The sequence below is a fragment of the Lissotriton helveticus genome, chromosome 8 (assembly GCF_964261635.1).
Source record: "Lissotriton helveticus chromosome 8, aLisHel1.1, whole genome shotgun sequence".
Taxonomy (NCBI): Eukaryota; Metazoa; Chordata; class Amphibia; order Caudata; family Salamandridae; genus Lissotriton; species Lissotriton helveticus.
In genome coordinates this window covers 1,615,271,759-1,615,343,847 of record NC_136069.1, presented here as the reverse complement: position 1 = coordinate 1,615,343,847, position 72,089 = coordinate 1,615,271,759, and positions in this window count along the sequence as shown.

Sequence of the window (72,089 nt, the reverse complement as noted above, 5' to 3'; positions counted from 1 at the left end):
ACGGGCTTCAATCCAAGCTAAATCCAAGCTAAACCCACGCTCTCTGGACTCAGGTGAATTAGGAGGTGCAGCTGTCAGTTCGCAGTGTGTGCAATGGAAGCGTTTGTGAGCAATAGCAGCACAGCTCAGCTCAGTACAGAGCAATAGAAGGACAAAGAAGAAACAGTAACAGGCGGGAGAGGCAGAGAAGGTTCGAAGGCTGTTTACCCGCCCTACGCCCTACGCTCAGCTGTGATTGCCTTCTTCACCTTCTTCATCTTTGTTAGTAGCGGTGTTTGTGCTCAGGGTCCCTTCTCAGGCTCTCAGGCTCCGCTCCCATCTGCACTCCGCTCGACGCCGTCTGCGTCTCCTGTCATCTGCAGACACGGCAGCTGAGTTTTAAAGAGACAGGAGATTACACAGGAGATTACGCGTCGTTGTCAAGGGGACGACGTTGTTTGCCGGGGGGGCCCAGGGAGCCGGGAAAACCGGAAGACCCGGAAGGCTCAGAATGTGAAGAGAAATCGAAGGTATCGAAGGCACAAGAACACAGTTAAGGAGATAAAAGAAAAATAGTACTAGAATATACAAAAATACAAAAATACAATGGCCAAAACAGTGGGTTAAAAAAAAAAAAGTGATTTAAATCCAAATCTCCCAATAAATCTCGCAATAGATAGACTGGGAGGAAAGAAGAAAACCATATATGGGCTGTTTCGTGGTCAGTCACAAATTCTATCTAGTCTGCTCAGACCTACAGCTGGGAAAGAATATAGGTCTAAACAACAAGATTTCGGGGACTGTTGGGAGGAAAAGAGTGCCTGCTGGAGTCTCAAGTTTACTCAGATCAATTACGAGGATTAGAGGAGGAGGGTTCAGGGTCAGGGTCAGAGGCCAAACAGCAAATATTGCGGAGATTACCATACCGACTTTGATCCCACAGCTGAATACGTTCATGGAGGAAGATATGGAGAAGATTAAAGAAAAAGATAAAGGTAAAGGTAAAGACAAGGATAAAGACAGTGATAAAGACATTGATAATCAAGCCCAAATCCAAAAACAGACACAAACCGAGACTAAGAATGATACAAAAAAGGTTACAACTGTAAAAGTAAAGGCCCTGGTTCAGAGAGGAGAGGGCGACCAAGAGAGAGAAAAACAAGAGTGCCAAGAAAGGGTGGAAGAGAACTCAGATGACAGAGGTAATACTAAAGAGGCCAATGAACTACCAGGATCACAGAAAATAAATGAGATACAGAGACGACCCGAAACCAGGGGTTACAGGGGTTACAAGGCGATGGAAAATAACTATGAAAATTTGGATGGCAAAGTTAGAGCTGCCAAGCCCGATGGAAGAGAGAAAAATATTGAGAATGAACATAAACTTCAAAAGGAGGAGGAGAAACAAAAAGAGAAAATCAAGGAAAAACAGAGAGTGAAGGAGGCAGAAAAGGAATTGCCAATCAGAGAGAATCTTGATCTCCTGGAGAAAAAGGCCAAAAGACTACAAGCGATAAAAAACTTGAAAGCTGTCGCTAATATAACTGGTCACTCAACAGGTTCCCAACCTAGAATTTCAAATATATTTAGCCCAGCTATCAAAGAAAGACAACAGAGTAGCATCCCAGATGAAACAGATGAAACTGTATTAATTACAATGGATCAACAAGGATTGCAAAAAAAAGGCCTTTACTACGGCAGCTGAAGATGTAACCCCAGTAGAGCGTCAAGAATATGAAAATATGAGTGAAGAAAGCAGATCAGTCTCTAACATAGACGCAGTCTCATATCAAAACTCATCGGCGAAAGGGAGCATTTCAATAGATACTTCGAATATAAACCCAGTGATGGAAGGGCGCGCTTCAACAGAAGTCTCCGATGACTCTGAGTCAGAGATCTATGAGACAGGAATATCAATCTCCAGCGAATCTCGCAAATCCAGCGAAGAGAGCGATCCTGGCGAGGATCTCAGACAGGAGGAACAAGATAAAAATGTACCGTCACCAACAGATATTGGATCTAAAAATGCTCTTACACATGAGAATACACCAACAAAAAAAATGGGGAAAAAAAGAAGTAAACATAAAAAACACTCAAAAATAATTCACGATGAGACAACAGATCCAGGGAGCAACCCAGAACATACAATAGTGAGAACCAAACTCTCACGTAAAAGCCCTCATCGCAAATTAAACGCCGAAACTGAAAAAGAAATAAGAATATCTCCGACATCCCGGATGATGACGAGCAGAGGAAGTATAGAGAGCCCACACTCAGTGAAGTCCTCGAATCAATAAAGACTTTTCACCATGACGTAAAGAAGGATAGCCAAAGAAATCATGTCGCTATTCAAAAATTGGAAGGTGCTATCAATAAAGTAGGCAACACATGCCTGGAAATCTCTGATAGAATGTGTTCTGTAGAACTGCGTGCAGAAAACTTGGAATCAGACGTCGGCAAACTACAACTTCAAGCAAAGGAACACGAGGGAATAATTAAGGACCTAATGATAAAGGTGGAAGACCAAGAAAATAGAGCAAGGAGGAATAATCTTCGATTTCTTGGGATTCCAGTAGGCTCGGAAGAGAGTGATCCAAGAAGTTTCATGATTAATCTACTAAAATCTTCTTTTCCGGAACTCAATTCCTGGGAAATAGATAGAGAAGTATGCCGAGCACACCGCTTTCCACTAACACTGCCAAAACAATTAGAGAAATCTCCACAATATCCCAGAGCACTTTTAGTCAACTTTGGAAACTTTCTGGTACGTGACACTATATATGACTTGGCCAGGCCAACGGCCCAAAGAGAATATAGGGGCTTTAAGTTCTTTGTAAGACCAGACTTCGCACATGCAACAGTAGAAAGACGTTGGCGAATGCGACAACTTTTTGCCCCTTTTGAAAAACTAGGAGCAACGGTCTATCTGCAAAACCCGGCTCGCTTAAAAATAACTTACAAAGGCTCAACGAGGAGCTTCACAAGTGAAATCAAGGCGGAGGCCTATCTTAAGGAGATCAAAGCAATAACGAAACAAAAAAACGGTAACAGAACAGAAGAGGGAATCTAGCACAGACAAACTATTACTACTTGTTAAACGGTTGAAATTTCTTTTACTTTTTATGTTCAAATAGTATCAGGTCAGGGGGCAAGCCCAGGCGCTGAGAACACACGGCCACCAACAGCTGGGTGAGTCTAAACCGAGGTTGCCTCAAAGGGTGGCAGGAGGGGGGGGCCAAGAGGGTGGGGCAGGGAGCGTGGGAAGGGGGGTTGGGTGACGGGCGAGGAGGGAGAAACTAAAAAATTGAAGAGAGTTCGTACTTGTACGTGTACTGGTACTGGTATTGGTAAAGTGACTTCGAATGAAAGAGTAAATCTAAAACCAAGGATACGTTCCTATTATGTATATTGTCTATACATTATTTATATGGACAGGTTGATGTTCTGGCAATATATAAAAACTAGATATGTCTAAGCTAAGGATTGGATCTCTTAATATAGGAGGATTAAACGATTGGAAAAAGAGGGGGAAGTTTGAACAATATCTAAATATGTTAAACTTAGATTTAATATGTATACAAGAGACCCACCTACCATGGAGGAAAAAACATTGGTTGAACTTTAACGGCTATGAATTGTTGTCATGTACATCCCAGACTTCTATGATAAGAGGTGTTGCCATAATTGGGAAAGTGGGGTTAGGGGGGGCCAAAAGGTGTAAGGCGGATTCACTAGGAAGATGGGCAATTTGTGAAATGAATTTAGGTATCACTATCTGCTCGGTATATGGATCTAACACAGACGAGTCAGAAGTCTTTAGTCACATTGAAAATGAGCTAACCGACTGGCATACCCCCATAGTATTATGTGGGGATTTCAACATTTCGGCTAATTTCACGGATGGTAGCCCATACATAGGTAGGAAGCCAAGGGTGTTTAGAGCAATAACCTCAATGATGCAGTCACATGGCTTAGAAGATGCCTGGGGAAAGCTATCGATTGGAGATCCAGGGTTTACTTATTTTTCACATCCCTTTAATAAATATTCAAAATTGGATTATTTCATGATCTCGACCACCCTGCTGAAGAGTGTCCAAATAAATAAGCTTCCTAAAATCATGTCAGACCATAATCCCTTGGTCCTAAATATGGTCATCAATAAACCATATAAGGCTCCTAGGCCGTGGACATTTAATAAAAAACTATTAGCAGATATGGACTACATCGCTCATATGAAAACATGGTCCCAGGCGTTTTTTGATGCTAATAGGTATAGTGCATCAAGGGGAGGGGTATGGGATAGCTTCAAGGCAGGATTAAGAGGAGAGACCATAAGCTATACTACCAACATATGGCATAAGTTTAACAGGGAAAGGGAAGCATTGATGGGTAAGTTGAACGAGGCATAGACACAACACAGACAAGATATAACTGTAGGTGCTCAATCTGTCGAGAGTCTACATAGAGTTAACTCCCTAAAAGCAGAAATTCAGAAACAACTAGCAAGAAAGGCGGCAGCAAATTATCAGGCACAGAGATCACGCCTTTATGAAACTGGTGAGCAAGCAGGTAGAGCCCTGGCCCTGCGTATCAGACAGGTGACAAGTAAGAACATAGTGACACAAATTGAATATCAGGGCCAAATATACGATAAATCAGGTGAAATTCTGGAGGTGTTTAGGAAATTCTATCAAGATTTATATCAGGAGGAAGCAGGTGTAGAGGCCCAAAATATTAGTTGGCTAGACATGGGTAGTAAGTTAAAACCGGTCCAGATCGAATCCCTGGAACAAGATATCACATTGTCAGAGGTATTGGAAGCTCTGCAAGACCTGGCAAGCGGTAAGGCAGCGGGCCCAGATGCTATACCGGTAGAGCTATACAAAAGTCTAACGGAGGAAACAACGGCAATGCTTTTAGATCTATTTAATGGCGTTATGAATACCGGAATAATACCGGAGTCTTGGAAAGAAACTAATATAGTGATCTTTCACAAAAAAGGAAAACCAAAGACCAACCCGGGCTCCTACAGACCAATATCATTGATCAACAGTGATAACAAGCTATATGCAAAAATTATGGCCACTCGCATGGGGAGGATTATTGCGTCCTTGGTTTCCCCCTGGCAGCATGGGTTTATCCCAGGAAGGGGCACCACAGATCATATCAGGAGGGCTATCACCATATTTGACATTGGTGTTGCTAAGGGGGAGGGGGTTGCAATGATCCTCCTCGACGCGGAGAAGGCATTTGACCGCGTCAGATGGAGTTTTCTATGGAAGGTTCTGGAGGCAAGGGGATTTGGTCCTAGATTCTGTCAAGCCATACAGGCTATGTATTCATCACCTACGGCAAGAATCCAATCAATGGGGGAAAGATCAGATAGGATTAACATAACAAGGGGTAAGAGACAGGGTTGCCCATGCTCTCCAATCCTGTTCGCACTCTACATAGATCCTTTAATCACACAATTAATGAACAGTGCGGTTATCAAACCAGTAATATCAAATGGTTTTAAGACCAAACTTCTCGCATATGCCGATGACTTAGCAGTCATCACAAAAGACCCAGGGCTAGCTATGAGGGAGGTAGTTAAAATAACCGGTCAGTTTGGAGAAGTGTCGGGTTACCGATTAATTGTGGACAAAACACAAATATTATGCTCTAAAAAAATAGTCAAGTTGGATGGCAGATACTTAGAATCTGTAGTCTACTTGGGGATAATAATAAATGCAGAACCAGGAAGAATAATAGAAGATAACTATACACCGCTTATCCATTCGATGGAAACTGAATTAAAAAGAATGGATTCATTACAGCTATCATTGATTGGAAGGGCCAACGTCATAAAAATTGACAATGTTTCCCAAGGTGCTGTATAAATTAAGGTCAATCCCATTTAAAATCGACGAGAAGATTATAAAAAAGATTGAGGCTATATTCATGAAATTTTTGTGGCAATATGGTAAAATAAGGCGATCAAATAGATATATGTCATTACCACAAGATAGAGGAGGGTTGGGATTGCCAGATATCAAGAGCTATCATTTCGCATGTCACCTCACAGACATGGGTATCCTACTTCATTCGGGGGGCCCAACCCGTAGGCAGGCGGTGATACCATCAATTTTTCAGCTATTGGTGGGAAGCGAAGCTGTAGGGCTCCTATTAAGGAGAACTGAGAGGAGTTACTACAAGGAAATTCGATGTAAAACTCTTGAAGACGTATGGTATATATGGAAAAATGTTAAAAAAATCCTAGATATACCCACTATCCATCAGAGAACACCACTCTGGAACTCAACACTCTTTCCAAACCTTAGCAGGGATGGTGCGTGGCGCCATTGGGAGAGTCAGGGCATTGTGGAGTTGGGACAAATATTGATTAGAGATCACTGTAGAACACTTGAAGAACTTACGCAACACTATTCCCTACAAGGTTATCAAGAGTTTAAATACCTACAGATTGTTAATAGGATTAAATCAATTAGGCTACGTATCACTCTGCTTGGGAGATTTGAATTAATTGAGTACCTAAAGTCGGGGGGCCATAGAATTAAGGACATATATAAAATATTCAATGATGCATCGATGGATGATATGGGAAAAATGGAAACCGCCTGGTCCAAAAGATTGGGGGATCCCGAAGTAGACCTTGACAAGGCATTAGCTATGGATAAGAGGTTTCTGCGCTCTTCGAACCTCAGGGCCCAACACTATAAAACTCTATTCAATGTATACTATACTCCTGATAAATTATTCTCTTGGGGGAAAGCGGCAGATAGCAACTGCCCCAGATGTGGAAATGGTCCAGCTGACCTTATACATATGTTCCATGGGTGTGAAAAACTAAAGAGTATCAAAATTGAAATAGTGCAGTTTTTAGAGGGGTTACTCGACGTTAAAATCAATCTATCCCCTACACTGATAATAATGGGATGTGATCTAAAATTAAATATGCGTATTGAGGCTGAAGCTTTAGTTTTCATCTCTGTAGCAGTCCTTAGGATCTTAATTAGTGCAGCATGGAAAGACACAGAAGCTCCTACATTCCAAATGTGGATGTGCAGAATGCTGGGTATACATAACATTGAGGAAGCACTATATGATTTAAAGGGAGCTAAGGTAAGGGATATGGGTAAGCTACTTTGGGCCCCAGTAGCAATTTGGAGGACAGCAAAACTGCAAACGAATGATTGACTGGCATTGTAGCTATCTAACCTGTCTATGGCTCATTGTTTATTGTTTACCATTCATTGTTTATTATTCTTTCTGTCCTTTTACTTGATCGTATAATTCTTCGTATTTATTTCTGTATTTTTGTATTTATGTATGCATTTATGAATATGTATTTACTGGTATGAACTCTCAATAAAATAAAAAATAAAAAAAAAATGGAGTCAAGAAGGCCAAGGTGATATGAGAACTCGATAGATCGACCTCTTTTTCTACCGAGCTAACTAGTTTTCCGACTGTTGCAACATTGCTACCTCAGCTGTCTTGATTTTAGGTCTTACAGGTCGTGTGGGGCAGTCTTTTATAAAAATGTCCAGTTTTACCACAATACATACATTGATTTAATTTCCTGCGTTTTTCTCTCTCATCTTTAGTGAGAGGACCTCTAACTGTGCCTATCTGCATAGGTTCTACTGGATCCAATTTCGCAGGGGAAGGCTCTGTTCTTAAATTCCCTCTTTCTTTGAACACCATCATTTTGAACTCTGTTTTTCCTCTTTCGCCTTTTCTTTCTGAGATTCTATGATTAAGTTTTACGACTAGGTCTATAAACTCTTCACAATCTGTAGGTGGGTCTAAAATCTGGGTCACCATGTCTTTTAATTCTTCGCGTAAACCGCGATAAAATAATGAAACTCTTTTTTCTTCTGGCCACTCTGCTTCAATGACCAACCTATTGAAGGTAAAAATGTAATGCAAAAGATCGGAAGATCCTTGTTTTAAATTTAATAACTCATGGTCAGCTGATTGAACAAAAACATGTTTAGCAAACAATTTCTTCATAGCCCTTTTAAAACGTCTGAAATCGTTTAAAATTTTATCATTTCTCTCTACATAAGGGACTGACCACAAGGCAGCATCTCCTCCTAGGTAGGACAGGATAAAGGCGATCTTGGAAGGGTCATCAGGAAATACAGTAGGTTTTGCCACGAAATGTAACTGACATTGGTTCAAGAATATTGTAAACTTATTGCAATCCCCATAGAATCTCTCTGGAGGTGCTAAAGGTACAGTAACTGGAGTAACTACCTGAATTTGGGTGTTGGCCGTAGCATTAGGGGCTGCATTCCCACTATACAAAGTTTGCATAGCAGGCTGAAAGATCGGTGGTTTTAAATTAGATTTTTTATCAGAATGAAAGGTCCAAGTTTGAGGACTAGGTGCTTGTAGTCTATTCTGAATTGCAGTTAAATCTCTTCTTAAGTCTGCGTTTTCTGCCCTGATTTCTAATAACACTGTAGCTAAATCCTGTAAAGTGATCTGCTGAGATTCCTCCATAGCGTCTGGGCAAATTCTTTTACGTGGGCTTAGTCTTCTGTCAGGGGAGACCAAGCACTCTTACCTGGGGTGAACACCAACCTTACCTGTAAGGTGCTTGATCGGTTTTGCAGAGACGCTATGGACCAATCTCCCAGAACCCTACCTTACAATCTGTGGTTCTTTTACATACACTAGAGTGATGGATAGCAGTCAGGGAGAGAGGCCGGATCTGACGCTACTTGTGTTCTTGTAGTCGACCTGCAAACAACAAGAAACTCTTTAAAACAGGTTTCTCACACCTTGTCTCTTGCTCTCTCTCTCTCTCTACTTTCTTTCACTATCTACTTGTCTTTTCTTATCTAGAAACTAACTCCTACCTGCGAACTACTAGTCAAGGCTTCGCGTCCAGGAAGTCATCGTCGTCTAAGCGTGGTCGGATTACTGCTGCTTTTGTGATGAACGTGATTGATTTGTTCGCCTCCAATGCTGGTCTTTGTTTTGTTCTAAAATAAACAACAATATTTATTTGCACTTTCCTATAACTTGTTTTTTCCCTGTGAAATAAATTTTCTGTTATTTTACTCACTTCTCTTTAAAACTTGTATTGTTCGACGACTTCTCTTGTGGCTGCTTCTAAAAGTTAAATTCACTTCCAAAAGCCTTTTTTTTACAACATGAGACTTAGCATCTTTTTACATAAATAACACTCATTACAATTCTTAAACATTAAATCAGATACCTTAAATATTTTGAAGTCCAAGTTCTCTTTTCGAAAATAGTCCAAAAATCATTATTTGAGCTAGCGTTGGGCGCCTTAATAGTTAAAGGTACTTAGCTTCTCTTATCTCTGTCCAGCAGGTGATTTTAGAAGATTCCTTGAACTCTGAGCCTTCTGCGACGTCTTGACGGATGTCTTCCGGCGTTTTCCTCCAGGCGCGATGTCCCTGAGTCTTGGGTCTGGAAGACTAAGCAATTTCCAGAAACCCGGGTGTGGCTTTTATAGAGCTGCCACACCCCGGGAAGTTTCTGGAGAACAACGTGCCCCAACGTGCCCCGCCCTGAGCCACTCCAAGCTTTACCAGAGAAGCTCTTGCACCCTCGCTGGATTGATCTTTCTTCAGCGCGCGAGCAAAAGTGTGTCAAATTTAAACGCGCGTCTTTTTTCCTTTTTGCACTACAGTTTTCAACATGCGCTCATAAAACCCTTACAGAGTATTCATTCTCCAAACAGTGTATTAAAGTTTCTTACAGTGTCATAATAAAGGAATTTCTTGTAATAACATGTACCTTTTAATTTTAGGTCACAGGAGTGCTGGCTGCACGGGACAGGGGTGGGTTTCCTTAAAGGATAAATAACTCTGAACGGAAAACAAGAAACCACACGATGAGTATAGGGAACTAGGTTAGGGTGGTTTCATGACATCGTGAATAAAGAGATCTGCGCAAAGGTATTCAAAGGATGAAGGGTCTTGAGACTCGACAAGTGTGATGTTATGTTCAGTTTTAAAAATTAGTGCAAGTCCTCCTCCTGTTTGCTTGATTCTATCTTTCTTGATGATTGAGTAACCTGGGGGAATGAGCAAGTCGAGGATCGGAGTGGAGTGGGCGGTGAGCCAGGTTTCGATTAGGAATGCTATGTCGATGTTTTCGCTGAGGATCGTTTCAGCAATCTCAGTGGCGTGGCGGGAGGCGGATCGGCAGTTGATCAACATGCAATGTAGGGTAGAGGGGTCAGGTTGTTGTGTTGAGGGACAGGGGGGAATAGTTCTCAGATGCTGGGGAGGTCTAGGGGATTTTGTAAGAGGGGGGAGTCTGCTTGTACCTAGGAGAACTGGGATAGAAGATTGATGAGTGGGGATAGGTCTCAGATGTTGGGGAGGTCTAGGGGATTTCGTAAGAAGGGGGAATCTGCTTGTACCTAAGAGAACAGGGATAGTAGATTGATAGGTGGGGTGCATAGTGGAAGTAGATTGAAGTGGAAGTGGATTAGTGGCTGAGGGTGAGCAGGGAGCGGAAGGTAAGTGTGTGGGAGTTATAAGTTCTGAGATTGTTAGGCACGTATCCAGTTGAGGATAGTGGGGCGTGATGGTATTATGGATTGGAATGATTGAGGAAGGTTGATCAGGTGTGGAATTGGTGGAGGAGCTGTTAGTGAGCGGGTGAGTGTTGTTGATGTTAGTAATCATGTGAGGGGGAAGAGTGTTGAAGGGTTGGGATTGAGATTGTTGTTAATGAGTGGGGATATGGTGTATTGTGAGGGAGTCGGAGAATAGGTATGCGTGGAGGTGATGGCATTAGTTAGGAGAGAGATAGCGTTTCTAAGTGAGGAGAGTTCTGAAACAAGAAATGAAAGGAGAGGTTCACTGTAAGGGGGTGTTGGAGTGTGGATTGGATTAGGTTGAGGAGGGGAATCTTTATTGGAGAGTGGGAGTGTATAGTAGGTGGATGTGGGAGAGGTATTACTATTGGGCGAGTAGTTAAGAGGAGGTGGCTTGGGGACAGTAAGAATTGGCGTAGATGGAAGATTGTGTGTAATTGAGGATAGTAAGGGGGTGAGAGAGAGGGGTAATGTTCGAGGGGGCGTGGGGGCAGTTAAGGGAGTTTGGGGGTTGCATGAGTGTGGTGTGAGGGGACGAGGAGAGATTGGAGATGGGGTCATAGGAAGGGAGGTACGTAGCAGAGAGTGTGATATTGGAAAGGGGGGTTACCGGGGGGTGAGTGGTAGAGGGCGAAGGGAGGGGGGGTAATGAGGTTGGAGGGAGGAGAGGGGGAGGGCAAATCTTGAAAGGGTGAACGGAGTGAGGGGGGAATGAGGGAAGAAGGTGGTAAAATATGGGATGAATCAGAGAGACGAGAAGAGGGAGCAGGGGAGAAGATGGAGTTATAGGAAGGGAGGTGCGTAGCAGGGAGTGTGATATTGGAAAGGGGGTTACCGTGGGTTGAGTGGTAGAGGGCGAGGGGGGGGGTAATGAGGTTGGAGGGAGGAGAGGAGGAGGGTAAATCAGGAAGGGGTGAAAGGAGGGTTGGGGGAATGAGGGGAGAGGAAGGTGGTAAACTTTGGGGTGAATCAGGGAGACGAGAAGAGGGAGCAGGGGAGATGTTGGGGGTGATGGGCCGTGAGAATAAGGCGGTAAGGGGATGGGGTTCAAGGATTGTGTGAGGGATAGGGAGATAGCGCTAAAGTGTTGTTCAAAGATATCGAGGTTATTTTCTGATGCTTGAATGAGAATGTTTCCGGATTTGAAGATGGAGATATCAATTTCACTCGGAAAGGAGGGAGATGGCGTGGTGGCGAGTTTCAGGGCGTATGGGATTTTACGCGAATTTGATATGGGGAGGTGACTCCAAAATAGGCTTTTCCATTTGGATGGTCGTTTGGTGAAGAAGATGAAATTGGTGATAATTGAGGAGGTTAGGCTGTAATGGTGGTTGGCAAATAAGGTTTCTGGGTGGAGGCAGAGAAGTTTGTGCTTAAAGTTTTTTTTTGCCATGTTTGGATAGATGGGAGGGGTAGAGGATGGACCACGAGTAAGGGCCAAATTTAGAAATGGGTGAGTTTGAGGTCCCAGGGGGGGGGAGAGCGAGGGGTGGGGGGGTGAGAGGGAGGGGTGGCATGATTCAGAGAATATGGAGAGAGAGAGTTCAGTAATCTATGAGGTGAGGATAACTGTAAAGTACCTAGTATAGTATAAAGTGGGTAATCAAGAGAAATAGAGCATCAAATGAGGAGCAGTAAGACAAAAATAATAAATAATAGTTAGTGTCATAAAGATTACATAAGGAAGGATATATCTTATCATACGAGTAGTTAAGGAAAATATAAAACAAATATAGCAGTACAAGAAGATGTGATGAGGACTAAATTGCATAGTTTAGGCAAATAGAAAACAAGTATAGCAATACAATGGCATAGCCAAACATCAATTATTAAGGTGCAAATAGGAGAATTATGAATTGACAGTGTATACAGACAAATAAAGCAATAAAAGCGTATAGTCAAGCAGAGATTAATAACGTGTCAAAAAAGTTGAATAGTTTAGGCAAATTGAAAACAAATATAGCAGTACAATAAGAAGTGATGAGGACTAAATTGAATCGTTTAGGTAAATAGAAAACAAATATAGCGATACAATAACATAGCTAGATATAGATTAATATTAATAAGGTGCAAATAAAAGAATTGTGTAATGTGGGGGATACAGGCAAAATACAGCAATAAAAAAATAATAATAATGTAGTGTAGCCAAATATATAATGATAAAGTGCAAATAGAAGAATTAAGAATTGTAGGGGATGGATTCAGATAAAGGAATTATGAATAGCAGAGGATACAGACAAGTACAGCAATAAAAATAATATAGCCAATCATACAATAAAAACGTGCAAAAAAATAGAATTAAGAATAGTAGGGGATATGTTAGAGGTCAGCTGAGGAGGGTGTGGAGAAGAAATGAGGAAGTTGGGAAAGAGGGTGAGTTTAGTTGGAGGGTAAAGTAGTATAGAGTAAGAATAAGGGTGGGTAGAAAATTAGAGGGGAGCGACAGCAAAAAAGATAAATGATGGGAAATGTAGCTAGGAGGGAGATAAAATACAATGAGAGATATTGGGGAGAGTGTATTGTGTAGAGACAGCGGGCATGAGAGTCATCAGGGCTACCTTTCAAAGATGACCGCGGAAATAGTCGAGGTGCAGTCAGGTGCCACAGATAAATGGATGTAGAGAAAAACAAAATGGGGAAACAAACACAGCACCAACAGAGATCATCTGATGGTGAAAAAGAGAGACTAAGACAGCATTAGTGAGAGATGCATGAAAAACACAGGGCAGACGTGTGTCCTCCGTAAAATAAAACACATAACCTGCATAACCTGTAAAATAAAATAAAACATAAAACCTGTATAACCTGGAGAGGTCAGTGAAATTCGAAACCATAAATACAATGATGATGGTCAGCAAGCAGTTGTGGTGAGGTAGATCGCTGAGGGTGTATGCAGTCGCAAAATATAGAGTTAAATAGTTGTGGTGAGGTAGATCGCTGAGGGTGTAGGCAATCATAGGTACAATTGACAAAATAGTCAATCATCAGTGTCAGAGTCAACAAAATCAGTGTCAGTCAACAAAGTTATAAGGGTGCAAGTCATTGGTTAGGACACTCCCATAACACAGGTCACCAAGTGGAAAAACAATGAGCACGGGCACGGGGCTGTTAAAAGTATTATAGGTTGGGCGATATTCTGAGGTTATTCATCGCTTCAAGAGGATAGCGTCCTAAGAATGGTAGAGGATAAACAGCTGCAATGGTGATATGATCATCCACATGAGAGGGCTCCTTTTAAAGATGGCCACCGTAGGGCTGAAGAGGTTTGCGTCCTTTTGCTGTCTCTACTCTTTGCTAAGATCATCAAATCACGGCCACTGTAGAGGCGAAGAGGTTTGAGTCCTTTTGCTATCTCTACTCTTTGCTAAGATCATCAAACCACGGACAACGTCAACGTGCTCAGATTCCAGTCTACAGGGTGAGGTTAAGATGGTGACGTAAATGACCAAGACACCATACAAAATGGATGACAAAGGGAGTGGATGTAAAACTTTATGAACACGCAAAAAAAAATATGTTCTGTTTCCTTGTGTTGCAACAGTAAAAATGATTAAAACCTAAAACATCAATCCACATGATTTTGATTTTCTCACCGTTCACACTGCCGCTGGTATCCGTTTCCTGCACTACACAACAAGCATCACACAATGGCTATGAATTATGCTGGCTATTCCAATCATCAAATAACCAGTGATCTCTATGCACCTGGTGATTTCCCAGCTTACATCCGCTTTTCCTCACAGTGCAGTCCTGGTTAAACTTGTATTCCTTGTAAGTTTCGTCTGCTTACATTAGGTGCCAGACGGTACATGTCTCCCGTACTTCCTTGGTCGCACATTAGCTCGAGCTGCAGCGTAACACTATGCTGGCGAATTCGTACATCAGCACCGTGCGGTTTCAATGAAGGAGCGAGTGCTGCAGCATCTCTTGAGTGCAGCTGCCGGAACAAGCCTTTTTCTCACCTCAGTTCCGCTCAAATTCCTTCAAGCCCCCTACGGAAATAAACTAATAAATCTAGCATAACTCTGATCTCTTCAGTCGATACTGGTGGGTGCATTTCCCTGGTGCTGAGGTGTGCTTTCGGCTGAATTTTCTTTTGGTTTCAGTTTGCGAGGCTCCGGGTTGTCACTATTTTCTTCAGAGTCTCACTCATACTTCCAAGAGGTAGGTTCGATTTCTGTCCTTCCTCATGCACCGGAGATCGCAGTGATGGTCTCCTCGTAGGCAGTGGTTTTTCTGTTGGCCAAATCTTCCTTTGTTGGGTCCCTCACGCTCATTAACTGATCAGTGATCTCTTCTCCGATCCAACGCATCAACAGAATCAGGAAGCCATTAGCTCAGCCGTCCAGGTCCTGATTCTTTGTTATGCCTCTGTCAGCGCTGCCAATTTTAACTGGATTTCAGTGAGAGCAACCGAGTTGTAAATTAAACGTTTCGCCGGTTGTGTCTTTCAAACGTGTTACGTTGCTATCCCTGCTGTGTATAAGTGTATAAGGTCAGACGAGAGCTCCTCTGCTGGCCCCAGTAAGTTTTCATGTTAATATTAATAATTATACTTCCCTACCTTTTAGAGTACCTATCTTTTACTAACGTTCCTCATTTGATTTTTTCTACATCGTCTTGTAGACTGTTTCTAAATTCTTATCCTGCCTCTACTATGACTCCCTGTGGTACTACTAGATTATTATTATTAGTCTGTGTGTGTAGCTAACTAAGCTTGCACAGTTGGCAAAAGGTGTTAAACGAAAGTCCCATTCTATTCATCAATAGCTCTATGCACTGAGTGCAGTCCTCTGGGTTGTGCATAATGTCTTATGAAGTCTTCTAAATGTTTATGCTTTGACAATTCCCAACAAGAAACTTTCAATGACCACCAAGAAAGAATAAGATACTAGTTTACTTTTTGATTGGATAGGAGGACAATCCATACTACTATTGTTGCAGGGACAATTCTGCACAATTAGAACTATGGACACTAAATAGTGCATTGTTTATCAATTATAATAGGCGCAGTTAGACTTTCCACATACCTCAGTCATAACAGAATTTGAACCCCCCATCTCCTTACTGACTAGCTAGTGTGACCGAGTCATTTAGCTCCCTAAATCATCAATGATCGATCCCCAATGATGATTATCCAATCCAGGACATAAGACTACGGAGTCAGAGTCCAGAACTGTCAGAGCCACAGTCTCATGCTTGAAAATTGCAAACCCTTTCGCTCACTCACTCATGACTATAAAAACCACCGAGTCTATGTAAGTTTTAAAACTTTATTAAAAGTAAAAACATTTATTAAAATCAAGTTCATCATACAACATAAACGGTGGATTGAAAATGGAAAAGTGCTTAGTGATTTCACACATTAATTGTTGGCGAGCCCTCACCTGGTTGGAACTTCAAATCTTCTTTGTGGTGCTGAATCGTTGCTGACTCCGTCCTAGTGATGATGATCTGATGTTGCTCTTGTTCTTAGAAGGGAAGCTTCTGTCTGTTATGAGAAAAACGGTGCATGTTAAAAAACAAGCATTCATCAGTTGTGCCAAAAACTGTAGCAAGACAAGCAACACCCTTCCCTGAAAAAAAGTGTAATTTTTAGTTTGCCGTTGACTAGACAGTCACAAATTATTACATTTGTTTGTGTAGTCGTAGTGAAATTTTTTCATTCCAAATACTAGGGAGTGGTGTATATGGCATCTAAGAATCTGAAATGTATTTTCTAGGCGGAACATCGGCACAACCATCCACCCGTGCTGGGGCCAGCGCGGAGGTGGGCACTCCTGGGGCGGAGGCGGTGCAACAGCCAGCGGAAGCTGCTGTGGGGGATGCCACAGTAGTGGCAGACATTGGTAAGCTATTATATTCCTTACTTATTGAGATAGCAGACTGCAGAGTGTGCTCTCTGCACGGGTGTATATGTTGTACAGGACAAGTATACTATACTGTTAAGAAGACTTACAAATTTAGAACTAAGTTTTTATTAACCAGGCAGTAGCCTCTTCTAAATTGACTTCAACTCAGCTGTGAAAGTTTTTTCGAGAATCCAAGTCCAATCAGAGATGAACTTAATGGAGGGGATGAACGAAAAGTGAAAGAAGGGTGTAAGTAAGTGTGGAAGGACGAGCGAGTTAAAAGTAATGATGACTGGCAAAGAATGATACGTGTTTTTCAATGCTGCCCGAGGTGGCTGGGAATATGATGCATGGCCGGTTGAAGGATGAAGCAAGGATGGGTGGAAGGAGAAAGGAAAGTGGATTGCCTAGGTGGGTGAAACAGAAACTGTATGTGTGCGCAATATATCTTTGGTTGAAATTCAAATGCAAGTCAAGCACGAATGCATGCTTGCGGTTTCCAAAATAAAATGAAAATGTTGTTTTCCCGTGAGAAAAAGTAAGGTTTGTCCACTTGAGACATTAAGAAGAATGATTGACATTTACTTTGAATGGATGGATGCCTGGATCATGGTACTATCTGACTCATAGATAGCATATGTGTATGTAGAGAGAGTAGACGGTCACTGGATGAACTAAGTGTTACTTTGAAGAGCATGTAACACCGCACCCGCACGTCCGTTCCAGTGTAGGAAAGACAAGAAAAAGAAGTTGTCATTTTTCCGAATACTACCATGAATAGTAGCAGTACTTTTTATTTCTAGCACAGCATATATCCGGCGATTATGGGGGCCATTCACTACCTCTGTTAATAATTTTAGTACAACTCTGTCATTCATGTGTGGCCTATCAGTGTTCACTCAATAAAAAACAAATCACCTAAAGTCATCCCATATGTAATCAAATACATATTCTGTGAAGGGATAGATAATCATATTTATCTTCTTCATTTTCCTTTTCTAGTAGTCATTGGCACTGTAGGGTGAAAGTTAAATTAATTAAGCAGTAGCCCTTGTAACAGAGTATTGTCAGTGCCACCCGTAATAGAAAAGTAAGAGCTTCACCACCTGCATGTACTGGACTGGTACATTAACGCAAGCCCGTGTCATGGCGTGCGTCTGTTTTTCTCGGGTGCAAGTTGACTGCGCTGGCATTATGCCAGCTTCCAGAAGTTTACGTACCAATTTCGCTAAACAAGAGAGAAGAAGAAGAATAAGACTGGTGTACTGTCATAGTGGACTCTAATGTAGTGAGTCCATAGTGCTCATAGAATTGATTCCTTAATCTCCCACTACTGTTAGAGCAAGGCTGAAGAAGTGGGAGGTTAGATAGATACAGGCCACAAATGTTATGTACTGTGCTTGCAAGTTGCTAGTTCTACTGTGACACAACTTTCTGCTGAATTTTGTGTTAATCTTAAAGAGCATTGGTTACAGACTATGTTTTTCTTTCTTCATGTAGATGCTCCTTCCAAACTGTCGCAGAAGGAGCTGGCTAGACGGGCTCGGCAAAGGAAACTGGAGCCGACTGTCGCCGAATATCGGCGGCTGGTGGCCCAGGAGGAGGAGGAAACGCAGTCGCAGACCACCACAACATCTACAGGGACAGCTGCATCCTCCTCCGTGCTCCCTGGGTCAGCCAGTCAGCGCAAGCCTCCAGCGGTACGGAGCCGTGGTACCGCAGCCACCCGCCACCGCCAAGCAGCCAAAAAATCAGCTGCCCCCCACAGCAGGTGCAAGGCACGCGTGCACCGCCTAACACTCAGGGTGTCCTACCTTGAGCAGGAGCAGAAGAAACTGAGAATCCTGCTCAAGAACCTCCGCAAGGAGCATGACCACCTGGCCCAGAAAGTACGCCGCCGGCGGCATTAGAGAAGGTTGGTGATCAGTCACCATACAGAGCTTTTCGTATACCAATATTCCAATGGGTTCTCATTATGACAGACCTCTGTTGGGTCATCCAGATAGGCCTGCACCACCGACTCAAGGTTCTCCAGGGTTGATCCATTTTGCATACCATATGCGACCTTTTCATCAGTGGACCGAGCAAACCCTTGCTGAGATAGCCAATCCTCTTCCGACAATATTTTTGGGCGGCCTGGTGCAGGTGAGGAGGATGATGATACGGTTGCTGGTGTCGTTAACAGCTGTGAGGGAAAGTCACTCCCTTCGGCCACGGATTGAGAAGTGGAACTTGATGCCGGATGGCCTGCTGATTCAGTTGTACTTGTGCTGCCTCCTTGAAGGTTCTGCCGCTCTCTTTCTAACCGAGTGGCTGACACAGCTAGCCAATGTTTGTACTTTGAAACATCTGCTTCCTCAAAAGGAATGAATGCTTTGCTAGCCACTGCCTTTTTGTACCGTGGATCAAGAATAGTGGCACAAATGTAATGTTTTTCTGTATGTATCTTTTTAAGCCTTTCATTGTCAAGTAGGTGCCTTAATAACTTCTCCGCCAAATCATATGCTTCTTGCTTTTCACCATCATCTCAGAATGTTGAAGTCACCTCCTTCAGTTGGTGCTCTAGCATGCGCAACAATGGGATAGCTTTGCTCAAAGAACAGTCCTCCCTGCTGACTGCACGCGTGAAGAGCTCAAAAGGACGAAGCATGTCTGTCAGGCTTGCAATTAGCTTCCATTCCTCCAACTCTAGCCCCATGTCTTTATGAGTAGAACCCAGTTTAAAGACATACTCATGTATTACCTCCCACTGCTCAGACAGACGCTCAAGCATGTAAAAGGTTGAGTTCCAGCGTGTTGCCACCTCCTGGATTAGTCCTTTGACTGGCAGTATACGTTCATATTGAAGGCTCCTCAGCTGCTTCCGGGCCTTAAAAGAATGGCTGAAATGTGTGCAGAGTCTTCGGCAGATGATCAGTAATTTGACGACTGGTGCTTCTGTTTTCAAGAAGGCTTGCACCACGATGTTAATACTGTACGCCAAACACGGCACTCTGAAATAGCCACCTAGCTCCATGGCCTTAACTATAATACTGCCATTATCCGTGGAAACATAACCAACTGTGCGATTTCTTGGATGCAGCCATTCATTGACCTTCCTGTTAAACTCCTCCAAAAGGTTAGGTGAAGTGTGAGATTTCCCCATGACAAACATGCCTACTGTTGTATGTTTGCGAGTAGCTTTAAAAACTTCCTCCGTGTCAGCATCTTTGTGTTTTAACTGTTTTTCGACCCCGCAAAAGAGACCCAGTGTGCAGTGATGCACATGTAATCAAGGGCTTGGCAACTGGTCCACATGTCTGTTGTCATGTGGATAGTGTGAACAGCACTCTTAAGAATAGCTGTGCCAATCACCTCCAGCACATCTTGATGTAGTGCTGGAACAGCAACCCTTGCAAAATATGACCGGCTAGGAACCTTCCATTTAGGGCAGACTGTTGCCACCAATTCACAAAAACCCACTCCTTCCACGAAAGAGAAAGGGAGAAGATCCAGCGCTAGCATTTTAGCCAGCTTTGCGTTATACAGACGCACCGTTGGGTGGTTGCGTTCAAATGGCGCATCTGACCAAAACATGCTGCTAATGGTGGGCTGGACCATTTTACGTGATGATGATGATGATGATGATGCAGACTTCACACCGGTTAGGCTCATTGATTTAGTTTTTTGCATTGGTGTCTGTCCCAGACTCTTAGTGTGCCTCATACATGTTGCAGGGGTAGAGGGTGTGGGCGCTGCCACTGCAGTGCTGCTGCCAGGGGTACTGGGTGTACCAGAAAAAATGTCTGTCGCTTCTCCACTTCCCCCCTGTACGATCAGCCTCTAGTCATCATCAGATGCAATATTAAGGGATACATTTGGATTAGTTTTTGTTTTGGCTTCCTCGATGTCACTTAGGTGCTTATACCACTGGATAGGGTGGTGTTGTTTGAGATGACCTCTCTGGCCTCCGGTACCATAGTTGGTACCAAGCTTACCCCGACTAACTGATACTTTACAAATCGAACAATAGACCATGTTTTCCGCCTTTTTGCTAACAGTAAAGAAGTCCCAAACTGGGGACTGGAGATGTCTGCTGGTGGTGGAGGTGCTACTTTGACTTTCAATGCCAGATGAAGTGGAGGATGGGCGTGGCTGAATTCGTTTCACTTACAGCACCACTAGTTCACTTACAGCACCACTACTTGAGGTAATGGAGGTCGAGTTGGATGTAGGTCCCTGCCGGCCCTTCTGACGAGAAAATATGGAAGCTGTAGGTCGTGTTGGTGTTGTAGTTAACTGCGTTGGTGGTGATACCAGTGCCACGCCACCCACATCCCGCTCAGCAGCCATTCGGGCTAGGGTTAAAATGTTTGTCGGCTCATGGCGAGCCTCACTGTTAGACTGCATTCCTGGGTTCCAATCACGATCAAGGTCATCAGAATGAAGGGGGCTTGAAGAAGAACTTGTAGTAGTAGTAGTAGTAGTAGCAGCCCTCCTTGACCTTTTTCTTGCTGGGGATCTGGGAGACAATGGATCATCCTCAGGAGGAGTGGCTTCCTCGGATGATACCTCCACTTGAATATCAATTTCCTGATGTGCCCCTACTTCTGGAGGAACAAGCGTTGTAGGCAGTTGTGCTGCTCCATGAACCTCTAGTTGCACCTCTCCATGCACCTCTACTTGCGCCTCTCCTTGTGCATGTACTTGTGCCTCTCCTTGCCCATGTACTTGCGCCTCTCCTTGCCCATGTACTTGCGCCTCTCCTTGCCCATGTACTTGCGCCTCTCCTTGCCCATGTACCTGCGCCTCTCCTTGCCCACGTACTTGCGCCTCTCCTTGCCCATATACTTGCGCTTGTACTAGTTGCACTTGTGTTTGTCGTTGCGGCTGTGATTGTTGAACTCTCGCCAGCTGAGTTACACCCGGCTTTGATTGGATGATACTTTCTTGTCATGAGCCACCATCACTGGTCGATGGTGATTGAGAAAGTAAAGTGGCTGCCTCAGCAGTACTCATGGTCTTGGACCTAACTTGGCGTGGTGGCACTGACCCCAATGAGGCGGAGGTGCTGCTTCCAGCTTGGTCCCAGGCGGACACCGCTGCTGCTGCAGGAGTAGTTTTTTTTCTCCCAAAAAAGGTGTCGGTGGGCACACCAGTCTCCTTGGTAGGTGGTGCCACTTGCTTCTTCTGCTCCTTCTTACTGGCAGTGGCACTGGCAACTTTCTTCGCTGAGGCGCTACGGCCACCTTTCTTTGGGCCCATCTTCTTCAGATGTCAGAACAGCAGGCCGCAGTCGCACGAGTTGCAGAGTTGTCTTGTCTGTGGCCACACGTGACGTCGCGTGACGTTGTGCTGCACACACCGCTGCAGGACTTCTTCCTGGCACTGGTGGTTCTCTTGTGCACCTAAAAGCAATGGAACACAGAGGAACATCAGTTATACACCCCAAAAAGTTGAAAAACACATATAAATCACCGCAATCCCATGCCATCCATGCCCTCAATGATGTTTAAATTCAAGACACCCCACAGAAAGACTAGGCCCATGCACCACTGAGTACCCCTGGGCATAATGGTTGAAAGCAAGGCAAACTGGGTGCAGGCCTGAGCACACTACCTGCATTCAAAATGGCCCCTTGACCCCCAGCACATGGCCAGGCCCTGCCTATACCACCCCTCAAAATGGACCCCACCCACATGGCCAGTCCCGAACAACACCCCAAAAAATCGAAAAACACATAAAAATCACCATAATCCCATGCCATCCATGCCCTCAATGATGTTTAAATTCAAGACACCCCACAGAAAGACTTGGTCTATGCACCACTCACTAACCCTGGGCCTACTGGCTAGTGAGGCTTTACAGCCATGACATAAATGAGAATTAAGTTTAAAAAAATCAGAGAAACAGTTGTATCATGTGCCATGACTAACCCTGGGCCTACTGGATACTGTGGCTAGCTACCCACCACTATATATTTTGTTAAAGTTGTGAAAAAAGTTTTAGAACTGGAGTTGCCTCAACTGCAATGCTCCAAACAAACAACACCAACTTACTTGTAAAATCTCAAGTCCAAAATTGATCGAAACTCCAAAGTCCAAAAAGTCCTCAAATACAAATATCCAGCAGCAATCACAGAAAGTAATCCTTCCACCTCCACAGCCAAATGAAAAGTGACCAGTACATGGACAAAGCACTGGGAGGAGCCTGCTGGACAGGAACAGGAAGTTGGAGACTCTGGGGCACTTCCTTCCTCCCACCTCACCCCAAAAAATGGACTCCGCACCAAAAAGTGCAGCCAAATGTCAGAGTTATTCTGATCAAAATCATCATTTTCACAAGGTTAATGCTTCCTGCGGTGGATTTCTTATGCAGAATTGCAATTTTTGCTATTTCGGGAACGCAAACTGTTCAAACCTCCCGCCGGAAGTCATCTGCGCGCCGTCGCGGGCTTTTATGACGTACTCGCGTTGTCAAGCTCTCGCCGTGCAAGATGGCAAGCCGCGATTACTTAATTGCGTTCCAAAAACTCTCGCGCGATCACGCAGCAAGATCGAAAATGGCGCAGCACACGCAAAACCGGGAGAAAAACAACTCGGCAGGCTCAGAGTCAACGCCGCGCGCGCAATATTGTATTTTTCAAGCGTGACCAAGCAAAATAATTCATAGCTTAAGAATTTGCGGATTATTGGGCAATTTCGCGCGATTCGCGGATCGAGAAATTGTAAAAAAATCCGCAAATTCGCCCGCGAAACAGATTTTACGGCCACGCTTAATTGTTAAATACAATACCTTTTACCTGTCACCATTGTTCTGCATAATGGGTCTTGCACTGACCTTTTACCTCTTTAGGTGCAACAAGGCTGTTGTGTGGCTTTCTCCAAAAACTAGCCTCAAGTATTATGCATCAGGATTCTCAGTATCACAGTAGAATTACCATCTTCTGCATAATAATAATAATAACTTTGTATAAGGGTCACCTCTATCATCATCCTTGGCTGACATGCCCATAGTACACTTCTAGGTAGAACCCCGGAGGAGTATGTGTAGATGTAATGGTGAATGTGCAGGATAAAACAGGGGAGGAAATCCTGTAAATAAACTAAATAGACCATTCTGGTAGCAGCGGTGTGGGGTAGGTCTACCACTAGGCTTCGACTGGGAGCAGACACAATCCAGCGTGTCTATGATCCCGCTGCAACTGATGAGGCGTGATCTTACATACCTTAGGTTGGCCTCAAGCCTGCGGGTACAGTCCCTGTAGAACCACTGTATGGTATGAAGTTTTACACATGACCACTAGTTGTAGATAGTTTTCTTTCAATTTGGTCCTGAGGAATCGTCACAGATCATTCCTGACTAATAGGCGAGAAACATGTCGACCATCTAGGAGTAAAGCATTTTTCTTACACATTGTAGGCAGATAGTCTCCTCTCCTATATTCTTATTTTAACCAGGCTGGGATCCTTCCAGAACAAAGTTTATTTAGAGGATTTACTCCACTATTTTATCCTGCACATTCAACATTACATCTACACATACTAGGACCCTTACACCCATGGCACCTAAATGGCAAGGAAGAAAAGATCTCCGAAGAACAGCCCATTTTATGGGTGCCTGTCGGGTATTCCAGTGCCAACCCGATGAGGAGCAGGCCCATATTATGAAGCATGACACATAGCTTGCTGGGTGTGTGAAGGCCCTACTTCCAAAAGGAGGAACTCCCTCCTCTTTGGAGGACAACCGATAAACCTATCATCAAACACACCCTCCTACTGTGTTGTTTGACACACTAATTTCATACACATTTTTTGTAACACTTCATTTGTTCCGAAATAAAAATATCAAACAACACAAGAACAAAAGACAAGAAAATACAGAGGCTGTATCTCATCGTTGCTCTAACTATTAGAATACATGTTTTCCATTCCACACCTCAATATGCCTCATGTGGGATAATTCTGTAAATAACATTTTCCATCAGCAACATGCATAAATGAAGCCAGGCTCCCTGTTAACTCATTCTCCCTTGGCAGTATGGTTCCGAGTAGAGCCAGGGCTTGGCCTTCTTCTTTCTATCTCATTTTTGTTAATTTACTGTAGCAAGGTACTGCAGAAAGGGAATGAACGTGTGAGTTAGTGTAATGTTTTAATTGAAATATATGTGCTAATATCTGTTTGTGATACTTTATGAGGGGTGCTCCTTTGCAGTCTGTAAACAATCAGTGCATTTTGTAGCTACTGTTTTGTGGCATCGTACAGAGTCTAAGAAAGTCTAATGCAACATTGCACATATTATGTGTTTGTAATATGGTTTATGTATTGCATATCATGCAATGTCTATCTCATGTGTTTTCCCTCTGTCTGATATATAATTGTTTTTGTTCAGCAGCATTGTGATCCACTGAATTGCCATACCATTTCAAATTTTAATTTCTTCCTACTTGCTAGTTAGAGAACCATTTTAACGATTTGGTTTCTAAGTGATCAAGCAATTAAAATGATAGAAGGTCTGGCTTTTGCATGGTAAAGTGAAGCATTGCAAGCAGATAGCATAGGTAATAATATGTTTTTTGTGGAACCAATTTTAGTGTAGGTTAAAAGGTGAGGTGCCAGTTGCACTGTCAAGCCAGACCTAAAAATTCATGTAGGATAATAACAGTCCTCATTCCATCTGTTCTGCTTCCAGAGAAAATGGCCATAAAATATGGTCTATAGCTTGCCTATTGTCATGTGTATGCCCCATAAAATTCAGGCTCTTGCCAGACATCTCCTTCTTCATGGAAACCTGGACCAACACCTCCTCTGTCCCAGACATTGCCAATGCCATCCCTGACAGAAACAAGATCCAGAGGAAGGACGGCCCCAACCGCCAAGTAGGAGGACTTGCCATTGGGCACAAGAGCTCCCTCTGACTCTCCACCTTCACCACAAGTGACTCCTTCTCAACTGATAGAGCGTGCGGGTCACCTGACTATAAATATACCATACTCACCTGGGCCCATAATCAATTACACATTTCCTAAATCAGGTAACCTACGCTCCAACTACCAGATATTTTACCTACTAGGTCCTATACCATTGACTTACCAATCCCTGTCACTGGTACCTGTAACCTATTGGATCAGGGAGTTAGTTTAAATTAGGAAGCAAATAACATATGCACTCATATAATAACCACAGACTCGGGAAAGTTTTAAACTCTTTATCTAAACTTCATAGATGGTCATGATCCACAGATTGAACACGATAAGGCTCTCAATAACGAAAATCAGAAATAATGTACAACTATGCAAAAGATATATTATGCCAATCATCTAGCAATTTAAAGGGAAGGTAAGAACAGGGAACATTGTCCCCCTCATTAAATTAGCCCGGACGGGCGGTCGCTCCTTCAGATACCTAGCAGCAAGGCTTTGGAATAAACTTCCAGCCCAGATACGCGGACTAAACGACTTGCTGTCCTTCAGAAAGGCCATAAAAACCCACCTTTTCTGTTAATCATGTTATGTCTCCTGCAATATTCCATCAGCAGCAACCACCCTCTTGGGTACGAACAGCTGCGCCGGGACGCCCCTTTGCTGGGGCAGCCGTGCGCCATATAAGTATATATAACATAACATAACATAACATAACATAACATAACATAACATAACATACTATTGAATTTTAAAACAGACTTGCACAATTTGTCTAAGGGTGGGAAAAGAAGGAAACATGCTAAATAACACAACTTTAAGCACTTATCAAAGGGTGAGTATAAAGAGGGAACATAAAATGCAATCACGAAACAATTTGAGCATATAACTATAGGGAAGGTAGGAAAATGGAGCACACTATTAATCCAAATGACGAATTGATCATTACAAAGGGAAAGGTAGGAGAAAGGAACATATTCAATTAAAGCTTTATCAATTTAGGCAAAGTAAAAACAAGGACACACAGAAATATAATGACGATACCCACACAGATTTATATTTACCTAGAATGGTGTTAAGACCAACCCGGGCCACGGGTCAGTTAAGGACAGGAACCCCAAAAGTTGCAGTTGCCAGTAGGCCAGCAGGTGCAGATCAGAATCAGGACAGGATAAACCAGATTTGGATCATGACCGGACCACCAAACGTTAAGCCCAGCACCCGCAGTTCAGTTGCAAAGCCTGCGCTACTCCCTCTCTGTGGCTAACAGTCAGAACCCCGATTGGGTTATCGATTTCACCGTCAAAGTGCTCCGCCAGCACCTCAGCTTCCCAGACCCCGATTGGGTCCGCGAATCTTCTGACAGATTGCTCCGCAGCCCTCTGCTCTTGGTCAGCTATTGAGTGCGTTGGGTCAGTGACAGGTCAGATATTCGGACAAGTCGGACAATTTTTCTGGCTAAATCTACGCTAGTTAAACTATTTGCCAGGTCAGTGTACCACCCCCCGATGTTGCAAGTGTAAGTAACCCCAGTTTCCATTGGACAAAAGAGGAGGAGAGGTCATCACACCACACCAAATTTGAGACTTTTACCATCTCTTATTTAAATTTACGTTCCCGCTCATCAAATTCAGGTTCTCATGAGGTTTTATTCCACCCAACAATGGATGTTCTATTGGCAAATACATTGTTTAACATTGTATAATTTTGGGTTCACAAGTACATGCTCCCAGGAGCATCTTCTAGTCAGTCAGTTCCTTGGCCATAGTCCAAAGGTCACTGTTCCAGAGACTTGAGATTTTCACGCAGTCGCAGTTTCAACAAATATGGAGTACAGCGTAACAAACCAGGCCTGTTTTCAAAGTGCGACATGGAGTGGAAAAGAAACAGTTTTAGAACACAGAATAAATGAATACACTGTACACCATGTATTTCTACTCTATACCCATTATCTTAATTTTAACTATAGCATTAGTATTAGGCAGAACGAACAGCTTGGCGAAAGCAGCAGTGCAAGCTTCTCGCATGTGAGAACATAGAGCAACCATATTAACACTAGTGCGCAGAAGCGAAAAGTTTCCCTCCAAAGCAAAGAATACGTCATGTCACGTGAGTATGACAGACAGGTACTGAGGAAAATTGAATTTTGCCCTGTCATGTGTCCCTACGTGTTCCCCATTATATGTTATATGTGCATGATCGATATGCATATTTACCCCCTTGACCGAATAAAGACGCAATTATAGTTGTGTCCAACGTTAATATGCCAGTTATCCAGTTCCTCGTGAAAGCAACGAGTATTAGGCCTATGTTGCCAACGTTTTTACATTGTGCACGTTAAATCATCGAGTTGTCCCCGTTTCTAGGCCTTACAGGGCCCGGACACCAGATTCAAGCTTCAAGTCTCCTGAAACCACTCCGAGGAGCGATGCAGCCCCTCCCGCATCCCTGACCCTTCACTTACTTTCTGCCAAGCAGCGCGGTGCCCGGCCTGGCCTGCCTGCCTGTCTGCCAAGAATATGTTATCTCTCTAGTTATCAGTTCAGCTCCCCGGCTTCACATTCCTAGCTAACGAACCGCATAAACATCCTCATCTATAGTCTAGTCTTTCTGTCTCCATGCAAGAGAATTACTGAATTAGTATCCATAGAAGATTCATAGCACACGCAATACATGTAGAATATATGCATGCACCAGCCTTAGTGACAAGTAGCCTTTGCCCTGATGACTTTTAGATTCAAGCAACATGTACTCCAAACACAAGATATCAGATATGCTATAGGTACATGTCGTCCTGACATCCCAGACTTTAGTCTCCTCTTCTAGTGACAGAAGTCAGAGCCCCCAGCTCTCCCCAGTTACACGTCATGGCCCGTTTGCGCGCACCAGTAGGTTAAAGGTTCCAGCTGCCCAGGTAGCCCCCTCCATGTATCCACCCATTTATGACACTTCTGTGACGTTTACATCACATGTCTCCGTGCACGCCCTGTGCACGCCTTCTTTTTACGCCCATGTGTTCTTATCTTTCGTTTGTTACTTGTTACGCCTACTGTATGCAATGCAATTGTACTGTTTTACTATATATACTGTATGATGTTAATATGACATTAGGCTTTTTCATTCCCCTTTTCCTTGTGTCTGTCCCTTCCTGAACCTTTGCAGGTGATGGAACCCGATGGTCCATTGGCTCGAGCCATCTGATTAAAGCCCATACGACTCAGATACCACGGATTCTGCCTCTTATTTATTGAGCTATCCTTTTCAGTTAATGCATAGAAAAATAGTACCGTAATTAATTATTTATTTACCACATAAATGGCGCCCGAACAGGAACGAGCCCCTTCCCCACGCGCCGGCGATGTAACGCAGGCCCCCTGACCCTTCTACAGGCGTGACGGAACCCTACTGTGCACGTGCAGATATTTCTGCTTCAAGTCTCCCTCAGGCCCACGGAGGAGACGGAGACTGCGGTCCGGCATCCAGACGAGGCGGTGAGGAAGGCGGATCGTCCCGACCAGAGCCCAAGCCGAGAGAGCAAGGTCCGAGGTATCCGGAGGCCCACCTGTTTCCGAAGCCCGAAGCCCGAGGCGCATGCGTAGTGCGTAGCAGTAACCAGACGTCGTAGCAGTCCAGTCCAGTCCGAGGCCTTCAGTTTTGCTTCCCGGTGAGTACCGTTGCTGGGACGTATCTAGACGGGTTCATTAATTTGTGCCCGGTCCGACGGGTTTGGGTACACAGATCCGGTCCGACGTGTTCACCTAGGTGGATACGGTATGACGTGTCTCTTTAGGAGACCGGTATGTTCTGTACTGTTTTAGCAGTGCATCCAGAAATTCTAGTAAGTCTGTTCTCGAGAAGTTCAAGTATTATGTTTTCAATGTATTAGGTAGTATCTGTTCGAACTGTTATTAATGTGTTCTTGATGTCGTGGTATGAATGATTGTTTTGCTATTTTTTTACTGTGTTCATTGTGTATTGTGTTCAAGTTCAAGTACGGTTCAAATATGCCGCTGTTTTCGAAATTACGTCAGATAAAAACCAGAAAAGGGTTACTCGAAGAATCAGTTCCTGTCCCTCCCAGGGACAGTCCTGGACATTTCATGTATCATAAGCATGGCTTAGATGCCATACTGTATCTAGATTTATGGGTTGAGTACACGAAGGATCTCGAAGAGAAATATAGATGGCCTGTTTCAGGAACATGGGATGCCGAGTGCATCATGAGAGTAGAAGAAGCATTGTGGAAAAAGAAAGCCAGACAATCCCAGAAAGATGCTATAGAATTATGGCGTAAAGAATCCCATAAAAGAACAGAGAAAGAATTCAGAAAAGCAGAATTAAGTAGAGAATCCTCAGAAAAAGCCCAAGAAAGGGAATTACTAGAAGAAGGTGAACGAGTTAGAGCAGAACAGTCAGACAGACAAAGAAATGCCCTTATTAAAGGTATGTATCCTCTTCTCGCCGAGGGTTTGCCGAAGGCGACCCCGGAAACACCCTGTAATTTACCGCCACCCTTGGTCCCGACTAAGTTACGTCATAAACCGACCGCAGCTGAAATTTTCCTTTCTTCCTATTTGGACGACACTGTCCCAGAATATGCTAATACGAATCCTGCACCAGTTCAACTTCCACCTCCTGTTAATAATGTAATTACTGTGCCTCCAGTCGTTGGTCCCGGGAATCCCGTTCATTTGCCAGTACCCCTGGATCAACCCACATTACGTACTCCTACTTTACCAGTCACGTTACCAGCAGCCGCACACTCAGTATTAACTGACGATTCCAGTTCAGGAGGAGCAGGGGAAGGTACTCCTATCACCCCGCCTCAAACAAAGCGACTGACGCTGAGAGATGCAGCGTTACAGCGTACGCCAAAAGTGACTACGTACGAAGCCCTCAAAAAGTATTTTAATGAGTGTGGATCTGATTGTAGATATGACCCAGTACCAGGCGAAGATAGTATGATAATATATTCCATACGTTTACGACGAGGTGCAAGCTTCTTGGTTACCATATCAAATATGGAAACGCATCTAGACAGAATATATCATTTTATCCAAACAGGGGAGAATCCAGAAAGTATTCACGAAGCTATGGTACACAGAAAAGTCGAGATTCAAGGCATGATTTTACAATTTTTAATAAATTGTTTAATAAGAGAACAGGATTATCCTGATAAAAACAAAGAAGATATGAAAGTCTTGACAAGATGGAGTGACAATATAGCAGAAGGAAAACACAGAACACAAAATTGTATAGAAACCATGTACAGAAAGATTCGTAAAGAAATTATAAGTATACACCAAAAGGAGGAAGCAATGAGAGTAGCCGAGAAAGAGAATGACTCTTCAGACGAAGAGGTAGACAACGAGAATCCCACTAGAATAGCGTATGTAGGTAGAACGAGACCTTCTGATAGACACACACGCCTAGATTACAAGAAAGTTTTTCCTCCTCCCGTACCAGAACAGTGTTCTCTTGAACAAGTATTCCAGGCTACCGATAAAGTTCTGAAATTACGAATAGGTTACAGTGAACTTAGTACCATGCATGAACAAGAACTAGCCCGTTCAGCAGTCCGATGGACTAGTGATTCTACCACGTTTTCAGACGAAGTAGTGGCTCAAATGTTTCTGAAACTGCCCCCAGGCAAACAGCGACTGGTGGGTATGTACATGATCCAGCACCTCATCACACTGTACGAGGATCAGCATTCTGATCCAGGTCCCTTATATAATGTATTGAACGAGTTACTCCTAAACAGATGGAAAGGTTTAGGTACTGATTTAATTAGTGTGATTTTAGAACAGCGCCACAAATACAGAACGTTCCTGACTCCGCATTTTGTTCCTGTTTCACCCCCATTCTACATAGACAGACAGAATCCGTTGCGAGAAGTGCATCCTGTTAAGGGAACGGGGGGTAATCTCGAACGAGTATTTGTTTACACCCCTATAACGAAAATAGAACTACTAGAAATGAAAAAGTTGGTGCCCTGTCACGATAAAGATCCAGCAGGGTTCCACCGAGAATTAAAAGACATGCTCCGTATGGGAGAATACACGTATCCTGATATCATCAAAATGCTAAAGGTCCTGTTGCCTGCGGGCATATATGAAAAACTGAAAGAAAAAGAATGGGAGGTGGGAGAGAAAAAGATAGATTGGACAGCGTTAGAGAACGAAGACAACACACGAGTCCCAGGTACAGGTCTTGGGGAAAAAGCCAAAGATTTGCCCGAACTGTTAATACAAGTCTTGCCAAGATTGCTAGCCACGAAAAAGGAAGATTGGGATGCCATCTCAGCCTGTAAACAGAAACAAGACGAAGACACTAGTGATTTTTATTCCAGATTTGAGAAATGTTTCATTATTAATAGCGGTCTGAAAACAAGTAGTGAATCGTATCCACATCTTTTTGTTACCAAATTAGTTGAGAATTCTTTACCGCAAGTTAAAAATCGAGTATTGAAGGTCGAGAGTACTTGGCAAGCTAATACCCCGTCACAAATGCTCCAGATGTTACAGTATCACCAGAATAGAATCAGGGAAGAGCAAGAACACGAAAGGAGACGTATGAAAGACACGAAAATGAAAGTTCTAGTTGCACAGTCTGTTCCAGCAGATAGCCAGAAGAGGGGTACGAATCAGACTACTCATTCTGCAGCTCCCGTTAAAGGGACATGCAATTACTGTAAACAGCCAGGTCATTATATAAACGAATGTGCAGTTCTGAAACACAACATAGCTACAGGTAAGACGAAAGAGAGACCGCGTCCTCCTAGACAGGAACATGTTCCACAGAATTCGCAGCCACCGCAGAACGCACAACAGACAACTACAGTACCGCAGCCTATAGCTGCCACACAACACGTTACACAACAGATGTACCAGTACGCACAGTCAGATTATCCAGAATATCAGCAGTATTCATGAAACAGCCTAGAGGGGGAGGTTGGCTTGCCTCTCATCGAGATTCCTCTAGATCAAGAGGGTCCCTATGTACACAGTCAAGTATTAGGGAAAGACAGAAAGTTTCTGATTGATACAGGGGCAAGTAGGACTACCATCAGTCATGACGAGGTTCCAGGGGCTCCACTCTCAGGCTCAAGAAATGTTTCCCTGGGATTTTCAGGAAAGCCTATTGTTAATGAAATATCGAAACCAGTTTCCCTAGAAGTTGGTCCATTATCCCGAACTACAGACTTGTTACTTACGAAATCCTTCCCTGAAAATTTACTGGGTATTAAAACATTGAAAGAGTTAGGTGCCGTAATATGCTGCTCTCCGGAAGGAGTGAGATTGTTTTTACGTGATTTTAAAGGTCATTATGTGTTACGTGATTTTGATCCTAGATTACTGAATGTACCACAGCATTTATGGGCGCAAGGTCCAACTGATGTAGGTTGTAAGCACATTACACCATATCGTGTCACTCTGAAACAAGGTGTTGTATTACCGCGAATCCGACAGTACAAATTGCCACCTGAGGCTGTAACAGCCTTATCGAAAATCATTGACGAGCTCATTGCTCAAGGAGTAGTTGTAGAAACTGACTCCAATGTATGTAATTCTCCTATTATTCCGATTCTTAAACGTACTGACCCAAATGCACCTCCTGTTTATCGATTAGTGATTGACCTTCGAGAACTTAATAAATGTATCATACCCCAGTACCCTGTGGTTCCAGATATTTCTTCCCTATTGACTGCCATTGATTCTGAAGCTACGTTCTTTACTGTTATTGATCTCAAGAACGCATTCTTTAGTGTCCCCATTCATCCAGACAGCCAGTTTCTTTTCGGATTCTGTTTAAATGGAAGAAGCTATAAATTCACACGAGCTCCTCAAGGTTTCACGGAAAGTCCTAGTATTTACAGTCAAGCACTTAAAAGACAACTAGACAGTATTCACATGACAACTGACACTGCCCTGCTCCAGTATGTCGATGATCTATTGATCACAGCCCGTACAGAACGTGACTGCGAACGTGCGTCACTTACAGTCTTGTATTTTCTGGCAGACATGGGGCACAAGGTGTCCCCTTCGAAACTGCAATTCTGTGTCCAGCAAGTGGTATACCTTGGACACTTACTGTCCAAGAGGGGTAGACAGTTGACACCTGACCGTATCCAGTTAATAGCGCATCTTCCACAGCCCAAAACACAGAAGGAGGTACGAGCTTTTATCGGCCTCACTTCTTACTGCAGACAATGGATTCCTCAGTATGCATATCTAGCCAAACCACTGATACAGTTAACGACACAGGAGGCAGCCACATCGACTGTCCTCCCTAGGACCCAGGAACATACACTTGTTTTCAACGAGTTAAAGAAAGCTTTATGCAATGCACCTGTATTAGCGACACCAAACTATAGTAAGCCTTTTACACTTTTTGTCACTGAACGTGATGGTACAGCATTATCTGTTCTCACGCAAGATCAAGCAGGACAACACAAGCCTTGTGCTTATTTTTCTAGCACATTAGATCCAGTAGCCCAGGCTCTGCCTGCGTGCCTCAAGTCAGTTGCAGCCACAGCTCTAGCTATCAGACAAAGTGATTCCATAGTGTTAGGACATTCCCTGACAGTACAAGTTCCACATTCAGTGGAAGTTCTTTTAAACCGAACACAGACTCAGCACTTGACAATTGCACGTTTAACAGGATATGAACTGACACTGTTTCAGCCACACATAGAAATCAGATGCTGCAACGTATTAAATCCTGCCACACTGTTACCCTCGATTACATCAAACCCTGCCACACATGACTGCGTGGAAGTTATTAACACCATGACAAAGCCAAGACAAGACTTGACGGACATTGCATTACCAGACCCAGACCTGACACTTTACGTGGATGGTTCATGTATGAGAACAAGTACAGGAGAACTAGTAGCTGCGTATGCAGTGACTACTGAAACTGAAGTTATAGAAACACATCGTATTGACACCTTGTCTGCTCAAGCAGCAGAGCTCATCGCTCTGACCCAAGCCTGCATACGAGCTAAGAACCTGAAAGTAAACATATATACAGATTCACGTTATGCATTCGGAGTCGTACACGACTTTGGAGTCCTCTGGCAAGAAAGAGGTTTCATGACCTCTCATGGAACCAAGATTCAGCATGGCCCCCTCATTCAAGCTCTGTTAGAAGCAATACATTTACCGAAAGCCATTGCCATTATGAAGTGCAAAGCACATACGAGAGCCACTGATACCATTTCTCAAGGTAACGATCTAGGAGATCGAACAGCCAAGCTTACAGCTCAGACTCCAGACATTCCAGTTAACACAACAAAGACAGATGTTCCAGATCAGACGACTTGTATGACAGTTAAGGACCCTACACAAGATGTACTAGACATACAGACACATGCTACCCCAGACGAAATCAAGAAATGGTCTGAACAAGGAGGGGTCCAGACAGATCAAGGATGGTTGACGAAGGGAAAAACCACATGGTTTCTCCCCGACTCTATGGTTCAAGTTATTATTAACACCGCACATAGTCCAGCGCATTTAGGAGAAAAAGCCATGTTAGACAGCATCCAGAACCTTTGGTTTAACAAGCATTTACGAGCAGCAGCAAAGCAGAAAGTGCGTACCTGCATGATCTGTTGTCAGTTCAATCCAGGTAAAGGTGTTCCGGTGGAACAAGGTGGATTCCATCCCCCTGACCACCCTTTTGAAGTCCTCCAGATGGATTATATTCAGATGGATCGATGTCGAGGTTTCAAGTATATCCTCGTAGTTGTATGTGCTTTGTCCAGATGGACAGAAGCATATCCAGTCCCAGATTACGCTGCCGCGACCACTGCCAGGCAGTTGGTTCGTGAGTTTTTCCCCCGCTATGGTTTGCCCAGGGTCGTGTATTCAGACAACGGCCAGCCATTCTCATCCGAACTCATGAAACAAGTATCTCTTCTGTTAGGGTACCAGTGGAAGTTCCACTGTGTGCGACACCCCGAGGCAGCTGGCCTCGTCGAGAGACACAATCAGACTCTGAAAATCCGCATTGCAAAGGTCTGTGCTGAGAAAGGCGTAGATTGGATGGTAGCTCTGCCAGTCGCCCTTTTTTACATGAGAATGGTCGCTCACTCCCGTTCAGGTCTGTCACCTTTCGAGGTTGTATTCGGACGTCCCCCGAACATGTGGGGTACACCTATGCCACGTAAAATTATCGATGTTGACAGTAATATGCTGACAGATTACCTAGCTTCCTTGATGTCTGCACTACTCTCTTGTCGTTCACAGGTCGCGGCTGCCTTTCCAGACAACACCCAAGTGAAACCGCACGAGGTTATTCCAGGCGACCTCGTACTTGTAAGGAACTTTGATCGTTCAAGTCCGCTGGAGCCCTGCTGGAAAGAGCCGAAACTTGTTCTGATGACCACAAGGACCGCTGTGAAACTGGAGGGCCGAAAGGGGTGGCTACACTCCAGCCACATCAAGCGTTTTCATGGACTCCGTCCAAAGACTTTTCTCAAGGACTGCCCCGATACTGACTCTAAACTCCCCCTGTTAGAGAAAACTCCGCAGCAGGAGCATAAAATCAAGTTAAGGTCTAGCAAGTCAGACAGTTTAATTGTTTAAGTCCCTCTCGGGTGAAGCGGTTAGACAGGTTCCTGACATGTATGAGATAGACCCCCATAGTGAGAGAGTTAGACGAAACTCCAAGAAACTACGTTATTGTAAGAATTTGCGCAGCAGATGCGTTATTACTTTATTGTTTATGTTATTTCTGAGTCTTACGATTACATGCATAAGTTATGTTTTACATGTATTTTTTCCTCCTATTGATTCACATGTACATCTTTCCTCTAATGATACAGTAGAGCACACTTTCAGTGAACTACCTCCTCACGAGTTATCCTACCGACTTGCCATGCGCAACAATACTTTTATACGAATGTTACACTATTCACACCAGACTAGCAATGCCACTAATTGTTGGGTGTGTGGTCGACTCCCCCCTTTCCAGACACCGAAGGGAGTTCTGCCACTCTTTCCCTATCCGTTTTCACACAATGGTTCGTGTGGAGCATGGTTTACGATAACATCATCCTCAGACGATAAGTCCCTTCTGAATAGAACATGTTTCCCAGACAAGGAAGGTCTTTCCCATAGAACAGGGTTAGATCTAGAAAATGAGGTATATGATCTAGGTAATTATTCCTCGAATTTCATGGTTTTGAATGTTCAGTCCGAGACTACTCCAGACTTGCCCGCTATTACAGTCCTACCAGTGAAAGGCGAATTATGTGTCAGAAAGAATGGTTCAGTACATCTAGGACATAGTGATTGTACTACTGTGGTCGAGTATAGTGACAGTGGGAAATCTAATTTCAAAGCCTCACGTCATTCGTATTTTGTATGTGGTCAGACCGCATATGTACGTCTGCCCCTAGATTGGGATGGAACATGTTACATTGCCTTCCTACTGCCACCAGTTTTCCTAGCCCCATCCGATTATCACAGAAATACACATCTAGTACACGTCAGACATAGAAGGGAGATCGAGTCCCCAATTGTCGATCAAACTGAAACTGCATTAGAACAGTATACAGACTTCAATAAAGGTTTCTTTTTCTTCATAGGACCTGTCCAGAATAGTAAGGTAATACGTAGGTTAACCAGAACCCTTGAAGCAGTAGTGAATGAGACTACTTCCGCTCTAGGTAACTTAACAGAAGAACAATCTGCTATGAGATTTGTCGTTCTTCAGAACCGCCTTGTTCTTGACGTCATACTGGCCGATAGGGGCGGAGCTTGTAGAGTCATCGGATCTAGTTGTTGCATTTTCATTCCTAATAACGCACCGTCTGTTTATTCAGCTATAACCAGACTTCACAAAATAGCCCATCAGTTACACCAGAATCCAGGCACCTGGACATGGTCCGGTTGGCTCTGGAGTGTAATATCTGCCTGGGGATGGAAAGTATTGTCATTCCTGGGAATAGTAGTAATGATCATATTCAGTTGTTGCCTATGTTTACAATGTGGCCCTGCGATTTGCGGCTTGTGCGCTACCTCTTGTATTCCAAGTCCTAAGTCCCATTCCAAGAAGATAAGAGACGAGCAAATGATGCTCTATGAACAGATAGATGGTCTTATGAATATTGATGTTTCCTGAAGGAAACGTAGGGAATAAGGAGGGAATGAGGAAAATTGAATTTTGCCCTGTCATGTGTCCCTACGTGTTCCCCATTATATGTTATATGTGCATGATCGATATGCATATTTACCCCCTTGACCGAATAAAGACGCAATTATAGTTGTGTCCAACGTTAATATGCCAGTTATCCGGTTCCTCGTGAAAGCAACGAGTATTAGGCCTATGTTGCCAACGTTTTTACATTGTGCACGTTAAATCATCGAGTTGTCCCCGTTTCTAGGCCTTACAGGGCCCGGACACCAGATTCAAGCTTCAAGTCTCCTGAAACCACTCCGAGGAGCGATGCAGCCCCTCCCGCATCCCTGACCCTTCACTTACTTTCTGCCAAGCAGCGCGGTGCCCGGCCTGGCCTGCCTGCTTGTCTGCCAAGAATATGTTATGTCTCTAGTTATCAGTTCAGCTCCCCGGCTTCACATTCCTAGCTAACGAACCGCATAAACATCCTCATCTATAGTCTAGTCTTTCTGTCTCCATGCAAGAGAATTACTGAATTAGTATCCATAGAAGATTCATAGAACACGCAATACATGTAGAATATATGCATGCACCAGCCTTAGTGACAAGTAGCCTTTGCCCTGATGACTTTTAGATTCAAGCAACATGTACTCCAAACACAGATATCAGATATGCTATAGGTACATGTCGTCCTGACATCCCAGACTTTAGTCTCCTCTTCTAGTGCCAGAAGTCAGAGCCCCCAGCTCTCCCCAGTTACACGTCATGGCACGTTTGCGCGCACCAGTAGGTTAAAGGTTCCAGCTGCCCAGGAAGCCCCCTCCATGTATCCACCCAATTATGACACTTCTGTGACGTTTACATCACATGTCTCCGTGCACGCCCTGTGCACGCCTTCTTTTTACGCCCATGTGTTCTTATCTTTCGTTTGTTACTTGTTACGCCTACTGTATGCAATGCAATTGTACTGTTTTACTATATATACTGTATGATGTTAATATGCCATTAGGCTTTTTCATTCCCCTTTTCCTTGTGTCTGTCCCTTCCTGAACCTTTGCAGGTGATGGAACCCGATGGTCCATTGGCTCGAGCCATCTGATTAAAGCCCATACGACTCAGATACCACGGATTCTGCCTCTTATTTATTGAGCTATCCTTTTCAGTTAATGCATAGAAAAATAGTACCGGTAATTAATTATTTATTTACCACAGTACGCAATAGAAACCCTCACGTAGCAGCAGCCATATTAGATGCAAGCGTAATAGGATTAGTAAACACTTAAGCAAGCTTCACTCGGACACCCAATGTTGATGTAAAATATGCAAAATTAGTAAAACAGAACATGTTGGTTACTTATTAACGTTATTCGAGGTTCATGAATGCGAGCAAGTCGCTTCTAGTGCGAATCCTTGCTCCATCAATCCCCTCTTTGATGATATTTTATGTCATTACTAATTAATGAAATAGATGCCAACTTTTCACATTTCACCCAACTCAATCTCTTCAAACTTTCTATTTTGCTTCTTCTCATTATTACCATGAGAATTTTTCATTTTCTTGTATATTTTACTATTCATCACTTCTAATTTGAGTTCTCAATATTTCTTTTTACTCCTCGCCTATTTATGGAGTATTTCTTTTTATGTTTTCGACATTTGCAACAAATTATTATACCTAGAGCTAGTAAGCCTATTCCCACCATTAGCATCAGCATTCTACCTACAATACTCTTTCCTACATTAGAAAGCCAACTACCTACAGAGGAGAGACCATCAGTGAACCTCTTCCATGCACTATCAACCTCCAGTGGTTTAAGCTCTTTTTCAAAATTTGTAATATTTCTCACATACCTCTTAATTTCAACACTTTTGTCTGGTATGTAAATGCAATGATGTTGCGCCTTCAACATTCTACAGACTCCGCCTTCTTTTGCCAATAATGTATCAAGAGCAAGTCAATTTTGTAAAACCATTGATGTGATCGCAACCAATTCGGTATTGACCATTAAGGAACCTCCAGCAGTGTGAGATGATAACCGATCCACTCCTGTTGACAATTTGCAGATTCTGTGTGTATTCAGAGCCACTCCCACTGTAGGTATCAATGCACTAAATATATCACCTACAATTTCACCAAAACTCGCTATTTTACTACGTATTAATCCATTAGTTTCTTCATTGTTTCCACTAATTTTATTCCCATGATATATCTTTGGGAAGACTATTCCGAAATACCAACTCCCATACCAGTGATCTGGCAATTTGTAATAAGCCTTGTTCCCACATATATAATAGACTCCGGGAAACACAGGTTCAGTTCCATCTTTGAAACCCCAACCCCCAATCCATACTAATATTATAAAGAGAGAGCCCAAACCGTTGAGGCGGGTAATCTCAGTAACCACAGCACCAATCACAACACCCAATACAGCGTTGGAAAGGGCAGTTGCAGCAGAAGGACATAGGCTATGCTGACGGCCACCATATATATATATTTTTTTGTAGAGTTTTATATAGCACGAACTTGACCCGAACTGAATCAGGTATCAGAGCGCTTTACATAGCATCAGTTATGTTACATGAGGACACACATTCATTTTTGTTAGGCACAGGGAGATTAAGTGATTTGCCCAGAATCACAGGATGTTTGACGTCGTTACCAAGACTCGAAGCCAGATCCCCAGGTCCGAGGTCGAACTCCTCTATGCATTTAAAAGGTAAAAGAACCGTGCCAGCAAAGTAGTCCCTTGTGGGCGTGTCTGTGTTGTGCTGTGGGCGTGGGCTGGGGGCGTGACTAACGCTGGGGACGTGTGGTACGGCCATCACATCGTGGGCTGTGGGCGTGTGCTGGGGGCATGACAAACGCTGGGGGCGTGACATACGCTGGGGGCGTGTGTCCGCCCTTCATGCCATGTGAGTCGTACATACAAGCGCCAATTACGTTACTGTGCAGCATCAAGGGGCACGCTGGGGGCGTGGTAAACGCTGGGGGCATGTGTCCGGCCTTCATGCCATGTGAACGCAATTGCGCCGCATCAAGGGGCACGCTGGGGGCGTGAGAAACGCTGGGGGCATGTGCTACGTTCCGCACTTCATGCCATGTGGGTCGTACATTAATCAGAAGATCGTTTGCTGTGGCCATGTGCTGGCGGCATGACAAACACGTTCACCTGGAGGCCTGGTAAGTAACTTTACTGCAGCCTCTCCTGCGCGCTGTTACTGAACTCTCTCATTCAACGAAATTACACGCGCCTGCTACCATCAACCATGGCTCTAGCCGGGCTCAGGCGGTGGATCAGTACACTAATTACGCGTGCCTGATACCATCAACCAGGGCTGCAGCTGGGCCTCAAGTGGGGGAACACGCGCCTGCTAACATCAAACAGGCCTGCATCTGGGCCTCAAGCGGGGAAATACGCAAATGAGCGTGTCTGCGGGGACATTACCGCAGCCTCTCCTACTCGCTGTCACTCAACTCTCTCATTAAACGGATTTACCCGTGGCTGATAACTCTCTCATTCAGCGACATTACATGTGCCTGCTAACATCAACCAGGGCTGTAGCCGGGCTCAGGAGGCGTATCACTACACCAATTACACGCACCTGCTAACATCAATCAGGGCTGCAGCTGGGCCTTCTCCGTCCCTATTCTAATGAAACAAAAAATGCTGTCTCTCGCGTGATTTTAAAATAAATTGCCCTTGTCAAATACACACATTACACATATTCTATTTCATACCCGGACAACGTCGGGACTGGCTGCTAGTTACCTTATAATTGTGTTGACACTCACTGGAACCAATGAACATATTGTTATAATAACTAGTTCTCTCTCTGTAGAGACAGAGTTTCCCCTTCTTTTCGAAATGCAGCAACATAGCAGTATTAGCCCCACCATTTGAGGTGTTCCCTATACTTTCAGCCCATTTAGGAATTTTATGATTCTTATCATTTGCTTTTCTTCGGAAATTCTCTCTCCTTTTCTCAACCATATTTAAAAATATTTTCTCTTTTTCTTGTAATAAACATGTTAGATTATTCTTGTGTGTGTCAGCTATAGCTATTGTACCTATAGTTAGAAAATATTCACTCATGTAGCGTGCTACATTTCTAGTAGTATGTACAAGGTTTATGTTTCTTCGTACAGGAAGTTCCAAAAATATCACGTCTAAATTTGAATAATAATACTGTAAAGATCCTTTCTTATAGAATAAACTCGCTAAAACACTACAGGAAATTCCATATGTTAGTGGCAAATGGTGATAGGTAACACCTTCAGCTACCGAAGTAGGCAGTTTCATACAAACATAGCAATCTTCTATCTCCATAGCTTCTACATTGTGTACTAATAGGTTTGCAAATACATTCAAATGTGTTCTGTTTTTAATTCTCGTATAATGCAGTCCTTCCACCTCTACCTTCTGTTGTCTAATACTAAGTGCCTTTTCTTGTGTATCTACTCTTTTCGGTGTATCTTTTGTTTGTAACTCTTCTGCATCTAGTGGCAGTTGTTCATTAGTGTTAACTTTGGTTTCTTTACTCATCATGTAAGGAATAGGTATTGCTAGTCCTATCCAAACTACAAGTACTATTGCTATACTACATACACATACTCTACAGCATGTTTTTAAACAATTTCTTTTCGGTTTTCCATTAACAGTATGATCAGCCATTTCTGACTAAAGGAGATTCAACATATATGTGAAATAACATACCCAGGCAAACAAAACAAGAACTGGCACAATTCAAATGGCAAACAGAACAAGGTTAATAATGAAACACTAAGTTTAGCATAGAAAATACATTTTAATAAATTTCATAAAAAGTGTCATGAATTGAATCATTGACATATTGATAAAACATGATAAAACAAATTCTTTTGATGAATGTATAGTGTTTATACAGTTAGATGATATAGTGGAGGGATGGTTTCCTGTCTACGCGTTTCGACACGTTGAAGGTGTCTTCCTCAGGACACTACCATCATGGTACTGCAAGTAAACAAACAATGTTTAAAAATCTATCTTTATGCTAAACTATTTACAATAATAGTGAACAGTTTGCTGGAATATCTGGGCCAGTGAATAGGTGAATTTTCATGATATACCGCGTAACATTAATTAATTTAACGTACAGAAGGGTACTGACAGAGGCATGGTTGCAGTCTAAATGAGATGTTTAGAGTTGATATATGAACATAGGATTTTCAAAGAGAAGGCATATAAAGGGAAATGCATGCATCACAGACGGAAAAAATAAAGAGAAGATGAGAGAAGAAAACTGGTGTTTATTAGTTCCTAGCAGGTTTTAACATATTTACTGGTATTGAAGGGGGAGGGATCTTTCACTAGATGTGGGCAAGACTTTTTATTACCTAGTTAGGAGGTTACTTCAAAAAGTATTTATCAGAATATTTACAAATTATTTACAGTGTGGCCAGCTGTCAATAGAAACTTAGGTGGCCAAAAGAGAGGGGAGCAAAAAAATCGATTAGTTATCTAAATTGTCACAGGGGTTATAAAGTGCTATCTATATTACTAATTACCTGTATAGCTAATAACTGTATAGCGGGAGCTGTGATATATCGGGATGGTGAAATTATTCTACGACAACACGCTCTATGCCGTTTAAGGGTGTCCACTGTATTGAAAAGATAATAGGTTTACGGGAAGTTATGTATCAGTACATTGTTGTAATTGTTCTTAGGGATACATGTGATTATTTCCTCTCATTTCTTACCTATGTTTAAAGGCTGTGTTGGATGAGTGATGATAAAAAATTTGAAACGATCCCCCGTTAAGCCGTGTGTCTTCACGAGCAGGTAGCATGTAGTCGGGCTCAAAATGACGGCTGTCTGAAATCAAAAACAGCGGTGCATTGGAGTCCGCATTACAGAGTGGTTTTACAGAATGGTTAATGGAAGACGCGATGTCTTACCTTTTTTTGAAACTGAATCCCGACAGGATATAGTCGGGCTCAAAATAACGGCTGTCTGAAATCAAAAATAGCCGTGCATAAGAGTCCGCATTTCAGAGTGCTTTTACGGAACGGTTAATGGAAGACGCGATGTCTTACCTTTTTTAAAAATGAATCAGGGCATCCCGGGATAGTGTGGTTCCTCGGTTGACCGTAATTTTATCGTGATCAAATAACCGACTCTCTAAGGAATAAACAGCAACGTATACGATAAGTGTGTTGAAATGCGGGACGGTGTAGTTTTTGTAGTGAATTAAAGTACCTTTTTTTGGTTCTTACCTGTGTTTTGTAAGGTATGGGCATGCCGGTGTCACGTGATTATACAACTGATGGATGTTTACTCGGCTACAGATTACCGGTTATCTAAAATAAAGATAGCCGTACAAAAAAATAAGTAGTGCGAAGGATGTGGCGGATTAGATGTTATCAGTAGCGGAAATTGCTATTTAGTTTCTTACCTGCATTAGTTGAGTAAGTGGCGTACCGTGTGGCGTGGTCTAACGTCTCGAAGTTCAATGGAAGGAATTTTAACTGAATAGTTTCAATTGGTTTATATACTGGAGTCTACCATTGGTAGTTGTCATCTGTATAACCTCCTTTTAAAGGGGTAGATGTAAGAGTTCTCTATTGTTTATTCCGGACGGATTCACACGATACTGATAAGTGTTGTTAATTACATTTATTTCTGTAATTAACAACACTTATCAGTATCGTGTGAATCCTTCCGAAATAAACAATAGAGATACAGATGACAACTACCAATGGTAGACTCCAGTATATAAATCAATTGAAACTATTCAGTTAAAATTCCCTCCATTGAACTTCGAGACGTTAGACCACGCCACATTTTGAGCCCGACTACATCCTACCTGCTCGTGAAGACACACGGCTTAACGGGGGATCGTTTCACATTTTTTATCATCACTCATCCAACACAGCCTTTAAACATAGGTAAGAAATGAGAGCAAATAATCACCTGTATCCCTAAGAACAATTACAACAATGTACTGATACATAAATTCCCGTAAACCTATTATCTTTTCAATACAGTGGACACCCTGAAACGGCATAGAGCGTGTTGTCGCAGAATAATTTCACCGTCCCAATATATCACAGCTCCCGCTATACAGTTATTAGCTATACAGATAATTAGTAATATAGATAGCACTTTATAACCCCTGTGACAATTTAGATAACTAATCGATTTTTTTGCTCCCCTCTCTTTTGGCCACCTAAGTTTCTATTGACAGCTGGCCACACTGTAAATAATTTGTAAATATTCTGATAAATATTTTTTGAAGTAACCTCCTAACTAGGTAATACAAAGTCTTGCCCACATCAATACCAGTAAATATGTTAAAACCTGCTAGGAACTAATAAACACCAGTTTTCTTCTCTCATCTTCTCTTTATTTTTTCCGTCTGTGATGCATGCATTTCCCTTTATATGCCTTCTCTTTGAAAATCCTAATGTGATGTAACATGAAATGTTCATATATCTACTCTAAACATCTCATTGAGACTCCAACCATGCCTCTGTCAGTACCCTTCTGTACGTTAAATGAATTAATGTTACGCGGTATATCATGAAAATTCACCTATTCACTGGCCCAGATATTCCAGCAAACTGTATCTATTATTGTAAATAGTTTAGCATAAAGATAGATTTTTAAACATTGTTTGTTTACTTGCAGTACCATGATGGTAGTGTCCTGAGGAAGACACCTTCAACGTGTCGAAACGCGTAGACAGGAAACCATCCCTCCACTATATCATCTAACTGTATAAACACTATACATTCATCAAAAGAATTTGTTTTATCATGTTTTATCAATATGTCAATGATTCAATTCATGACACTTTTTATGAAATTTATTAAAATGTATTTTCTATGCTAAACTTAGTGTTTCATTATTAACCTTGTTCTGTTTGCCATTTGAATTGTGCCAGTTCTTGTTTTGTTTGCCTGGGTATGTTATTTCACATATATTATTTGCCCTGACCCAGGAACTTCATCCAAATCAGGGGGTCCTTGTTACTCTACACAAAGGAGATTCAACCCCTCTTTGTAACTTTTACACAGTATCTTTACCCTGTGCTTATTTCAAGTTGATCTCACGTCTTCGTCAGTTTGGTCAGCAATTCATCACTTTCATCACTTATTTCCAAGTTTTCAAAATCTTCCAAAACGATGTAGGTCCACTCAGGACCTTTGTATTTATTATTCAGTCTTTTTAATCGGGGACTTCTCCTTCTTGGTTGTATCACAGGTTGATCAGTTTGACTTTATATTTCATTCACTTGTTCAGGTTCTTCATTAATTGTCTTTAAACGCAATCTCAGTCTTTTGACAAACCTAGGCCACTTGTCCCCTTTTCTGAGTCTTTTAGCTGGTACTGTGTCTTGGCTCTCTTCAAATGCTCTTTTATTTTCATTCAGTTGTGGCACATCTATTTCAATGCTATCTTCTGTTTCTTTCTCTAACTGGCTCGGTCCTGGTCTTATTTTTGTTTCTACTGCCTGGTCACTAATCTGGACTTGTTCAGGTATTTGCTGAACACAATTTTCTACTCCTGTCTGGTCCTGCTCAAGCTCTTCGAACCCTTGATTTTCTTCTGCTTGAGCCTCCGCCCTAATTTCTATCTGTCCCTTTTCAGGCTCAGGAGTTCTTGGTGGAGTGTCGATTACCTGATCTTTCCCTATCTGGCCCTCCTCAGAATCACTTTTGACTTGGATTTCTATGATCTGAGTACCTTCTTCTACACCTGTCTCGTCCTCGCTATCACTCTGTCTATCTAGATATGTTTGGCTTCTTGTTCTCACATATTCTGCAGATATTTTGATTACTGGAATCCAATCATCTTGACTGGTGCTCGGTTGTTCCTCTTCAGCTACTTCAGGATCGATATCTTGAGACCCCTCAGCTGCACAACCTTCAGCCTCAGATTCATCAAGGCCAATCACCTTTTTCGTAGGATTGGCATGAATCCAGTGTGGAACTCCTGCACACTTTAAAGCTGTGGTGGTAACCAAAATGACTTGCCGTGGTTTTTCCCACCTCGGTGCAAGGCAAGTTTTTCGAGTATGTTTCTTTAACACTACCCAATCACCTGGGTTCAGGTCATGTGCTGGAGTTGCTGGTCTGGCGACAGTATCTTCCCCAACCTGGTGTGAGATAGAACGCACTTCTCACTTGAGCCCGACTATATCCTGTCGGGATTCAGTTTCAAAAAAAGGTAAGACATCGCGTCTTCCATTAACCATTCTGTAAAAGCACTCTGTAATGCGGACTCCAATGCACCGCTGTTTTTGATTTCAGACAGACGTCATTTTGAGCCCGACTACATGCTACCTGCTCGTGAAGACACACGGCTTAACGGGGGATCGTTTCACATTTTTTATCATCACTCATCCAACACAGCCTTTAAACATAGGTAAGAAATGAGAGGAAATAATCACATGTATCCCTAAGAACAATTACAACAATGTACTGATACATAACTTCCCGTAAACCTATTATCTTTTCAATACAGTGGACACCCTTAAACGGCATAGAGCGTGTTGTCGTAGAATAATTTCACCATCCCGATATATCACAGCTCCCGCTATACAGTTATTAGCTATACAGGTAATTAGTAATATAGATAGCACTTTATAACCCCTGTGACAATTTAGATAACTAATCGATTTTTTTGCTCCCCTCTCTTTTGGCCACCTAAGTTTCTATTGACAGCTGGCCACACTGTAAATAATTTGTAAATATTCTGATAAATACTTTTTGAAGTAACCTCCTAACTAGGTAATAAAAAGTCTTGCCCACATCTAGTGAAAGATCCCTCCCCCTTCAATACCAGTAAATATGTTAAAACCTGCTAGGAACTAATAAACACCAGTTTTCTTCTCTCATCTTCTCTTTATTTTTTCCGTCTGTGATGCATGCATTTCCCTTTATATGCCTTCTCTTTGAAAATCCTATGTTCATATATCAACTCTAAACATCTCATTTAGACTGCAACCATGCCTCTGTCAGAACCCTTCTGTACGTTAAATGAATTAATGTTACGCGGTATATCATGAAAATTCACCTATTCACTGGCCCAGATATTCCAGCAAACTGTATCTATTATTGTAAATAGTTTAGCATAAAGATAGATTTTTAAACATTGTTTGTTTACTTGCAGTACCATGATGGTAGTGTCCTGAGGAAGACACCTTCAACGTGTCGAAACGCGTAGACAGGAAACCATCCCTCCACTATATCATCTAACTGTATAAACACTATACATTCATCAAAAGAATTTGTTTTATCATGTTTTATCAATATGTCAATGATTCAATTCATGACACTTTTTATGAAATTTATTAAAATGTATTTTCTATGCTAAACTTAGTGTTTCATTATTAACCTTGTTCTGTTTGCCATTTGAATTGTGCCAGTTCTTGTTTTGTTTGCCTGGGTATGTTATTTCACATATATTATTTGCCCTGACCCAGGAACTTTATCCAAATCAGGGGGTCCTTGTTACTCTACACAAAGGAGATTCAACCCCTCTTTGTAACTTTTACACAGTATCTTTACCCTGTGCTTATTTCAAGTTGATCTCACTTCTTCGTCAGTTTGGTCAGCAATTCATCACTTTCATCACTTATTTCCAAGTTTTCAAAATCTTCCAAAACGATGTAGGTCCACTCAGGACCTTTGTATTTATTATTCAGTCTTTTTAATCGGGGACTTCTCCTTCTTGGTTGTATCACAGGTTGATCAGTTTGACTTTATATTTCATTCACTTGTTCAGGTTCTTCATTAATTGTCTTTAAACGCAATCTCAGTCTTTTGACAAACCTAGGCCACTTGTCCCCTTTTCTGAGTCTTTTAGCTGGTACTGTGTCTTGGCTCTCTTCAAATGCTCTTTTATTTTCATTCAGTTGTGGCACATCTATTTCAATGCTATCTTCTGTTTCTTTCTCTAACTGGCTCGGTCCTGGTCTTATTTTTGTTTCTACTGCCTGGTCACTAATCTGGACTTGTTCAGGTATTTGCTGAACACAATTTTCTACTCCTGTCTGGTCCTGCTCAAGCTCTTCGAACCCTTGATTTTCTTCTGCTTGAGCCTCCGCCCTAATTTCTATCTGTCCCTTTTCAGGCTCAGGAGTTCTTGGTGGAGTGTCGATTACCTGATCTTTCCCTATCTGGCCCTCCTCAGAATCACTTTTGACTTGGATTTCTATGATCTGAGTACCTTCTTCTACACCTGTCTCGTCCTCGCTATCACTCTGTCTATCTAGATATGTTTGGCTTCTTGTTCTCACATATTCTGCAGATATTTTGATTACTGGAATCCAATCATCTTGACTGGTGCTCGGTTGTTCCTCTTCAGCTACTTCAGGATCGATATCTTGAGACCCCTCAGCTGCACAACCTTCAGCCTCAGATTCATCAAGGCCAATCACCTTTTTCGTAGGATTGGCATGAATCCAGTGTGGAACTCCTGCACACTTTAAAGCTGTGGTGGTAACCAAAATTACTTGCCGTGGTTTTTCCCACCTCGGTGCAAGGCAAGTTTTTCGAGTATGTTTCTTTAACACTACCCAATCACCTGGGTTCAGGTCATGTGCTGGAGTTGCTGGTCTGGCGACAGTATCTTCCCCAACCTGGTGTGAGATAGAACGCACTTCTCAGCCAGTTCTTTGCAGTACTCCAGTACTAAATCACCAGATATGCTTAGCAGTTTGTGTCCTGGCACCCATGCTTGCCGCATTGCTCTTCCCATCAGTATTTCATGGGGACTCAAGCCTGTGTTCCGGTCTGGAATACTTCCAAGTCCCATCAGAACAAGTGGCAGAGCATCGGGCCACTCCAATCGAGTTGACCTCATACATCTTTCCCAATCTGGACTTGATAGTGCCATTCAATTGTTCTACCACTCCAGCAGCCTCTGGGTGATATGCACAGTGCAGTTTTTGCTTAATTTTGAATGCTTCACAAATTAGACCAATTATTTCACTATTAAAATGTTTTCCTCTGTCTGATTCAATTGTTACTGGAAAACCGAAATGTGGTATAAGCTCCCTAAGTAAAAGCTTAGCTATAGTGATGCTATCGTTCCTGCGTGTGGGGTAAGCTTCCGCCCGTTTTGAAAACAGGCAGACAATGACAAGTATGTATTTTAGTCCTCGACAAGGGGGTAACTGAATGAAATCAATCTGTAATCGAATAAAAGGACCTTCTGCCTTCCCAATTTTTCCTGGTAACACTACTGTTTTCTTCCCTGGGTTTATTTGTTGGCAAATCAAACACCTCTGGCAGAGTGCCTCTGCTATGTTCCTGAATTTCGCATTAAACCATGACTGTCTGAACAGATGTATCATAGCATCTCTTCCCAAATGGAAATCTCCGTGAATCAACCTAGCCATAGGAGCAAGCAGACAGTCGGGTAACACTGCCGTTTCATCAAGATAAACAATAACACCATCCTCAGCCCTTCTCTGACAACCTATTTTCCTCCATTGTTCCTTTTCGTTCTGCTGCATTCTGCAAATCTCTCACCTCTTCCCACGTGTTGACACCTTCTAGCAACATAAGTTGGCAGCTGTTTCCGCTGAACTCAACCTTTTTATTAACAGCCAATATATATTTTGCACAATGCTGGGCTAACTGGTCAGCATATCGATTACCAGCTGTCACTTTGTCGTTGCCAGATTTGTGAGCCGCACACTTGACCACAGCCACTTCTTTTGGTAACTGGATTGCTTTCAACAAATCTTTTACATATTTTCCATTTCTAATCGGAGTACCTGAAGAAGTCAGAAACTCCCTTTGCATCCATAGTTGGCCATAGTCATGCACAACTCCGTAACCATACTAGCTGTCAGTGTATATGGTTACTTCCAATTTTTCCCAGATTTACAGGCTTTTGCCAAGGCAACCAATTCAGCTATTTGTGCAGATTTGACTCCAGGCAAATGGGATGTTTCAACTGGACCTCCCAATGTGCACACTGCGTAAGCAGCACTCAGACGTCCTTCTTCATGTCTCTTACAAGAGCCATCTACAAATAGCTCATATTCTAAATCGATTAATGGCTCTTCTCTTATGTCCGGTCGTGGTTTTGTACTGTATTCAGTCAGATCAATACAGTCATGTTCAACTCCTCCCTTCACTTGTGCAATAAGTGACTTAGGTAGCAGTGTTGCTCGGTTCAGGATATTACACCTAGCAATGGTTACGTTTCCTGCACCTACAAGTATTCTCTCGTACTTAGTCAGCCGACTAGGTGTGAGATACTGGGTCTTAGTCCTTGTTAGCAAAATTACACCTGCATGTGGAACATACACAGTTACAGGATGTCCCATAATAATGGATTCACTCTGCTCAAGGCTCATGCAAGTTGCAGCTACTGCTTTCAGACATCCAGGTAATGCAGCTGCCACTGGGTTCAATGTGGAAGAAAAATATGCCACAGGACGTCTCACTAAACCATGAATTTGAGTCAAAACTGAAAGTGCACAATTATCTCGGGTGTCACAGAAAAGTGCAAAATCTTTTGAATAGTCAGGCATCCCTAATGCTGGAGCTGTACACAGACATTCTCGTAATTTTACAAAAGCAGACATGCTTTCGTCATCCCACTCTACTGGGTCCTTGGCTCCTTTCTTTGTCATTTGTATTAATGGCTTGGCTAGTACTGCAAATCCCACAATCCATTGCCTGCAGTATCCTACATCTCCAAGAAACATCCTGATCTCCTTTTGGGTATGAGGCAAGTCCATGTTTTTAATTATTCTGATTCTTTCTGAGGTAACTCTTCTGACACCCTTTTCTATCTGGTGCCCTAGATATTTCACTGACTTGGTGCAAAATTGCAACTTGTCTGGTGACACTTTATGTCCTCCTTCACCTAAATGATTCAGTAAGGCGATAGTATCAACAACACAGTCATTCCGGGTTTTAGACGCTACCAATAGGTCGTCTATATACTGGACCAAGACTGACTGTCCAGTACTAATGACTCAAGGCACTTTTTCAAAATCTGATTAAAAATTGAGGGACTCTCTGTGTACCCCTGAGGGACACGATTCCAAACATAAACATGAATGTCGAATTCAAATGAGAAAAGAAATTTGCTGTCTGGGTGTAATGGAATCGAGGAAAATGCGTGACACAGGTCAATGACAGTAAACCATCCAGCCTCCCATGGTATCTGATATAGGATCACGGCAGGATTTGGCAGGACTGGACAGGATGGGACAACAATCTTATTAAATTTTAGGAGGTCTTGTACCACCCTGTACTTTCCACTCGGTTTCTTTATACCAATTATGGGAGAGTTACATGGACTGCTCATTATTTCTTGTAAAATGCCTGGCTCAACCAAACGTTTTATTTCTAATGCAACACCTGCTTTTATATCTGAACTCATTTTATACTGTCGAGTATTTGGGTAAACTACATCTTCTCTTATAGTCACTTTTATTGGGTCAACATTTGCCATTAATCCTACATCTTTTCCAGTAAAATCCCATACATCTGGTTTTACTGTCTGTTGCAGTTCTTCTGGTAAGTCTTGAAATGAAATGAAATGAAATGAAATGAAAAGAAGCTTGCTAAAGCGCACTGCGGCCAAGCGGCTTCCTGGCGCTGAGGGTGGGAACCGGATTCTACAAAGCAAACCAAGGGGGCTAACAGGGGAAGGCCTGGGAGAAAAGGAAGGTTTTTAGGGCTTTGCGAAAAGAGGGATAAGTAGGGATAGAACGAATGGACAACGGAAGGCTGTTCCAGAACTGGGGGGCCAGCACCGAGAAACGGGTGCCACCAGTTCGGGATTTACGGAAGCGGGGTATTTGGAGAAGAAGGAGAGATGAGGAACGAAGGGTGCGAGCCGGGGTATAGGGAGTGATTAAAGAGACAATAAAAAGGGAGGCAGAGTGGGTATAAGCCAGGAAGGCTAAGCAGGCCAGTTTGAAAAAAGATCTGAAGTGCACAGGGAGCCAGTGGAGAGACTTAAGTACAGGCGTGATGTGAGAGGATTTGGGGAGGTGAAAAATGAGGCGGGCTGCCTGATTTTGAATGGCCTGTAACCGTCATGTTTCAAAAGCCGGAATGCCCACATAAAGACCATTCCCGTAATCAAGGCGGGAGGTAATGAGGGCCATGACGATGGATTTGAGGGCATTCGTGGAAAAGAACCGGGAGATTTTTCGGATGAGGCGGAGGGATAAGAAGCAAGATGAAACGACGGAGCTGACCTGAGCATGCATGGAAAGGTCATTGCTGACCTTGATGCCCAGGGTGCGGACGGAAGGGACTGGTAGGGGAGGGGGGCCAAAGGAAAGGGGCCAATGAGTCGGGGACCAGGGGTTAGTGGGACCACCCGTGAGGACAAGCTCCGTCTTATCTGGATTCAATTTAAGATGATTCATGGTCATCCATTCCGAGATAAAGACTAGGGTAGAACTAAGAAAAAGAGGAGAATCAGGAGTAGAAAGGTCAAAGATGAGCTGGAGATCATCCGCGTAGTTATACACAGAGACACCCTGCTCACGGAGAGAAAGAATGAGAGGGTAGATATACAGATTGAAAAGAAGAGGGGAAAGAGAGGAACCTTGGGGGACCCCATACACAAGAGGGCGGGGGGGGGCAGAGAATCCTGCAAGATGAACGGCCTGGGACCTGCCTTGAAGGAAGGACGCTAGCCAAGAGAGTGCCACTCCTCTGATGCCGGCTGCGCTGACACGGTCGAGAAGAATGTCTTCTATTGTCACTCTCTTAATTTCTGTCTCTTGTTTTGCTAACATTAATTTGTAAATTCCATCTTCATCTGGGGTTTGAATATCAACACCACTTGGGGTACAGAAAATGGTGCAATTCATTTTGCACAACAAGTCTCGTCCTAATAAATTTACAGGACTTGAATCACAGACAACACATCTATGCATTTCTTTAAAATTGCCTATTCTAACTTCCCTAGGTTATGTAACTGGGGTACTAATTTGTTTATTAGAAACACCCACTTCTTGGATCTCTTCTTCCGAGAGGGTAGGTTTTGAACGTCTGCTGTTCTTACAGTAGAATGAGTAGCACCAGTGTCCAACAGAAAGGTGACATCATTTCCTTCAACCTTTCCTTCAATATATGGCCCTGACTGGTCTACCGGCAAAGAGACGCCAAGCACGCACTCCTCGTCCTCCCCCCTCAGGCACCGTCAGTAAGGTTCTTCACTGAAAAATGTATCACTCAGAAGAAATTGTGAGGTTGCTGTATCTCTCCTTTCACCTCCCTCCCAATTTGTGGTATCTACTCTCTGTTGTGCTTTGCTCCTGTAATTGGGCATAGGTGCAGGGGGTAACTGATTCTGTATTACCTGCGGCTATGTCTTCCGTGGCACCTCATTCTGCGTCTGTGGATTCAAAATCATTATTTTGCACATAACCACTTTGTACGGCCTTACACTCGTTCTTCCAGTGCCCCAACTTGCCACACCCATGACAAGGGAACTCTCGTTTCGCTTCCTCTCTTTTGAATTTTTCCCTTGGCCTTCCTCCATTTCCATCACCCTGATTCTGGTTACTACCTATCTGGTTCAACTGGTGTTCTTGTTGCTCTGCTAGTTTTACTTGTGCCCACATGACCATTTCCTTTAACTCTTTTCGTTTATTGTCTAGCTCATCTTCACAATATTTAGCATATTTAAGAATCTCGGCAATTTGCTTGGCCTGCCAACAAATTTTATGATCTTCAATCCATTGTGAAATTTCTGGTCTTAATCCTGACACGAATCGATAAATGAAATGCGTCATATCCCTCATATCTAAGTTATCCAATCCACTGTACTGTTTGAATACGTGCAATAAACGTTCATAATATGCATGCACAGATTCATCTATATTTTGAGTGGTTCTATCTATTCTAGTCCAATATGTCTCTTTTGCAGGCACCTTCCCTCTGAGGTAAAGGATTTGCCTGGTTGTATTTTTTCATAACATCTTCGGAAGGTGCCCCTGTCTTTGGGTCTCTAGGGTACTCCTCACTAGGTCAATCAACAGCAATTTTACATTCTGTCCATAAATCTACTGGAACTACAATGTCGAATAATCCATCTAAATCTTTCAAAAGACACTTTGAAACTTTTACAAATCTCTCGACTTGTCTCTACCATTCTACCAGTTTTTCACGAAGTTTTGGGAAATCATTTGTAAATGACAAAATATCCTGTCAGGACAATGGAACATGCACATAACCTCCACCTGGTACTTCTAGCATAGGACATCATTTTTCCACTTTTTCTGCTTCTTTTAAAACATATTCTGAAGTCATTTGTTTTGATAGAATCTCTTCTTTTTTCTTTGCCCACCTGGCTTCCCATTTTTCTAATTCTCCCCATTTTTGTAACAATGCTAGTAGCTCTTTTATCTGCACTTTTCTTCCAGAGACATTCATGTTTTCTAAATCCTTATCAGAAAATTCTGCTCGATATGGTTTTTGTAATACTTTAGATTTACCAATGTCAATTCCCATGCTAGCTGGGGTGTCCATTAATTTTTCATGAAACACCCTTGTATTTCTAGTAATGCTTTTACAAATAAATAATAGTTCATCTTCACTAAGAGTATTTAATCTATCCAATCCCACATTTCCAGCCATCAGTTCCTCTAATTCAATTCTCAATTTGTATATATCCAATGGTTTCTGCTCTGTCTTTGGTTTCTCTATTTCTTGTGTCCATCTATCTATTTCTTCAGGAGTTACTACAGTTGCACTTCTCGGACCTGAGGATGTCTCCATCTGTACTTCTCTTAAATTTAAAGGAGCGGTTTCTTTAAACGACCTACTCTCTGGCTCTCTTATTGGTAAATCCATTAAGGAGATTACTTACTCACATTCACTTGCCTGATCGTCTACTATCAAGGGTTCTTTTCTTGGCTGTACTACCAATGTAGTTATAACTGCAGCTTTTGGACCAGCTTGCTTATCTCCATACAAAGGAACAACTGGGCCAATAGTTACTGGAATTATCGGAGCTTCGGTACTTGTATTTAATTGAGAAATTTTCTGAATCAATTCACTTCTCTGTTTATTTAATGCTTCTCTTTCTCTTTCTTGTAATACCCTCTCGATTGAGGTCTCATCCACCACTTGAGGAACTAAAGGTGGTTTTAAAAATGGAGAATTTGGATGTACTGTACTCGGTTCCGAATTATAAGGTGGTGGATTTTTCATTAACAAATCCTCCATATAATCATCGTCTGAATCACCACTAGTCATTAAATGTTTTGTTTTCTCTGTCCTTTTACTTCTAGTGGGCTCTTCTAAAGTTATTACAGGATATAATCCTTCCACTACCATGTTCTGTCTCTATTGTTTCATTTGTTTATCTCTGGGTTCTCGTGGGAATTTAGGGTAGAATTTACTCAATCATTTGTCAGTTCTAGGTCTATCTCGCTCAAATGCCTCAATCTCCCATTCTTCTAGTGCCTCATATTGCGTTAATCTAGGTCTAGGATGAAAATCATTCATTTGAGTCCTTAAATTGAACAAAATTGTGTCATTAAACATGCCATCTAAGGGAAATGCCCAAATTCTGTCATCTATAGTGTATTCCACCCTATTTTCAACCATACACAAGTGTGGTAACCCCTGTCAAACATCATAAATGATGCGGGCGTATTTGATGGTGGAATAATAACTCCTTCTCTAGTTTTAACTGGTTTATCTTTTTTAAAGAAATTCTTAACTCTGTTTACAAGTGACATTTTTCTTTCACCTCCATACATTTTGTAAGGTCTGCCTCTTAGCATCTGCTCTCTAGCAAACCCTAGGTATCCTCTATCAGGTCGAGTTTCTGGATGCCCTGGATTTAAATACCACATATATTTTGAGAAAATTTTGAAATCGTACGATAACTCTCAGATTTGTTTACAAACTAATTCCAATACTAGTGCGCCTTTTATTTCCTTCAACCAATCAACAATGTGGTTTCAAATAATTTTAACCAATGATTGCGCTGCTTTTCTCGCGAGATGAGTTCCGACGCTCCTGTGCTCACCCCTCCTTTACAATATTATCTCAGCTACACACCCGCTTTCTCAACCAATACCAGCGCGGCACTGAGTGACGTCAGCGCAGCTCCGCAACTGACTCCCTCCTTCACGAGGTAATGCAAAATCCCAATTCTTTTATTTTAAAGTGTCAACAACATAAAAACATTCGCCACTGTACTCGAGTGACTGGAAAGGAAAGATATATTTCACTGCAAGTAAATCCCTTCCGTTTACTTTTCATATACTACAAGTAGATCCCTTCTGCCTACCCTTCACACAAGCATTAGAGAACCTGCTACTCCTTCGGACTCATCCACTCCGGGATATATACTAAGGCCAAAGTTTCACCAGCGAACCCCTTTGCTATCAATCAAGCTCAGATGAACCGGCTACTCCTTCCGTGTGACCCTTTCTAGGTGATATCACACTAAAAGTTTTGCTAGCGAACTCTTTGCTATCATTTATTCAAACATTCATACAGAAAACCCTTAATAGTGCTTCCGGTTTTACCTAACCATGCACTAACTTCCTGCGAGTAAGTGACCTCATTGCAGTGTGGCTTCCATTTACCACCCGCTATTCTGTCCCCGGGGATTCCAAACAAACATATAACAGGTACGAACGATTTTGGTTAATAAATAAACTTCATACAGCATCAACAGAATCAATACAACTCTTTAATATTTCAAATAATATCACATTTGATCGATCAATCATAATAATATTTTCATAACCAACTAACTAACTACCTTTATTTAACTAAACCCTAACCATCCTCTGCTACCAAAGAAAAATACTGCTAGAGCGCGCAGGTCACCTGACTATAAATATACCATACTCACCTGGGCCCATAATCAATTACACATTTCTTAAATCAGTTAACCTACGCTCTAACTACCAGATATTTTAACTACTATACCATTGACTTACCAATCCTTGTCACTGGTACCTGTAACCTATTGGTTCAAGGAGTTAGTTTAAATTAGGTAGCAAATAACATATGCACTCATATAATAACCACAGACTCGGAAAAGTTTTAAACTCTTTATCTAAACTTCATAGATGGTCATGATCCACAGATTGAACACGATAAGACTCTCAATAACGAAAATCAGAAATAATGTATAACTATGCAAAAGATATATTATGCCAATCATCTAGCAATTTAAAGGGAAGGTAAGAACAGGGAACATGCTATTGAATTTTAAAACAGACTTGCACAATTTGTCTAAGGGTGGGAAAAGAAAGAAACATGCTAAAGAACACAACTTTAAGCACTTATCAAAGGGTGGGTGTAAAGAGGGAACATAAAATGCAATCACGAAAAAATTTGAGCATATAACTATAGGGAAGGTAAGAAAATGAAACACACTATTAATCCAAATGACGAATTGATCATTACAAAGGGAAAGGTAAGAGAAAGGAACATATGCAATTAAATCTTTATCAATTTAGGGAAAGTAAAGAAAAGGACACACAGAAATATAATGACGATACCCACACAGATTTATATTTACCTAGAATGGTGTGAAGGCCAACCCTGGCCACGGGTCAGTTAAGGACAGAAACCCCAAAAGTTGCAGTTGCCTGTAGGCCAGCAGGTGCAGATCAGAATCAGGACAGGATAAACCAGATTTGGATCATGACCGGACCACCAAAGGTTAAGAACAGCACCTGCAGTTCAGTTGCAACACCTGCGCTACTCCCTCTCTGCGGCTAACAGTCAGAACCCCGATTGGGATATCGATTTCACCGTCAAAGTGCTCCGCCAGCACCTCAGCTTCCCGGACCCCGATTGGGTCAGCGAATCTTCTGACAGATTGCTCCGCAGCCCTCTGCTCTTGGTCACCTATTGAGTGCGTTGGGTCAGTGACAGGTCAGCTACTAGGACAAGTCGGACAATTTCTCTGGCTAAACCTACGCTAGTTATACTATTTTCCAGGTCAGTGTACCACCCCCCAATGTTGCAAGTGTAAGGATCCTAAATTTCGATTGGACAAAAGAAGAGGAGAGGTCATCACACCACACCAAATTTGAGACTTTTACCATCTCCTATTTAAAATTACGTTCCCGCCCATCAAATTCAGGTTCAATTGAGGTTTTATTCCACCCAACAATGGATGTTCTATTGGCAAATACATTGTTTAACATTGTATAATTTTGGGTTCACAAGTCCATGTTCCCAGGAGCATCTTCTAGTCAGTCAGTTCCTTGGCCATAGTCCAAAGGTCTCTGTTCCTGAGACTTGAGATTTTCGTGCAGTCGCAGTTTCAACAAATATGGAGTACAGCGTTACAAACCAGGCCAGTTTTCAAAGTGCGACATGAAATGGAAAAGAAACAGTTTTAGAACACAGAATAAATGAATACACTGTATACCATGTATTTCTACTCTATACCCATTATCTTAATTTTAACTATAGCATTAGGACTAAGCAGAACGTACAGCGTGACGAAAGCAGCAGTAAAAGCTTCTCGCATGTGAGAACATAGAGCAGCCATATTAACACTAGTGTGCAGAAGCGAAAAGTTTCCCTCCAAAGCAAAGAATACGTCATGTCACGTAAGTATGACAGACGCATGCGCAATAGAAACCCTTGCGTAGCAGCAGCCATATTAGATGCAAGCGTATTAGGATTCATAAACACATAAGCAAGCTTCACTTGGACACCCAATGTTGATGTAAAATATGCAAAATTAGTAAAACAAAATATGTTGGTTACTTATTAACGTTATTCAAGGTTCATGAATACGAGCAAGTTGCTTCATGTGCAAATCCTTGCTCCATCACAACCACCGAACACCTTTACTTCCAGGTCCAGATCAGCCCTAGAGCCACACTTTGTGTCACCCTAGCCTACAGACCCCCCGGACCTTGTGCTTCGTTCACCACTACCATTGTTGACCTCATCGCACTCCACGCCATTGCCCCATGGATTATATACTCATCGGAGACCTGAACTTCCACCTCGATATCCCCAGCAAACTGGAGCAGAGTCACTGAGGAGCAGCTCAACTACACCCTCAACCACAATGCTTCTACCACCTCGACCAATGGCAGCCTCACAGCCAAAGAACTCCACATATGGATCTCTAATTGTGGAAATGAGCTCACACCCCTACATAACCCCAACAGACAGCAGCCCACGAAGGCCAACTGGTTCACCACTGACCTCCAAGAATCTAGACACACCTGCAGACATCTTGAGAAGTACTATAGAAACAGCAAAATGGCAGAAGATCGGACCACCTACAAGAACGCCATGACAGAATACCACCAACGCATTACATCCACCAAAAGGAACTTCGACCGGAACGTGATCGCCGCTAACTCCAACAACTTCTAAGAGATTTTCAACATAATTCCAGGAATTCACCAAGCACCCTAGTGAAACCACAAACATCACCCCATCCCAAGACCTTTGCAACAAGCTTAACTCCTGTAGGCAGTTTCCAAGTACTTGGTTTCAGTTTTATGTAAGGGAATGAGGGTTTTAAAGTATTCTGCAAACAAATATGTCATAGCATTTAAAAAGGTGACGCGGAAACAGTGATAAATTCTGTAATTTCGTATTACCAAAGGGAAACTCAGAGTAGGAAGCTCTTACGACAACTGACTAGTACCGCACCCGCACTACCAATGTTTACTGCGTGACAAATACCACAGGTCATTCTGGGTCTCTATTAACTTTTATATATTGTGATTTTTATATGAAAGATGCGGTGAAACGATTAGCGCACAGTCTAAACATTGCCTCTCCCCTACATTACACACTCATATTAAGTTAGATGTACCTGTCTCATTGTTTATTAAAATCACTTAATTTGTTTCCAAATGAAAATATCAATTAAGGTGAGAACGAAAGACAGGACAACCCATAGGCTTTGGTAAATGGTGCCTCCCACTGTTGGAGTAAATGCACTTCTTTCCGCACCTTAATTTGCCTTATGTGGAATAGTTATTAAAAGAATATTCTCCTTCAGCTGGCAGCATAAATGATGCCAAACTCCCAGCAGACTCAGTCTCTCTGGACATTGTGATTCTGGAAAAATATAAATTCTTCGAGTGCAGCAAGGGCAGTGCCTGCTTCTTCCCATCGCCTTTCCTGTTGTTTCACAGTGGTAAGGTACTGCAGAGAGGGAGTGATTGTGTGAGCCGGGGTGTTTCTTGTAATGTTCTGATTGGAATGTATGTGTTAATATTGTTTATCAGTGGGTTCATGGGAGTGCTCTTTTGTCAGTTTGCAGGTGAATACGTCAGCATATTTTGTAGTGTCATTTTTTGTGGCATCATAGCAAGTCTTTGCGTTTTATGTAATATATATACACCATGGTCTGGTATGCAACTTGACTTTCTCAGGTGCTTCCCGCTGTCTTACATACGCCTGAGTTTCTGCAGCAGCTCTGTGCACACTACACTCTCAGACCTTTCAATTACTTCCTACCTTCTGGGTACAAAACCTTCCCCTGATTCCCTTCCAACCTGAAGTAATCTATTGGGCATATGGTTAAGAATAAGCTGACTCAAAGACACAATGCACATTTAAGTGCTACTAAAGAGTGTTTCCTACAATCTGAAATTTAGCATAAGAAAAACATTGAAAAACTAGTTCTAGAGTTAAAGTCTTGAACAGTAACAACAGTTCCCCAAGTACTTTACAACTAAACCATCGATAACTCAGCGATTTGGCATTCATTGAACACATGCAGGTATAAATTTGGCTCAGGAGGTTAAGCACTTGGGGGCCAATTCACAGAACTAACTTAAGGCAAAATTCTAAACTTACTACTTTTGGCATTCACAGAAGTTAGGATTTTGTCTTAAGTTTGTCTTAAGACAGACTTAAGACAGACTTAAGTTAGGATTTTGTCTTAAGTCTGTCTTAAGACAAACTTAAGACAAAATCCTAACTTCTGTGAATACCAAAAGTAGTAAGTTTAGGATTTTGTCTTAAGTTAGTTCTGTGAATCGGGCCCCTGCTGCTGACTTGTCTGATTTGCAAGATCCACTCATCCTTTCATCATTCAGAGAGAGAGATATTGGGTAATAGCAGCAGTAAACCTGTACCACTGAGAGCTATATAAAAAGGAACAGTCTATAAGACTCAGATTCAACCTGGTCAGTCGGTGATGGAGACAGAGGGGTCGGGTCATGTCTCCTTCATCCCTTCTTCTCAGCACCTGAAGCTGTCACTGCCTTTTGCCTTCCCGGGGTCAGCTGCAGTTATGTGAACCTGGTGAGCTCTCTTGCCTTGTGACGCTTTGTGAAACAGCCCCCGCTTCCAGGAGCACCACAGAGTAATGTGGGCAAATAAATTTGAGAAGTCAAAGAAATGAGAGAAAGTTTGAAGTTAGCCATTCAGGCATTACATGTCATCTGCCCAAGATATGGCTCTTTCAACCAAAGAGTTAAACTTTTAAATTCCATTAACTCCTCGTTTCACGCCTTTAAAATCAGCCAGGGGACAGGGTCTGTGGGAGGGAGATGACGTCTCGAAGGCGAGGACTGTATTGAGGAAGACTTGGATTCGGAGTAATGAAGATTACCAGTAAGTAACCGGGGTACTTGAACACTTTTTACCCACCATGCCTTCTAAGTAGATGTTGCCCATCGGGTGACCAATCAATCAATCAAAAAATCAGTAATCTTATAAATCCTGAACTACTCACCAGTGAGGGTCTTAAAGCGCTGAAAAGCTGATTCTGATTTAGCTGCTTAGTTGCCAGGGGCCTCCCAGGCTCTGGTTCATAAATGAGTGTAATTTTGATAGCTCATCTTCCTGCTGCTACTATAATGTTTTCTTGCATGTAGAATTTTAAACTTCTGGCCTTGCTGTTTGCCTTCCTGGTTATATAATTGTCAATACCTGACCACACCCCTGGGCAGATTTAAATAAACAAACTTGGTGAAACACTTTTCTGATTTGTAAGCCTAAACATAAACCCATGAAATATAAGGAAAGGTCTGCCAATGCACATTCATCCTGACCTGCAGCTCTTCTTGCTGCCAGGGACACATAGAGCCCAGCTTAGTACAAGCGGTGAATTACATTGTTCATAATGCTTTAGTTTGAGCTAATCAATAGACATACTATCGTCCACATAATCTTGTTTAAAAATGGCTTCTACTGCAGCTCAGTCATTATGTTTTGCAAAGGCAAAGATCTCTTATGAACCATATAAAGAGGATGAGTTGGTTTTAGAGTTACTCCCTTCTTTCACTGCTTGTTTCGATCATCCCATCTTCAGCCATTTCCTTGGGAAAGTGTCAATCATTTCTTGGTTCAGGAGAGAAGAGCCCTTCTCTCCTACCATAATCCTATTTGCTTTTAGGTGCATTATTCATCATTAAAAAGTGTTTTCATTGCAAAGTATGAGGTGCTGAAGGTGGGATTGAAGTTCATTGGATGCAAAAACCATCTGAAGGCTACACTTTCGGTGTGATACACCAACACATATGTGCATAAGTAATTGAATGAACTATAATATGTGTGCAAAGAAGGGACCCTTAACATCCAAAGCAAATGATAAAACATGTCAAATAATATAGGGGTTTACATACTTAAATTGAAGACCCTGTAAGTAAGCATTTTGTTTTATATGCTGCATGTGTTGCTTTCCAGTATGGACTCTGTAACATATGGCACAAGTCTTCTATTTAATGGATATAGATGCAAGCTTCCCAAATCTATCAGGGCTGTTGAGGAAGCCCTTGTTCCACTCATTTTAATTTGTGAGTCTTCAATCTTTTCATGTTTCTGACCTGCAGGACTTAGATCCTATTTCTATGCCATTAGAAATAGAAACCATCTCAGGCTGGCCTGGCCTTGTCAAGCTAGAACCACAATACAAACAACACAGCCAAACATGATCTTGGATCTCATAAATTGAAACATGTGGGAGCCTATGGGTAGGACTGATCTCATGTCACTCACACACAGCTCTTCTCTGCTTCAGAGCGGTGACATAACATCACACCTCTTGGAGCAGTATCATTTATTGGGGTTCAGACTAACTGAGCTGTCTGTTTGATTAAGCAATAACATCGAGAGACAGTCTCCACTGCAGAAGTAAAGGCGAATCACACTTGTGCTGCTGACATTCTTAGCTTCAATCTAGCTGACATAACGCATAATGACAGGTCCCCAAGCAGAATGTGGCGAGGGGCCCATGACACTCCTGTTTTTTACATATATTCATTAGGCCTGGGCGGAGTTTTGCGAGTGGTGGAGTGCGTTACCTCGTGCCGTTTGCACTGATTTTTAGCGCTAGTTGTTTCTCCCACGCTCTAAACTCAGCACTAGTGGTATCACACGCCGTGCAAGAGGACGAAGCTTCCCTCTACCAGTCAAGTAGAAGTTCTACTCAAGTGGCCGCTTCCTCAACTTGAACGGAAGGTTTCTCAATGCAAGCAGCAGCGACCATCCACGACTGACCACGTTGAATCAGTCTAGCCTTGGATTTTCACCGCTGGTGAGCACGCGCAGGGAAAAAACTCTGCTCTGCAAATGGAGCTGAGTTCACCGCCCTGGCCTGATATTCAGAGACTTTGGATAGACTGGAGAACCCACGAAAGATGATCCCCCTGCCCCACAATGGCTGCAGGGGTCTGTGGAACACCCCTGATCTAGCTATATCATCATTTTCTGGGAGGGCATTTGCTTTTGCTGCTATAATGTGTTTGTGAGAAACAATAATATTGTGAATATCTGCGTGCTCACCATTTTGAAAGTTAAATAGGTCAACAATTTTAGTTGTCACTGACTTGAGATGATTGCTGCATGTCAAGGCCACATTGTAATCTGGTTAACATTGTAAATTGTGAGCATAAAAGTATTCAAAATATTTGCATGCACAAGTTGAAGTTCTCACCTTTCTCAGGTTCGTGTGTGACTAGTTCATCTAGTCCCAATTTGTTATCAGTATTGTGGCACATGGAGTCATGATTACCGTATTATAGTACATGGAAGCCTGTATTCCCTGTATAAAAGCTTGTCTCCAATTTCATTACTAAAGGAGACTTTTGACGCACCTATCATGTGTATTAAAGTAATTATGTAGCCACTCAACAGTAGTAGGTTAATACAACTGATTTCTGACATTACAGTGCCTGCATCTGTGACTGGGGGTGAGTGTCTGAAAAGCTTCAGCGCTCCATCCATCCTCTCCTTGTGTTTGCTTTGTTCACCCTAATTTGGCAGGGTACGCCCCGACATGGGTCCCTTGTTCACTTTGCCACTGGATTCAAGCTAGCCTGGCTGATGAGGGGTGTGACCCCAAAACCGGTCCCAGGATGCTTGTTTCTCGTTCATGGAAGACGTAGCTTGGCAGTTCCGGCTGGACTGTTCCGATGACGCACAGGGTCAAGACTGATTAGCACATAGCTGGATTGGAACTGAGGTGACAAAGTGAGCTAAAGAACGATGATGGATTCAACCTAGATCTGTGACATGGGGTGAGTGACTGAAAAGTTTCAGCACTCCGTTCATCATCTTCTAGTGTTTTCAATACAATGCCTGCTGTTAGAGCCAGCACCCGAGGGAAAGGAAAGCCCCTGAGCATAATTATAGCTAAACTTTTAAACATGTGCAACATGGATTTTCCTTCTTCTGCCTATTTTTCTACATGAACAGTGATAAGCAGAAAGGAGATACTGATGGCATTTTGCAATACGGCAATAATAATAAGTATAAGTAAGATGGACTCTCTATGCCTGTTTCTACATATTCTGAGCTAAAGATTTCTTTTTAAATCTGATTCGTACTAAACTAATTTAATGTATTTTTACAAAGTATGTCAGCTGTTAAGTAAGATACATTTTGCACTAGAAATGTTTTATTTTATTCTTCATGTTTACAAACAACCTGTCTCTGCCGTATGTAAGAGCACCACACTAAGAATTTAAGTATTTTGTGGAGAGAGCTATGATGTGGCTGTAAATTATAAGGAATAAAGTACCCCAAGCTGTACATTATATGGATATTGCAAACTACCTCAGAGTTGCATGACCATCTAACGGAACTCTGCCTTTAGCCGAATTCCTCAAACAGTCCTAAAACTCCTCTGTGATGTACAATATCCTCATATTGTATGGCAAGGAATGCATTATTCCATATATGAAAGAAGAGTTACAAGTCCCTGCCTGGATGAGCTATTCAGAAACTGAACTGGGAAACGTGAGCGCCTTAGGTTTCCTGCTCACTGATATTGGCTTACCAGTAACCATACATGTGGGGACTAACAGTGAGTACTGACCCTTTTGTACCATGCTGTATATTGTGATGTGAATTATGTATTATCCCAGGGAGAGACATTGTTCCTTCTAATGCTAAATTTTCTTGTAATTACTTCAATTGAGAATTTAAATGATGTGTAAAAAATTATCAACAAACAATTCCTTAAAAACACTTCTGCATTTCTACAATGAAAACCAACAGACATAAAAGGGAGTCTGGTGATTTGTAATTTTTGCTTATAAATTATTGAGTGGGTGGACGCTAAGGTATCCTGGAATGCTGGAATTTTCCCACAGCTTTAACAATGCACATTCACCTTGGTCTGCAGCTCCAATGCCTCTTCAGTGACACATGCACAGCTCAGCGTATGCCCTTCAACCCAACCAATGATTAACTCGCAAAAGAGTGAGTGCAGGTGCCCAGGACTCTGCTCAGAAGAGCATGGCCTGTGCAATAAAATGCTGATATGGAGGATACCAAAGCTGAATAGTCCCTAATACACGTCATTCCACTTTAATCCACTACAAGACACTTTCCGCCCATTTATCTCACTCTTGCAGGTTCCTGCTTTCTCCCTTTGTTATGTTATGTTATGTTATGTTAAAATTTTATTTATATAGCGCACGGCTACTCAACAAGAGTGTCCCGGCGCTTTCAAAGAGCAACTCAGCAGATAAAAAACATAACAGTCAACAAACAAACGGAAAAAGTAAAACAAAAATGAACAGCCTACAGATTAAAAAGCCATGTTTTCAGGTTTTTCCTGAACAGGAGCAGACTAGGGATGCTGCGTAGAGCGAGGGGCAAAGAGTTCCACAGCTGGGGGGCCTTAAAGCTGAATGAACGACCCCCGATACGAGCCTTCCTCACACGGAGCACCACGGCCATGCACAGAGATTCCGACCACAAGGAGCGGGCCGGACGATAAAAGGCCAATCTGCGCTGTAGATACTTAGCTCCGGAGCCAGAAAGTGCCTTATGCATCAGCGTAAGCGTTTTAAACATTATCCGCTTTCGGATAGGGAGCCAGTGAAGTGACTGAAGCACCCCGGATGTTCTTGCCCGCCTATGAAGGCCATATATGGCGCGAGCCGCAGAGTTCTGCGCCACTTGCAGCCTATGGATAAGATACTCCGGAAGCCCTAAATACAGAGCATTTGCATAGTCCAGTCTAGATCCTATGAGAGCTTGGACAATGATCTTCCTATGCTCCTCTGTAAGCAGGGGTAGGAACTTCCGGAGCATCTTAAGGATGCCAAAACAGGTGCCCGTCAGACCAAGAATGTGCGATCTGAACGAGAGGTCATTATCGACCTTGACACCCAGATTTTTGGCAGCCACAGATGGCTGGGCGGGGGGGCACATATCAACCGGCCACCAGTCACGCCATTCCGGTTCCGAAGCACACCCAAATAGCAGAACCTCAGATTTACTAGAGTTGGCCTTAAAACCATTCTGCTGAAACCAGTCAAAGACCTTCTTCAGACACCCCTGGATACTCTCCCCGTCAAATGACTGATCTTTCCCGCAGGTGAAGAGAAGCTGCGTATCGTCCGCATAGGACACGATCTGGGCCCCCGAAGTCTCCACGAGTGCCGCCAGAGGGGTCATAAAGATGTTAAAAAGGGTCGGGCTCAACACCGAGCCCTAAGGGACCCCGACTCCCAGTGGCGGCCTGTCAGCGGAGCTCGAGGAGGCCCAGACCGTTTGTCGACGGTCCTCCAAAAACGATGTAAACCAGTTGAACACCGTCCCCCTCAGACCGATGTCATAAAGTCTGGTGAGTAGAGCCTCATGGGGGACGGTGTCGAAGGCCGCCGACAGGTCCAACATGACCAACACAGCCTTCCCCCCTGCATCCAGAGTCTCGCGGATGATCTCTGACACCTCGAGGAGTGCCGTCTCTGTACTCAGGTTGGGCCGAAAGCCGGATTGCGAGGGATGCAGCAGATCGTTAGACTCCAGGAAACCCGAGAGCCCGCCATGCATGTGCTTCTCCGTAAGCTTCGCGAGATCCGGCAAAAGAGAAATGGGCCGGTAATTGGCCAGAACCCCAGGATCCAATCCCGGCTTTTTGAGGAGAGGGATCACCATCGCCCTTTTCCAGGACAGAGGGAGCCGACCCTCTCTCAAAGATGAATTCAGGAGAGGATTCACCAGGGGGTTCATTAACGGTGCCATCCTGGCCAGAAATTTGGCCGGGCAGGGATAGAGTGGCGACCTGGACTTGAGCGAGGCCAGAAGTGCAAGAGAGGCATCTGGGGGGACCGGCGGAAACTCAGCCAGAAGTACCTCTGGCGTAACCGATGGAGCACGTCCCCCCCGATGCCCACAGCCCCAGCCACAAACTCATCAGTGTAGGAGGCCTGGATCATTCTGATTTTATCAGTAAAGAACCTAGCCAGGTCAGTGACCCAGGTCTCAGATGAAACTGCTTGCTGACGATTGGACCTAGGGGCTGTGAACTCCCTGACCACGGTGAAGATCTCCTTACAGGAGTTGGCGGCCGCCTCGATCTTCCTGGCAAAATACTCTTTTTTTGCGCAGAGAATGTTACAATGGTACGCTTTAATCGCCAACCTATAAGTGGCAGTTTTTCTGTCTTTATCTTCCTCTGCCATTCCATTTTGTGTGTTCACCTCTCTTTTGCACTCATAAATGTCAAAATGTATAAAAATAAGTGCCAGTCCCCAAAAATGAGTGCCAGTGGCCACCAGCAGCAACCAGCTCAAATTAAGCACTCAATCATACCCTACAGCATTATTTGTTATTGCTCCATTGGGAAGCACACATTGCTTCCCAGTGCAGTGCCACCCTGACTTACAGCATCCCTTGCTATGTGAGTACTGGAAACCAAACGCAGCTCAGTTTTAGCATCACATTTCTGTCTGGAGCCTACTCCTTAGCATCCAGAAGCATAACCTTCCTAATGCTCTCCCACGTGAACCCTGATCTGTAATTCCTCTTCTGTTACAGTACTGGATCCACACACAGATCTTCCAGTGTACTTCAATACTGACCCATCACACACAATTCTAGAACTGGTTCTCTTACACAGCTATGCATTACATCTAAGTGCCCGATTCTGATCTCTTTTGGAAAGCATACCGAATGACTCGGTTCCGGAATGCTTTCCGTACGACCTGGATCGGGGTAATCCGACTGAACGAATATGATGCATTTGAATGTATCCGTACATGATTCGGTCAGACTCCTGTTGACTTCAATGGGAGCCTGTGTTTCGAATCGCACACAGGCTCTCATTGACAAAATGGGTGGTTGGGGATAATCCCGATCCCTGTAGTGGGCAACCCTTTTTGCCTGCCACACTGTGCATGGGTGGGCATGTAGAGCATTATTGGATTAGTAGGGAAATAGGCGGGCAGGTACATAAATATAGTTAATTTAAGTTTACTCTTAATTATTTTTATTGCTAAATATTGAGTTAATTATCTAAATTATTAATATGTTTAACGTAATTTATTTATTTTTAATATTTTAAAGTTTCAAATATATGTTAGTAATTTAAATATTAGTAGCAGGCTGTTGAGTTTGCAGGGGAATAAGGTGGGAAGTGAATTACATGTTAATGAATTTAATTGATATGTTAATTGTTTTATCAAATTAAATTGTTATTTGATTAATATTTCTTTAATTCCCAAATGTTTTATTTTTTTTATTTGTCTAATTTTCATTTGTAATTTATAATATATATTGTAATTTTTATAATTTTGTTATTGATTTATGTTTTGTAGCTGGTTGTTTAGTTTTAAGGGGAATAGGTTGGGAAGTTATTGAAATAACATTTCTCATGCAATTGTTAATCTTAAATATGTTTTATTGACAATTGTGCACAATTTTAATTGCTTAATATTTCCATGACTTGTTTTATTTGTTTTATTCGGCTTATTTATTAATTTAGTGTTAAACATTTGTAATATCATATATATATATTTTCAAATGTATTTTTAATTTATTCTATACTAATTCTTTCATTTACATATTTTCTATTTAACTATTTAAGGTTTTATTGTGTGTATTGTTCTGGAGGATGTAGGGAAGGAAGCGAATTTAAAATGAATGAACTATTTTTTTAATTAGTTTGTATTTTTTTAAGTGTATACAGCATGCATTTGTTATATAAATTATGATTTAACCCCTTCGCTGCTAGGCCTTTTCCATCCTTGTGCTAAGCCTTTTTTAGGCTACTTGGAGTAGTTTGGGCTTAGGCCACTGTAAATTGTTAACCACATAAGGTATCCACGCCAAATTTGTGTCCTTTTCTTCCAACATCATGGGGATTCTAAATATACCCAGGATTTGTGGATTCCCCAGGAAGGACCAAGAAATTCGCCAAAATAGAGCTAAATGGTGAGTTTTTTTGGAAAATTGGAAAAAAATGATGCAAATGAAAGCATCTGTATTTTTTCCCTGCAAATGGCATCAACAAACGGATTGTGGCGCTGAAATCAAAAATGTCTCTGCTTTCAGGGACTGAGACTTTTGTCAGAAAAACCAAAAATGTTTACACAGTTTTGGCATTTTAATGGAACTTAGCCTATTTTTATGCTTTCAACAGTTTTCCAATTAATGGTAGAAATGGGTATGAAGTCAATAATGGATCCTGGAAAGCTATACATTTTAGAAAAGTAAACAATATTCTGAAATCAGCAAGGGGTCATTTGGGTAGATGCTTCTATGTTTCTTTATAGAAGATAACAGTTGAAAATAGGAAAAGTTTTATATAAGTTGAAAATAAAAACAGCCATTTGTGCCAACGTTTTCACCTATAATTTCCTCTAATTATGACAAATGTGTGACAGCAGTACACCATTACATTTGCTGGGTCGTTCTGGTTGTGGGAATATGTAGGACGAGTAGGTTCACCAAGAACCCGATGAACCCATAGCCAATAACTGAGCAGCGTCTTGCAATGGTTACGTATCAGGGATATAGCAATTCATTTGTGAAAATATGTACAGTGAAAAATCGGGATGAAATACACCTATGTATTTCTGTAATTGGAGCTAAATATAGAGTTTAGAAACAGTAGCTATTTGCACATTTCCAAAATTGTGAGTACCCATACTAGTATAAGAATTATAGGAAATTTTTCAAAGTGACTTCTTTATTACACAACCTCTTTCATTTCGAAGGCAGAAATGCATCATAAGTCAATAGGTGATAATAGTTGCTCGAGAATTATGTGTTACTTTAAGTCTCCTGATAAAAATGGTACCTCACTTGTGTGGGCAGTTCAAGTGCCTGCGACAGGAAACGGCTCAAAAGGCAACATGGACACACCACATTTTCACAGTGAAAACCGATCCTTTTTTTGCAGAGTTCTTGGCTGTAGACTTTTAACCCTAGCTCTGCCGGAACCTAAGCTATACATTTTTTAAAACTAGACACCCAGGGGAATCCAGGATGGGGTGACTTGACTGGCTCTCCCCAAGTTCTGTTACCCAGAATCCCTTGCAAACCTTAAACTGTATGTAAAAAAACACATTTTCCTCATATTTCTGTGGTGGAAAGTTCTGAAATCTGTATGGATCCAAAAAATTCCACCCACCCTGCATTCCCCAAATTCTTTTGAGAGAAATTGTGCCTCACTTATGTGGGTAGGCCTAGTGTACGTTAAACGAAATGGCCCAAAACACAACATGGACACACTGGATTTTCATAGTGAAAACAGACCCTTTTTTTGCAAAGTGCCTTGCTGCAGATTCTGAACCCTGTCTCTGCCAGAACCTACGGAAACCTAGCAAATCTTATCATTTTTTAAAACTAAACACCCATCGAAATCCAGTATGGGGTGACTTGCCTGGCTCTCACCAGGTTCTGTTACCCAGAATCCCCTGCAAACCTCAAACCATGTCACAAAAACTACATTTTCCTCATATTTCTGAGGTGGAAGGTTCTGGAATCTGTGTTGATCCACAAAATTCCACCCACTCTGCATTCCCTAAAGTCTTCAGAGAAAAATGGTACCTCTCTTGTGTGGGTAGGCCTAGTGTCCGTGGCAGGAAATGGCCCAAAAAGCAACGTGTACACACCACCTTTTCACATTGAAAACTGACCCTTTTTCTGCAAAGTACCTAGCTGTAGATTTTGAACCCTAGCTCTGCCGGCACCTAGGGAAACCTAGCACATATATACATTTTTGAAAACTAGACACCCTATGGAATCCAGTATGGGGCGAATTGTTGGGCTCTCACCAGATTATGTTACCAAGAATCCCTTGCAAACCTCAAACATTTTAAAATAAAACCTATTTTCCTCACATTTCTGTGGTGGAAAGTTCTGGATTCTGCATGGACCCACAAATTTCCTACCACCCAGTGTTCTCCCAGGTCTCCCAGTAAAAATTGTACCTCACTCACT